The 72089-nt window shown below is 49.0% G+C and overlaps 5 pseudogenes across 1 annotated transcript; all 5 read left to right on the top strand.

Moving 5' to 3' along the window:
* Positions 1-3118: 3118 nt before the first annotated feature.
* On the top strand, positions 3119-4183 carry LOC144727861 (trace amine-associated receptor 365 pseudogene; annotated as a pseudogene).
* An 8631-nt stretch (positions 4184-12814) lies between these two features.
* Positions 12815-13882, top strand: LOC144727862 (trace amine-associated receptor 365 pseudogene; annotated as a pseudogene).
* A 9499-nt stretch (positions 13883-23381) lies between these two features.
* Positions 23382-24449, top strand: LOC144727863 (trace amine-associated receptor 365 pseudogene; annotated as a pseudogene).
* Positions 24450-32677: 8228 nt separating this feature from the next.
* On the top strand, positions 32678-40843 carry LOC144727864 (trace amine-associated receptor 365 pseudogene; annotated as a pseudogene). Its single transcript, XR_013587454.1, has 2 exons — positions 32678-32875; positions 38479-40843. The product of XR_013587454.1 is annotated as a trace amine-associated receptor 365 pseudogene (transcript).
* A 24446-nt stretch (positions 40844-65289) lies between these two features.
* Positions 65290-66312, top strand: LOC144727923 (trace amine-associated receptor 365 pseudogene; annotated as a pseudogene).
* The last annotated feature ends 5777 nt before the right edge of the window (positions 66313-72089 follow it).

The following is a 72089-nucleotide window of genomic DNA, read 5'->3' on the forward strand; positions in this document are numbered from 1 at the left end:
TATATAGTATATAGAGTTATCATTGCATTGGATCTCATATACTGCAACATCGAGAATGGTACTGTAAGTGAGCACCTTGCAAGGCAGATACTGTATACAATCGTCCCTAGGGGACAGCGAATGGGGCGCTTCATGCCACGGCATCAAATGTAATACTCCCAGTTTAGTTTAAAGGCATCCAGGCGGCTCACACGGCGGATTTGAATATGTAAAATATATGCATTTTACACACAAATTCAAACTGAAATTTGTAAACCCTCGGGACAGGCTCTGTTGAGGAATACCTGTTGACAAAGCCTGAACACTGTTGGGGCAAGTGCTGTTAGCGAGCACCTATGAAGTCTGAAACGGCACACGAGGGGGTGGGTGGCCAGCACCAAGTCCAGCAGACTTTGTCTCCGAAGTGGCGATGGTTAAACATCACACCAGGTACTCATTCTAGGTTGAGACGACGTAAGGAAGGCCCAAGTATGGTTCAGATAATCGCCACTGGTGTTGGTGGCTGTAAGCGGGAATCGAACTTGGGTCGTCGCGTTTGTAGTGCACTACCACTCCCCAAAAATTGATGAATAACTGCCATTCACCACTAAGTGGTGGTGATGTCACCACAGCACTTGTGCCATGATAGGTGCACTTAGAGGCCACTTGAAGTGTCGAAGGCCCGCTTGCAGGAGGTCACGGAACAGATCGAGGTGCCATGGGTTGACTGAGATGACTGGCAGATGGACAACCTGAGCCTCCGACTGTGCCTATTTTCTCCATTTGATCAACTTGGCGCTCCACTCGTTGTCAGTGTCGATCCTGGGGGAAAACTGCCTCCAATTTTCCAGCAGCATCTGTCATGAACCTTCTCCAGAGGCTGATCTTGACATTGCTGGTACCATTCATCGGCAAGTCCAATTAGCTCTACAGCCTTCTGTATCATATAAGTCCATCCCTTGTCTAGCCCATGCCACGCCCGTTAACACCCATCTATCCAGCCAAAAATAAGCTGCTAGGGCATGTGGTGGCTGGGCATGCGGGCTACACGATTCAGCTAATGGAACCTTGCTTGCCAGAAGAGCTCACTGATGGGACTGCGTCCAGATCTTTCAAGGATTTGTGAGCTCCTCAAACAATCCAGTCAGGTTAAACCCATAATTATTCATAGGCAGATGAGCCTAAACAATGGCGGAGCCAGTATTTTCAGGTAGGGGGGGCAAACCCTCCAGCAATGAAACATGATAGGAGTTATTATTAAGTAAGGACTGTGGCTCTTGATATGCAGATTCTTTTGTCAAGGCGCATTTTCCCCCCTTCCAACCCAGCTTTAATAGACGCTCCAAGCGTGGTGGTGTTTCATTTAGACGCTGTCGCCTCGACAAGTAAGGACTTGTCCCTTGCTTATTATTCAACGTGTGTGCGGTGATGGCGCAGCCATCGATCGAGGGTCTAATTCGAACTGTGTGTGATTGGCATCGCGCTCGCTGAAGGTATACCTTCAGGGAAGTCGTGTACTGTATACACAACTGCGCACAATTCTGTGAGTCACTTATAACTGCTTTGCCGTTACTTATTGCCAATTATGGACTCAGACTATTGTTTGATCATCTCATAGAGTCCCTGGCACGTAATAATATGCTACACAGTGGCAGTGGGGGTCGCAAAATGCCGATTGATTACTAATAAACCACAATGATCCGATCGAAATTAGGGATTTCGATGGGATCATTGGGGGGGGGGGGCACGTGCCACCCCACCCCCCACTGGCTCCGCTAGTGAGCCTAAATGTTTAAAACGGGCGCAGATGTTCAATTAGATAGCTCCACTTCTAGCAAGCATAGGGAATGGAGGGTATGACTGTGGCTGAGAAGATATCGAGCTTTGTATGGAGTGACAGCCCAGGAAGCTTCCCACAAAGCATTACGCAGCTTATGAAAGGTTGCCACTCAGCTGATTCGGTGTGAGACCTCAACTGCCAAACCAGAGCTGGTCATAAGCATACTGCCCACGTATAGGAACTTTTCCACCCTCTCCACAACTGCCCCATTACTGATGGGGATTTGAGGGAGGGGAGCATTTTATAACATACAATACCGGAGGCAGGTGCTATGTTTTTTGGGGCTGATATTAAGGCGCCATCTCTGAGCAGCACGCTCCTGGTTCAGCAGTAGCATCTCCAACTCCTTTTCAGAGTGGGCAGAAATTACTAAAATATCCGCATATATAATATGGTTGACCTTGACGACACCAGGCATCCATCAATCTACCATTGCATCTATACTAGATGTAAATTCCAACGGTACATCAATGGAAAGCTTCTCGAACAACGTGGTCAAATATCCTAAATAGTGTAGGGGCCGGAGGACATCCCTGTTGCACCCCGAGAAAAACAGAAGATGGCTCTGATATCCGACCAAACAATTTTACCCAGCCTGCCCACCATTATGAAGGTCCTTTTAACTCTGACCAGACGGTCTGGCACTCTGTAAGCACGAAGAATAACCCAAAGGTATCATAGGCCTTGACAAGATCAATAAAGCAGATATTTAGGTCCTGTGGAAATTCTCTCCACCTCTGCTGTATGCAAACAAAAACATACTCTGATAATATGGTACTGGCAAAAGAGGTCTCATGATGAAGATGCTCACACCGAGCTCTCATTACTCTGAAAGTGCATTGTCTTTGTGCTGTACACCTTTTGGCGTCCTCTGGTCTAACACCGTTTGAGACGAGGCTCAACAGAAAACTGTCTCTGATGTGGACCAATCAGTTTCAAAGACAATGCATATATTATCAGAATGTTTTTTTTATTAGGATTTTGACCACAAGTATTGTGGTTAATGCAGACATGATTCCTTGTAAAAGGTTTCAGTTTGGTGTTTTAACAACTTAACACCTGTTTTGTTGCCAGATAAAAGAGGAAAAAACTATTCTCAGGATGTGAGTTTCTGATTACCCACTTGTGCACTGAATATCAGCATCCTCTACCTCCCCATGCATTGCGACAGATAACACGAGCATGAATCAACACAACTTACACAAGGCATACCGACCAAGCATGCATTGATCTTCTGCCATATGTACCACACAGTCTCACACAGCCCAACGCCGTGTTCCCACTCCAACTCGCTGGACGATGGACAACTCCACAACGGGCTCACCATGCTCCATGCACTACGAGTACTACAACTGTACCGGGCCCAGCCTGTCCGAAGAGAACCGCATCCTCAGCCTGGCCATCATCATCTTCTTCATCATAGCCACCATCCTCAGCAACCTCCTCATCATCGTAGCCATCGGCTTCTTCAGGCAGCTGCAGACGTACGCGAACATCCTGGCGCTGTCGCTCGCCGTGTCTGACCTCCTCATCGGCTTGCTCATCATGCCCTTCAGCATGATGCACGCCGTCTACGAGTGTTGGTTCTATGCCTCCTTCTTCTGCCACCTGCACTACTTCCTCGACTACACGCTCACCACCTCCTCCAGCATCCACCTGGGCTGCATCGCCTACGACCGCTATGTGGCCATCTGCGACCCACTGCGCTACCGGACACGGGTCACGAACCGCACCGTGGCCGTGATGCTGGTGCTCTGCTGGATCGGCGCTGCGATCTTAACCACCCCGACGCTGCTCAGCCTGAGCCCCACGCTGTCTCGGGGCACGATCGAGCGAGGGGGCTGTCCGGACAGCTGCATGTTCACCGTAGACGTGGGGCTGCACTTCGCCTACGGCATTTGCCCCTATTTCCTCTCAATGTTCATCATCCTACTGATCTACGCCAAGATATACCGCGTGGCCAGGAGGCAAGCACGGACGGTCACAGCTGGCATGCCCATACATGCGCAGACGGTCGAGGTGGCCAACGGTGGTAGTTCTGGAGGTAGTGATGGCGATGAATCGGCAAGGCGGTGGAAATCAACAATGAAACGAGAGCACAACGCCGCCAAGACCCTGGGCAGCATCATTGCCTGCTTCATGCTTTCGTGGCTACCTTATGACATCATGGTGATGGTGTTTCCTTTCTACAAGAACACGTCTGCTGTCTACGAGGTCATGTCCTGGATTGGCTACATCAGCTCCACCATCAACCCGATCCTCTACGCGTCCATCAATCGGCCGTTCCGAACAGCGTTCGGTCGGATCTTGTACCTGGATGTGTTCTCCTCGGAGGCCAGGCACTTGGAGCTATTCGAGCATTAGTCGGTTGGGAGATTCACAGCAGTATGAAAGTTCGCCCTTTGTTTTGTTTTTGCGCAAAGATGTAATTACCTTCTGACACGAACAGAGGAAGCAGCAGTGGAATCCATATTCAGAAAGGGCAGTAGACAGGAAGGAAGGGAATGGGGATGAAAGTGGGGGACAAGATGCCCAGACTGAAGTCCCTGAAAAAGACAAAGATGGCATGGAATAAGGATTAGGAGCGCCAAGTCGGAAGGGGAGGAGGGGGGGAATGAATGACCGGGCCAAAATTTCGGGAATGATGAGAGGGTGATGATTATAATGATAAGGTATGGATGAGAGAGAAGAGAAGGAGCGAGCAACAGTGAGCTGCACAGAGGAGGATCAGCATCTCGTTTCACAGGGGGCATGGCCACACAGAAGCCACGTGGTGTACAGGAGGGTTGAGCTGATTGAGGTGTATAGAAGTGATGACGTGCTGTTTCTCTGTGTGTTTGCGTCTATCTCCGCGTCTGACTTTGTCTCTCTCAAAGTCCTGTCTGTCACACAGGGCGCCTCGCTCTGCTCAGAAACCTCCCGCGATAGTTCAGTTCGATTTAGGAACACACAGAGGTGTGCAAGCAGCACTTCTTTATACACACCAATTAAATGTGAAAAAAATAAACAATTTAATAAATATGACGCGAAATGGGTCACATTATGGAATATCTTGGTGACAAGATGTACAGTCAAGTTATATTTTTACATGGAAGACTTTTCAGTAACCACTAGATTCAAGGACACGAAACCCCTCTGTTTGGTTGTGATATGTGGATGACACATTGGTGGTCTTGCCAGACGGTAAAGATACACTTAATGAATTTCTCAATAATCTAAACTCGCAAAACCTTTCTATCCAGTTCACCATGTAAGTTGAGGTTTATAAGACTCCCATTTCTGGATATTCTTCTCGGGCACGGCCGAAATGGTAAAATAACAAACAGCATTTACCTAATTAAAACGCACACTGATGCCTATTTGAATGCAGTCACGCCATCACCCCACGCAGAAATCATCTCTCATGAAGATGTTCATACATCGAGCTAAACAAGTATCAAATGGTGAACATCTGAAGAGTGAGATTAACCATGTCAATGAACTGCAATTGAAGGGTTACAATTATGCAAAAATCAACAAAATCAAATCAAATGCTCTTGGAAGAAATCAAGAATGACAAACTTGGATATCGCATTTAGGTAACGTTTTCTGGTTTTGTTTTGTTACTTTATTGCTGCCCCTCCCCTTTATTCCATTATCTTCCCCTCTCATTAAACACACCATGCCTGATCGTTATCCCTGCCGAGGTCGGGCACCGAGCCTGGACACCCTCATATGATCTCCAATTGAGGGTGGATTACGTCACTTGTTACACATAAATTTGCAGTCCCCCCCTCTTTATGAAATCCATTTGTATTTTGGGTTCTTTAATAAAAATGTTTTTCAGTGTTAAAAAACGACTAAGGGTAAATAACACTATACCTGCTATGTTTGTGTATGTGTACAAGTAATTCTGCGTGTGGTGTGGCTCCCGAAACATTTTGTTGAAAAACTAAAAAAAAAGGCTTTTCATTGAAAAATTGCTGACCCCTTTATATGGGTCTCTGTATCCATCTTTGAATCTAGAACTGTAAGCCTCTATGTATCTCTGTGGATCTCTATGTATATATGGGTCTCTATGTATTCTGTGGGTTACTGCGTGGACTGTTGTTAAATGCTGCACGCAATGAGCACATCTCAAAGCTTTGTAACATTTCGATTCTGTTCTTGGTTCTTTCGGTAAAGTCACGTAGAAGGGAAGTAATACAATAATAAAAATAAAACAGCCGACGGCTGCTTGCGTTGTAGCCGAAACGTCGTGAGAATTATTTTAGTATGTTTTATTTTTATTATTTTATTACTTCCCTTCTATGTGACTTTACCGAAAGAACCAAGAAGATGAATCCCTGCAGTCACGAAAGCTTTAAATAGAAATTTCGATTCTGTACGCATTTTAGTTTCACTTTATTTCGCCACCTAGCATTGGGGGTCAGGGGGTACTTTGGACCTCGGTTGGCAATGTCGTGCCTCTGCTGGACATGGCTCGGCTCCGGCTCCAGGCTGACTCCAGCTCCAGGCTGACTGCGGCACCAGACTGACTCCGGCTCCAGGCTGACTCCGGCTCCAAGCTGACTCTGGCTCCAGCTCCAAGAATATTGTGGCTCCAAGCTGACTCCGGCTCCAGGCTGACTCCAGCTCCAGGCTGACTCTGGCTCCAGCTCCAGGAAGATTCAGACTCCAAGCTGACTCCGGCTCCAGGTTGTCTCCGATCCAGCTCCAGACTGACTACGGCTCCAGGCTGACTCTGCCTCCAGGCTGACTCCGGCCCCAGGCTGACTCCGGCCCCAGGCTGACTACGGCACCAGGCTGACTCTGGCACCAGGCTGACCCCAGCTCCAGACTGACCCCTGCTCTATTTCTGAAGCCGCTCCAGAAGAGCTTCATACTGCGGCTAAGTTAACCCAGCTCCAACTCCGGAGCCACACAAACCTACAAATGAGTTGTGTATTTATTGACAGTAATGGCATCATTCTATTTAAGCATTGTTTAAATGTAATTTTTTTAAAATTATAATATATATTGTGTAACATCTGCACCAATAAACATGATAAAATTCAAGCATATATTTTCTCTAGTACATCTCAATGCAGTCAATATTGGCGGAGTACGTGGTGTTGCCAGGATACTTTTCAATCAAACAACTGGGGAACAAATGGGACAAGTTCAGGGAGTAGGAGAGGGCAGGTCTTTTGTAACATCACAACGAGCTCTGTGCTCTGTGACATCACAGCCTGATATGTTACATCATAGATCTGTTCTGTGCTTTGTGACATCATTGTTCTTCGTGTACTGTGACATCACAGTTGCGTAGACGTGGACTACTTATTACCATTTGAAACAATCTTCTAATAGATTTCTGCTGGACATAAGAACAAAGGCCCGCTGCACAACGTTGGGTGACAAAAACAACCACACAGGAATATCCGCCAAGCACATGTACCCGACGTGTCCTGGTTCATTGGGATGGAGGAGGGGGGGACAGATAACCTGTGGTGAGGGGGGAATAAATTGCCTCATTTACATGGAAAAATCATGCTGGTAGAACATTCATTTTTGTAACATGGGGGGTGGGGGGGTGTATGAGAAAGCAAAAATGAAAATAGGAGGGGTATTTGTTTAACATACGGGTGGATTGTATGGCAAAGGAAGTGAGGGGGGAAGGGAAGTAGAGGGTAGGCTGAGGGTTGCCCGAAAATCAGAAAACACAAATGCGGCCGGTGCTCGACGACACTTTCCCGACAATAGGCCGAGTATCACTCCTATTGGGCCCCGGAGGGGTCTGATATCCCTTTCCAGTGGTCCTTGTCCCCCGGCCTTCTCATTTGGTTCGCTCATTGCAAGCCCCTGGCCCGCCCGACGCATCGCCATCCCTAGCCCGCGCCTCCCCGCAAGCCATTCATACCGCAGGTAACATCTTCAGTCTGGCCTAGGAGATGTCACGCGTCTGCCACTGCCATTCCCACAGTTGCGCCACGTGCCCCGCCACGTGGAGACTCTGCCTTGGTGGGCGGGGTGGGGGCGCGCGTCCTGACACCAGATTCGCTGCTGGGTTTCTGCTCATCCGGGGCCTGGCGTCGGCTGCCAATCCAATGAGTGCAAGGGAGGGGGGACATGAGGGGGGCGTGGGGGCGGAGCCGTGGAAGGTGGGACATAGGGGGCGAGGCCGTGTGGGCGGGGGGGGGCAAGTTGTTCAGGATCGCGTCAAACCTATTCCTCTATCTAGGTAGTTTTTTTTAAGGGGATTTAACTGATCGGTGTATAAAAGTGTGGACATCAATAGAGTCCACTTGCGGGGCTATGTCCGTGGCTAGCACGAAGTATGGGGAGAAGGGACCAGCGGGAGGGTGCGAATGAGGTGTTTGGGCTGCTGTTGAACAGGCACCGAAGTCATCGTCCCGTGGGTAGCCTGCAGAAACTACTCTCCACTACGCCTAGAGTCGGGTCTCCTCTCCTTTCGGGCCCTGCAGAATTCCATCTATCTCCTCACACTCCATCGCCTCGCTCCAGGGGGTAGCGGGCAACACTCAACGAAGCGGCTTAAGCGCGTGGACATCTATCACAGCCGAAACTTTTTTGAACGCGTGATGTTGATTCTAAACATGGAGGAAAAACCGGGGGACCCAGAGAAAAATCTACGCGACCACGGGGAGAGAGACACGCAAGCTCTGAAATATACAGCAGGGGTCAGGGTCGGGATCGAACGACGTCCTGTGTACCAGGCGAGGTAGTTAACATCTCGTCACTACGACGTCCATTATAAATTACCAACAAATAACCTACACCAAACAACAACAAGCACATTCCATGGCACCCTATATCTCCTCCCAACATGAACAAATCCCGTAATATAGTTTATTTTTAATAAACCGAGTTTTCCCTCAATAAATCCCCGAGGCGCTGGTTCGTGTGAATCAGTAGGCTTAATTGGATTGGTCCTCCGAGGCTATTAAGTAATTCGCTAGGGCTCGCCAATGGGCCTATTTATATCGCCGTGTTTCAGGCTTTATAAATAATGAAGCATTGCTCACCGCGGAGTGGCGACTGAGCAAGGTGTTCAGGTGGGTGGCTGGCTCTCTGGGTGGCATGCGTTTTGAACACACGAGTTATCATCTTTACTAGCCATGGCCAATCCACTGCTGGATGAAGGCCTCATCGCCACCTCTCAATCATTCTGAGATGCGTTAATCCGTCCAGCACCTGCACTCGAGGTGATTTTATCGTTCCATCTCCCAAGGTGGATGTAATTTCTCTCTTACACGTTGTATCCATTGGCTGCAATTCCGTTATTGTGACGAGGTCGCTTCTGAAAAAGAGCTATATAGCTCAGTGGGCCTTATATGCCTTCTAGCCATGACGCATCCTGCCCAAGCCTCACTCACTGGTTTGAATAGTTTGATTCATGGCGTTAACCTGCAGAGGGTCATCTCATCCACGTTATCCTCTGTCTGGCTCTCAATGTAATTTTACAATGTTTTAGAAACGTAAATATATACATGAATCGGCACAATTGGTCACTTTTCAGTATGGAACTAAAGTTATTCAACAGCACTCGGACGCATTGTCGCTTTCATCTATGCCATCAGTGTATCCCTGTACAGTAATACCCTAGTTTACATCAAGGATGCCTTCCAGAAACGTACAATAAACATCGAGACGACATAAATCAAAGCGATATACAGGGTAGGTGGAGGCGAAGCCAGAGGCGACGAATACGAGAAAGGAAGGTTAATGCTGTCAGCGATGTAAGTGTGGGTTGGGGCGACGCAAATCAGGTTGTGGTATTAATAAAGTGACGACGTATTTGCGAAATGATGTATAAGGGTGGGACTTAAATCAGGGCATTACTATATTTATATACTCCGATGTGATTTCCAGTTGCTTTTGCGCCTACACTGAACGAGAATGTAGATTGGCTTACATTGACTTGGCACCTGTTAGTGTGGCAACGAAAAATCTCGACTAAAATCCCAACAATAGTCAAAGATGCATGCAGTGCATGCAGCGAATTACACTGAGAGAAACACAGACAGAAACACCGACATTTAAAAATGCGTAAAACAATATTTAGTTGAATATTAATGTTTCACAAATGTTATATCCTAAAACATAGTTCAAAAATCTATTTCGCGAGCTCCTATTAGGTACCGGGACACACAGGGACATGCATTTGCAATTTCATACTCTTCGGGATGTTAGTGAGCATGCATTAAGGTATTCCTATGGACACAGGCATACACACAATAAAAATATTTAGAACCATACAATATTTTACCAAGTGCTGTGAGTATCTATTAAGGCACACAAAGACAAAGATGCCCATGTAGCCATAACAGACTTCTGGGGCAAATGCCGTTCACGAGCACCTATAATAATAATGCCATTTATAACACGCCAGATTGTGCAGACAAGTCGACAACTCAGAGGCAAGGAGCCAAGCTCAGGGCTGCTCGAAAGCCTGACCAAAAAAATGTTGTTTTAAAAGTAAGAGTGCATTTGATGTTGCGCATGCACATAGGGTTAGAGTTCCACACTGAAAAGGAGATTGTAGAGAACTGACGTGAGGCTGTAACAATTCGAGACCTTGATGTCCGAAGCAGATTTTGAGTGAGGCTGTGTAGGGTTCTATCACGTGCTTCAGTGCAAGGCCAGAGTAATGAGGCGAGATATAGTGGGGAACCGGTGATGAAAGCGACGACAAAGGCAGGCAATTTATCATGTGTCTTGCTGGCGTAGGGGAGCCAATGAAGAGTACGGAAAGTGATGGCTGAGTCGAGTCGTAGACGATGGACACCAAGGACGACACGAGCAAAGTTCTGTAACCGTGGCAATGTTATGATGACTTGGAGAGAATGGCGTTACAGTAGTCGAGGCCAGGGCGAGACCCTGGCTATACTGCAGGCGAGCGTGTTGGCAATATCGAGGGTAATGAGTGGACGTTGGTGACGAAGAGCCTTGAGATGATGGTTGCAAGTTTTGATGTAGTTGACGTGAATATCCAGAGACACGGTGGAAGACTCCAAAGTGACACCAAGGAATTCGAAGTGGTCCGTAAAAGGGAATGGTGGTGCCGGCAATCGTGATGTTACGGGAGAAGAGATGACGCCAGCCGTTGTCGAGTGCCAATGAGGATGGCTTCAGATTTGGCCTAATTTTAAGAAAGATCATGCGACCAGAACCAGTGCTGCAAGACTGTTGTGCACTCAGTGAGATTTTCAATTCCTTGAGCATTAGTGGGGATTTCTGATGTGTATCATAGAATGACATCAGCATAAGAGTGGTATTTAATTCCGAAGCTATTAATAAGTCGGCCGATGGGGGATGTGTAGACAGCAAACAATAATGGTCCAAGCACGGAGCTCTGTGGGACCCCGCATACGTGATTTATAATAGTGGATGTGGATTCGCCTATTTTAACAGAAGAGGCCCTCCCAACCAAAGAGGATGAGACCCATTTGAGGACTAATCTTCTGATTCCAAAGTCGGACTCTGGAAGATGAGAAAGCTGTAGGTGATTAACAGTATCAAAAGCTGACTAAATGTCCAGACCAATGAGAGCCGTGAATGCACTGGAGTCGACGATTGAAAGAATGTCGTCGAAGACTCTGGTAATTGCAGTCTCCATGGAGTAAGTCTGACGGCAGGCAGATTGATAGGAACAAACGTTTGAGGAAGAGGTAATTTGAGTCTTGAGTTGAGAAAGAGCAAGATGGTCAAGGAGTCTAGAAATGGTGGAGAGATTAGTAATCGGCCGGTAGCCGGCAGGGTCCTCAATATCTAGTCCGGATTTAGTAAGACGTGGTGAAACTTGTCTTATTTTAAAAGATGGTGGGAAACACCCACCTCAAAATGAATCATTGGCGATGTGCACAATCGCAGTAGCTAGTTCAGTGGGGCATTATTTTTAAGAGGCACCCAGGAAATATGTTAATAGGAGAAGTCCTAGTGTGTAGTGATTGAATTAAAACAAGAATATAATTTCGTGAAACAGCAGATAATATAGATAAGTAGGGCGAGCGTGAGAAATAGGAGCTGGAAAGCAAGGGAATTAGAGTAGGAATTTAAATAGACACTGATGGAGCTCGAAAATAGGGGCGAGGTGACGAGCACGGCGCCCGGCCGCCTTTATCTCCCTAGTGGCGATATTTATGCACCGCACCAGGTATGGTACTTATTTGGGGCTAAGTCGACCTATGGTAGGCCTAGTGGTGACGGTTCAGATAATCGTCACTGGTGTTGGTCGCCGTGAGCAGGATTCGACCTAGGGTCGCTGGGTTCATAGCACTACGCGCTAACCTCTACACTACCACTCCTGATATATCGCAAACATACATACGCACACATGAGTTGAATACCACACACTGTGCAAAGGCATCTTCTTGAACCTATAACGCACATAGATAAATAGTGGGAAATCACCTTACGCACGCGTCTTCTTCTTCTGTATGGCCAATGAAGAGCAACGATGAGAGATTCACTAGAGATTTAGACGTTCACTTGCTTTGTCTGAGAGTTGGTGACTTGCAGATACACCCAAACGCTCACCCATCCTTTCTAGATTTGAAGCTTTCGTGACTGCAAGGATTCATATTCTTAGGTTTTTTCGGTAAGGTCACGTAGGTAAAACATTAAAATTAATGAAAGTAAAATAAAATAAAAATCACGACGTTTCGGAGGCAACACAAGTCTCCGTCATCAGGTGGGACCGTCACAGCCAGATTTGCTGCATCACCCACTCACCCACCCACCTGTTCATTCACTCACCAATTCACTCATCCACCCATTTACCAATCCCATTCTCCTATTTCTCCATCCAAGCACGTACTCACCCAATCTTTCACCCACCTATTTACCCACCAAATGTACTCATTACTTCACCCAGCCACTCACTCACTCATAAACTCACTCATCCATCCGTTCACCCACTTACCCTCCCACTACAGGAAGTTTAAAGTTCGGGCAGCGCGAGGTTCTATGTTCTGTGGTTTGGTGTTCGTAGTGCTGGATAACTCCACAACCATGGACAACTCCACTGCGGGTTCGCTATGCTCCCTCCACTACGAGAACTACAACTGCACGGGGCCCAGCCTGTCCGAGGAGGACCGCATCTTCACGCTGGCCATCATCATCTTCTTCATCATAGCCACCATCCTTGGCAACCTCCTCATCATCGTAGCCATCGCCTGCTTCAGGCAGCTGCAGACGCACGCGAACACCCTGGCGCTGTCGCTCGCTGTGTCCGACTTCCTCATCGGCTTGCTCATCATGCCCTACCGCATGATGCACGCCGTCTACCAGTGCTGGTTCTATGCCTCCTTCTTCTGCCACCTGCACTACTTCCTCGACTACACGCTCACCACCTCCTCCATTATCCACCTGAGCTGCATCGCCTACGACCGCTACGTGGCCATCTGCGACCCACTGCGTTACCAGACGCGGGTTACGGACCGCACCGTGGCCGTGATGCTGGCGCTCTGCTGGCTCGGAGCTGCGATCTTCACCACTCCGGCGCTGCTCAGCCTGAGCCCCACGCTGTCTCGGGGCACGATCGAGCGAGGGGGCTGTCCAGACAACTGCATGTTCATCGTGAACCTGGGGCTGCACTTCGCTTACGGCATGTGCCCCTATTTCCTCTCAATGTTCATCATCCTGCTGATCTACTCCAAGATATACCGGGTGGCTAGGAGGCAAGCTCGGAAGGTCACAGCTGGCGCGCCCACGGAATCGCAAAGGACTGAGGTAGCCAACGGTGGTAGTTCTGGAGGCGGCGGTGGTGGCGATGAAGCGGCCAAGCGGTGGAAATCAAGGATGAAACGAGAGCACAATGCCGCCAAGACTCTGGGCAGCATTATCGCCTGCTTCATGCTGTCGTGGCTGCCCTACGACATCCTGGTGATCGTATTTCCATTCTACAAAAACACGTCGGTCGCCTACGAGGTCGTGTGCTGGATCGGCTACATCAGCTCCACCGTCAACCCGATCCTCTACGCGTCCATCAACCGCCCGTTCCGAACGGCGTTCGGTCGGATCTTGCGCCTGGACTTCTTCTCTGCAGAGGTCAGGCACCTGGAGCTGTCCAATCACTAGGCGGCCGGGAGATTCACGGTCACTGGTGCCCAGTGTGAAAGCTCGTCCTTTCCTTTGTGTGTGCGAAAACATGTTATCAGCCCGTGGCCCGAACATGGAAAGGGGCAGTGGAGTCCGTACTGAGAAAGGGCATCAGACAGGAAGGAAGAAAAAGGGGTGGGGGGGAGTGTAAGATGAGCGGAAGAATGCCCGAACTGAATTCTCTGAGAAAGACAAAGATGGCACAGAAGAGAGGATGAAGGAGCGCTGGGTAGGTAGGGGAGTAGCAGGGGGGAGAATGAATGACCGGGCCAAGATGTCGGGAATGAGGAGCGGGTAATGATGGCAATGAGAAGGGAGGGAAGAGAGAAAGAGAAGAGAGAAGAAAGGAGCATGCAACAGTGAGCTGCATGGAGAAGGAGCAGCGTCTGTTTTTGCGGGGAGCGTGGCTACACAAGCCACGTGGTTACAGGAGCTTGAGCTGCTTGAGGTGTAGAGAAGTGATGACGTGCTGATGTTGCCTCTGTGTGTGTTAGTCTCTCTCTCTCTCTCCGCGTTTCTCTCTCTTTGCGTCTGACCTCGTTCTTTCTCTCGATGTCATGTCACACAGGGCGCCTCGCTCTGCTCAGACACTTCTCGCGATAGTTCAGAGCGATTTAGCAATACACGGCTGTATGCAGCAGCACTGCTTTATACAAACCAATCTTCAACACAATTTAACCTAAAAATAATAATAATCAATTTATTTAACATGAAACGTAATGGGTCAAAATAGAATGTCTTTGTGACGAAAAAACGCACAGCGCCACGGTGGCGAGATGTTAACTACCTCACCTGGTAATTGCAGGAGGTCGTTAGAAAGCGGTGGTTAGAAGGGGGAGATTGGGCGGTCGTGTGATGAGCCAGGGAAAATAAGGGAGTTTTGAGGGATGAGCGGAAACTAGTTAGCGAAGATGACACAATCAGAATATATATTGATGTATACTGGAGGAATCCGATGAGCTGTGAAGCTTGGCACTGGTTCGCCGGCGGTGTAAGCGACGAATGTGGAAATAATGTTGATTATTTACACCCTAATTCTAGTTCGGGTTGAATTGCCTTGTTTTATTTGCAAGCTTGTTGATCACAAAACTTAACCTCATCACATCCATCAATAACACTATGGCCTTAAATTATATATAATAGGCGACGTTTCGGACCAATGGCCCTTCATCACAGCATGTACGGAGGCGTAGAGAGCTACAGTCTGGACACACTGTGCCGTGAAGAGTCATAGTCAGAATCTTTATTAATTCTGGATAAACCCGATGAGCTAGGAAGCTCTTTTTCACAGATGTCCAATAGGGGTGGGTCAGGAAGTTACAACAACAAACAGTACAAAACACGATAGGAGTTCTGCAGGCCACCGGACTCCACGATAGCGAGATGTTAACTTCCTCGCCTGGTATACAGGAGGTCGTGGGTTCGATCTCAACCCTGACACCTGTATACAGTATTTGGAATTTGTATGTTCTCCCCGTGGTCACATGGATTTTCCTCCGGGACTTCGTTTTTTCCCTCCAGATTTAGAACCATGCGTTTCGAGGATTTGGCTGCTATACAATTCCACATGATAACCCGATTCGTTGAGTTATTATTAGTGGCCAGGTCGCTTCTGCAAAAAGAGCAATATAGCTCAGTGGGCCTTAGCTGGTAAAATAAAAAAATGTTTCATAGTTTTAGTTGTATTGTTAAAGAATAACTAAGGGGAGGTGGGAATTGAACATCACGTCTTCAAAGGGAAGGAGAGGGAGTGCAAGGACATATAGGCCCCGTTCTTGCGGAACCTGGCATGAATACCCGGGAAAAGGGAGGCTAGGGAGAAGGGATGGACTCTGGATACTACACCACTGTCGTCAACACATGGTAACCACTGCTACTGGGAGAAATCAAGAATGACAAACTTGGACAATTGCGTTCATGTGATTTTATTGTTGGGTCTGTTTGCTTCGATGATTCCTGCCATCTTTACTTTTCTTCGATTAACTTCCCATCTCATAATTTAAATCGGATCATTGGGGTTGATGAGTAATAAATCGGAATTTGGCGACCCCCACTGCCACTGTGTCGCATATTATTACGTGCCAGGGACTCTAGGAGATGATAGCACAATAGTCTGAGTCCATAATTGGCAATAAGTAACGGGAAATCAGTTATAAGTGGCTCACAGAATCGTGCGCAGTTGCATATACAGTACACGACTTCCCTGAAGGCATTCACCTTCAGCGAGTGCGATGCTGATCACACGCGGTTCGAATTCGACCCTCGATCGATGGCTGCGCCATCGCCGCACACGCATCTAATCAAAAGAAAGGAACAAGTCCTTACTTACTAACAACTATCATTTTTCATTGCTGGAGGGGTTGCCCCCCCTGCCTGAAAATCCTGGCTCCGCCATTGCCGCTGCCTGTCAGTACCCCTATCGCGGTAGGGCAGAGACCTGGACGCCATCATACGATCCTTAATTTGAAAGGTGGATTACATCGAGCTTGTTACACGTGTTTTGCAGTTTTTTCCCCACCTCTTTTTGATATCTACTTGCATTCTGGGTTCTTTAATGACAATAAATGTTTTTATATGTACAGTAGACTCTCTATTATCCGCGCTTACGATGAGGTGGACGGCCGTGGATTATTCACAATCTCGGATAATAAAAATAAATATAAAATATTTTACGCAGACCTGTATGCCAAAAAGAACCAATATAGGTATAACTTATGTTTGAGTTTCTATGCCATCGCACAATTTGGTAAATTAAAGCTCACAAAAATAAATTATCGGATAAATAACTCAAAATGAAGCACAGCTGACGATTTGTATTGCTTCTCTTTCGATGTAGTACAAACACTAACGATCGATGCGCGTGGTCAGTGATAACCCTTGCCTCGTCCCGCGCAGATGAGTTCGCCCACTAAGTGGACAGCAGCAGAGCCTCGCCAATCAGCATCAATCAAACTCCGCCCACTGTCGTAAAAATATGCACGTACTGTGCTGTCGAGGCGATCACGTGGATTTCGGATTAACTGGAGCAACATATTTGTTCGTTTTAAGCACGTGACTTGCAATACACATTTCCAAGAATAACAATCTTGATTTGAAGCTTTCGTGACTACAGGAATCCATACTCGGTAAAGTCACGTAGGTACAAAATAAAATAAATCACGATGTTTCGGGCGCAACACAAGCATCCATTATCCCACCGCTTGTGTTGTGCCCAAAACATCTTGATTTTATTTATTTTATACCTACGTGACTTTACCGAAAGAACCAAAGAGTAAGAATAACAATGTGTAACTGTTTTCACATGATTAATTTGGGGTTGAGGGAAATCTATGAGTTATTCATTTATGCAAAATCTCAGGTGCGCGGTAGGATAAGCCGCACGCGGATAATCGAGAGTATACTGAAAATATAAAAATAACAACTTAGGTGAATTAAAACGATACCTGCGATGTATGTGTACAAGTAGCTCTGTGTGGGATGTCGCTCCGAAATATTTTTGTGAAAGACAAAAGAAAATGGCTCTTCTTCTTTTAAATGTTTCCGACCCCTTTCTATGGGTCTTTGTATGCATCTCTGAGTCTGCATATATATACACGAGTCTCTATGTATATCTGTGTGTCTCTATGTATTTCTACGGGTTACTGCGTGGTCTGTAGTGAAAATGCTGCACGCACATCTCAAAGCTTTAAACCGTAACATTTCATATTCTCAACTATGTACGCATTTTAGTTTAAGTTTATTTCGCTTCCTAGCATTGGGGGTCAGAGGGTCACTTCGGACCTCGGTTGGCAATTCCGTGCCTCTGCTGGACGTGGCTCGGTTCCGGCTTCAGGCTGACTCCAGCTTCAGGCTGACTCCGGCTCCAGGCAGATTCCGGCTCCAAGCTGACTCCGGCGCCAGATTGACTCTGGCTCCAGGCTGACTCCGCTCCAGCTCCAGGCTGACTCCAGCTCCAGACTGACCTCTGCTCTATTTTTTGAGCTGCTCCAGAAGAGCTTCAAACTGTGGCTGCGTAAACATAGCTCCGACTCTGGAGCCACACGATCTACAAATGAGTTGTGTATTTTATTGACAGTAACTCCATTCATCTTCTTGGTTGTTTCGGTAAAGTCACGTAGAAGGGAAATAATAAAATAATAAAAATAAAACATAATAAAATAATTCTCACGACGTTTCGGCCACAACGCAAGCAGCCCTCCTCAGGTGAAGAACAGGTCTGTCGGAAAGACAGCGTCTTTTGTCTGAATTCAGACGCTGTCTTTCCGACAGACCTGTTGTGGCCGAAACGTCGTGAGAATTATTTTATTATGTTTTATTTTTATTATTTTATTATTTCCGTTCTACGTGACTTTACCGAAAGAACCAAGAAGATGAATCCCTGCAGTCACGAAAGCTTTAAATCGAAAAGTAACTCCATTATTCTATGTAAGCATTGTTTAAATGTAAAACATCTAATTATATCATCAATACATCGTGTTGCATTTGAGCCAATAAACATTGCAACATTCAAGCATATTTATTTTCTCTCGTACATCTAAATGCAGTGAATACTGGTGGAGCACTTGGTGTTGCCAGTGTACTTTGCATACACACAACTGGATGAGCAATGGGGACACATTCGGGGGGTAGGAGGAGAGGGTAGGGGTTTTTTGTGACATCACAAGGAGCTCTGTGCTCTGTGACATCACAGCATGTTATGTTACATAATAAATCTGTGCCATGCTTTGTAATATCATTGTTACATGTGCACTGTGACATCACAGCTGAATAGACATTTGGACTTCTTATGACCAAGTAAAAAATGCCAACTACTTATACTTGTATAGCGTTATACAAGTATACATACTATATAAAACACACTGGCGGCAGGCAAATAACCAAGCTGCACCAGAGCCCCAGCTCCGACTCCAAGCTACATAGCTTATGGGTGACCCCAAACCAACCAGGTCTGCTCCGTAGAATATTGGGGAATTTAACACGGAGGCTTCGTGCCCAATGTTACGAATCATAATTCATGTTTGTGTCTTAAAGGCCCCACGTTATTTACGTCCCTATTCGAGGAAAATACATGCCTTACTTGCACCTACACCTTTTAACATAAAATAGCCAGACAACTGGCTAAATATGACCACTTTTATCCATGTAGCAAATCAAATAAACTCAACATTTAAACTCATCTCTATTAAAGGCCACACCTTTCAAGTGACACCGATTTATGCATCCATTAAATACCGTGTGCATTATTTTGTTTTTAATATAATTTCCAAAACTAAACTAAACTATTATTTAAAGCTTTCGTGACTGCAGGGATTCATATTATTGGTTCTTTTGGTAAAGTCACGTAGAAGGGAAACAATGAAATAATAAAAATATAAAACAATAAAATTCTCACGACGTATCGACTGCGACACAAGCAATCATCATCAGGTGTGAAAAAACACAGCAAGAAAATGTTCTTGCTGTGAGAATTTTATTGTTTTATATTTATATTATTTTATTGTTTCTCTTCTACGTGACTTTACCAAAATAACCAATAATATAAACTAAACTTCTTGTTTTACTAGGAAAGGCCCATTGAGCTATATAGCTATTTTATTCAAAAGCAACCTGGCCACAAATGATAGCTCAACGAAGTGGCTTATCACGTGCACATTTATTGCAGCCAATTTTTTTTAAAGGCATGTTAATTTAAATGTGGAGGGAAAACAGGAAGATCCTAAGGAAAATCCACGCGAACACGGAGAGAAAAAACTCTAAAAATACCGGCGTCAGGGTCAGGGCCGGGGCCGAACCCACGACGTCCTGTATACCAGGCGAGGTAGTTAACATCTCGCCACTACGACGCCCATTATAAATTTACCAACAAATAACGCACACCAAACAACAACGATATTCTAGGGCACTGCCTCGAGGGCCCTCCCCTCCCCCATGAACGAATCCCGTAATATATATATTTTTATAAACCGAGTTTCCCCCAATAAATCCCCGACGCGCTGGTTTGTGTGAATCATTAGGCTTATTTGGATTGGTCCTCCGAGGCTATTAAGCGATTCGCTAGGGCTCGCCACGGGGCCTATTTATATCGCCGTGTTCCAAGCTTCATAAATATTGAAGCATCGCTCACCGCGGAGTGGCGACTGAGCGAGGCGAGGTGTTCAGGTGGGTGGCTGACGATCTGACTGGCATGCGCTTTGAACACGTGTTTATTATCATTATTAGCCACGGTCAATCCACTGCTGGATGAAGGCCTCGTCCCCACTTCTCACCATCCTGATGCGTTAATCCGCCCAGCACCTGAGCACGAGATGTATTCATCGCTCCATCTCCCGAGGTGGACGTATTCTATCCGACGCGTTCAATGCGTTGACCGCCACTCCGCTATCATTCCTGTCCGTCGCCCATCGTGTCTTCTAGCCATGGCGCATTCTGCCCAAGCCTCACTCACTGTTCTTAAGAGTTTGACTGATGACGTTAACTTGCGGGTGTCATCTAATCTACGTTCTCCTCTGCCTGGCTATCAATGTAATTAAAAACGCGCATCTCTTTCATTCCTCGAAACGAATTTCATTCAAACATAATTCTCCGATCAATGTCACAGCAGCTAATATACACATATTAGAAACGTGAATATATATTGATTAATCGGCACAATTGGTCACTTTTCACTATGGAACTCGGTTATCCAACAGCACTCGAACGCATTGTCACTTGCCTCTATCTCGTCAGTGCATCCTTGTACAGAAATACCCCGGTTTACATCGGCGATACGTTCCTGAAATGTGCGACGAACATCGAAACGACATAAATCGAAGCGATATACAGGGTAGGTGGAGGAGAAGCTAGAGGCAACGAATACGAGCAAGGACGGATGATGCTGTTGGCTGCGTAAGTGTGGGTTGGGGCGACGCAAATCAGGTTGTGGTATTAATAAAGTGACGACGTATTTGCGAAATGATGTATAAGGGTGGGACTTTAATCAGGGCATTACTATATATATACTCCGATGTGTTTTCCAGTTGCTTTTGCGCCTACACTAAACGAGAATTAAGTTTGGCTTACATTGACTTGGCACCTGTTAGTGTGGCAACGAAAAATCTGGACTAAAATCCCAACAATAGTCGTAGATGCATGCAGTGCATACAGACACGTATTTGCGAAACGATGTAAAAGAGGAGGGACTTAAATCGAGGTATTACTAAATAAATATCTACATGAAAATATATGTAATGGATATATAACATCAAAGTACGGGCGAGGCTCATGCTGGAACAGACAATGAAAATAGCGCAAGACAGGAGTCAGTGACAAAGGAATACCCATGGTGCGGTGAACCCTCGGATAGAGGATGGCTGAAGACAAGACAATAAATCAGATTAACACGGAAAACAGTTTTTTAAGGAATGGAGCAGGAGGATTTCTCCACAAATATGGCTGTCACCTGATGAAGCTAGCTGTAATTATTGGCGACACGTCGTGCTCAGATTGTAAATGTTGTGGCTTTGCTCTGCAACACACCGGTTAGTGCTGTACTAGTAACGAATTGGCAGGCTCTGTTTACGTGACAACCCTTTCTAGTTGGCTGTATCGGGTGGTGGCGGGCTTAACAACAGATATATATACGCGATCTAACCCAAAAAAACTACTATTATGGAAGACTATATACTTCGATGTATTTTCCAGTTTTGTCTCTGCACGTTAAAATATATGATATGTCTTCGTTCTTTTTTGTTGCTGTTGCGACTACACTCAACGAAACAACCGTAACTAAAGTCCGAACATTGGTCAAAAAAGCGTCCAGTGCTTGCAGCGAATCGCACTGAGAGAGACACACAAAGAGATGAACACAGACATTTGAAATTGCATAAAATCAATATTTAAGTGAATATTACATGTATAGGTACATGCATTTGCAAATGCATTCTGTTCGGGATGCTAGCGAGCATGCATTAAGGTATGCCTATGTACAAAGGCATACACAAAATCAACAGATTCAGAGCGATACAATATTTCACCAAGTGCTGTGAGTAGCTATGAAGGCATGCAAAGACAAAGTTCCCCCATATAGCCTGAGCAGACTTTTGGGGCAAGAGTGGTTAGCGAGCAGCACCCATGAAGGCCGTTACGGCACACAAGTGGGTAGGTGACCAGCACGACGCCCAGCCGCCTTTGTCTCCCTAGTGGCGATGTTTACATACCGCACCAGGCACTTATTTGAGGCTGAGTCGACCTAGGAGAGGCTCAAGACTGGTTAAGATAATCGACACTGGTGTTGGCGGCCATGAGCGGGATTAAAACTGGGGTCGTTGGGTTCGTAGCGCAGTGCGATAACTGCTACACCACCGCTCCCCACAATTAATCCTTATGGCGGTGCCCTGGGGTACCAAATAATGCAAAATGGCCGAGGCAATTAAATATTTTATTTCTGGGACACTTTTTTTCCAGGGGTGTACTTAACTCCGTGACTGGGGTACCAATTAATCCGAAATCGGTGCTACTCGGCGATGTCGAAACGCAGCGAGTACGATTGCGCTGAAACCCTGAACGCTCGTACGCACCGTAGTGCATCGTGTACAGCTCGTCGAGATGAGTCGATTGACGCATCGCCGACCATCAACAGACTAAAAATTACTGCATCACGGACATTATGCGAGAGCCGGGGTACTATGGTACCCTGGGGTACCGCCATAGAGTGCAAACATACATTCTAGATTTGAAGCTTTCGTGACTGCAAGGATTCATATTCTTAGGTTTTTTCGGTAAAGTCACGTAGGTAAAACATCAAAATTAATAAAAATAAAATAAAATAAAGATCACGACGTTTCGGAGGCAACACAAGTCTCCGTCATCAGCTAATCTGGCTGTGACGGTCCCACCTGATGACGGAGACTTGTGTTGCCTCCGAAACGTCGTGATCTTTATTTTATTTTAATTAATTTTGATGTTTTACCTACGTGACTTTACCGAAAAAACCTAAGAATATGCAAACATACACATGCACACACGTGTTGCATACCCACCCACTCATTCTATCCGCCTATTTACCCATTCCATAACCCACTCACTCATTCTCCCATTCACCCATCCATGCACTCACAAATTTCACCCACCAATTTCCCCATTTTGTCACCCACCTACCCATCCACTCTCCCACTCACTCACCTATCCATTCACCCAGTCACCCAACCACCCACCACAGCACTTTTAGAGTTCAGGCAGGGCGAGGTTCTATGCTCCGTCGTTTGGAATTCGTAGCGCGAGTGACACACAAACATAAGAGCGAGATTCTCTGATTGCCTAATTGCGTATTGTGTGTCCAGATCTTCTAATATCACATGCATTGCGACAAACAACACGAGCACGTATCAACACAACTTACATGTAACGCATACCACACCAGCACATGTATTGTTCTACTGCCATACGTACCGTACAGTCTCACACAGCCCAACGCCGTGTTCCCACTACAGCTCGCTGGACGATGGACAACTCCACAACGGTCTCACCATGCTCCCTGCACTACGAGTACTACAACTGTACCGGGCCCAGTCTGTCGGAGGAGGACCGCATCCTCACGCTGGCCATCATCATCTTCTTCATCATAGCCACCATCCTTGGCAACCTCCTCATCATCGTAGCCATCGCCTGCTTCAGGCAGCTGCAGACGCACGCGAACACCCTGGCGCTGTCGCTCGCTGTGTCCGACCTCCTCATCGGCTTGCTCATCATGCCCTTCAGCATGATGCACGCCATCTACCAGTGCTGGTTCTATGCCTCCTTCTTCTGCCACCTGCACTACTTCCTCGACTACACGCTCACCACCTCCTCCATCATCCACCTGGGCTGCATCGCCTACGACCGCTATGTGGCCATCTGCGACCCGCTCCGCTACCCGACGCGGGTCACGGACCGCACCGTGGCCGTGATGCTGGCGCTCTGCTGGCTCGGCGCGGCGATATTCACCACCCCGACGCTGCTCAGCCTGAGCCCCACGCTGTCTCGGGGGACGATCGAGCGAGGGGGCTGTCCGGACAGCTGCATGTTCACCGTAGACCTGGGACTGCACTTCGCTTACGGCATGTGCCCATATTTCCTCTCAATGTTCATCATCCTGCTGATCTACGCCAAGATATACCGCGTGGCCAGGAGGCAAGCACGGAGGGTCACAGTTGGCGTGCCCATACATGCGCAGAGGGTCGAGGTGGCCAACGGTGGTAGTTCTGGTGGTGGCCATGATGGCGATGAAGCAGCGAAGCGGTGGAAATCAACGATGAAACGAGAGCATAACGCTGCCAAGACCCTGGGCAGCATCATCGGGTGCTTCATGCTGTCGTGGCTACCCTACTACATCCTGGTGATCGTGTTTCCCTTCTACAAGAACACGTCGACCGCCTATGAGGTCGTGTCCTGGATCGGCTACATCAGCTCCACCGTCAACCCGATCCTCTACGCGTCCATCAATCGGCCGTTCCGAACGGCGTTCGGTCGGATCTTGCGCCTGGACTTCTTCTCTGCAGAGGCCAGGCACCTGGAGCTGTCCAATCACTAGGCGGCCGGGAGATTCACGGTCACCGGCGCCCAGTGTGAAAGTTCCTCATTTGTTTAGTGTGCACGCAAATGTGTTATAAGCACGTGGCACGAACATGGGAAGGGGCAGTGGAGTCTGTACCGAGAAAAGGCTGCAAATAGGAAGGGGGTGGACTGGGCGAGGGGGGGGAGCAATATGCCCGGACTGAACTCCTTGAGGAGGACAAAGTTAGCATGGAGGAATGGAGAAGGAGCGCGAGGTAGAAAGGGGAGGAGGACATCTGTGAAAATAAGCTTCATAGCTCATCGGATTCCTCCAGTATAAATACATTTTCTGATTATTATTCTGAGGAGGGCGGAGAAGGAATTACCGGGCCAAGATGTCGGGGATGATGGGAGGGTGATGATGATGATGATGAGAGGAGACGGAAGTTAGAAGGAAGGAGCGAGCAACAGTGAGTTGCACGGAGGAGGAGTAGCGTCTGTTTTCACAGGGGGCGTGGCCACACCGGAGTCACGTGGTTTACGGGAGGCTTGAGGTGATTGAGGTATAGAGAAGCGATGACGTGCTGATGTTTGCTCTGTGTGTGTCTCTCTATGCGTCTAACCTCGTTGTCTCTCTCTTGACGTGCTGTCCATCACACACGACGCCTCACTCTGCTCAGACGCCTCTCGTGATAGTTTAGCGCGATTTAACAACACACAGCGGTGCGCAGCAGCACTGCATGTACAACATCTCTCAGCCTTATCCAGAGCATCAGCTTAAAATAACTGAATGCGCGGCCGTTTGTGCCGTTAAGAGCACCGATACATATTTCCGATGTGTCACGTGTCAATGCCAACCTAACGTGGCTCCATGTTCTTGGTAAATATGTTCTTAACGGGACAATAATAGTCAATTATGTGGTGACAACTACACACGAGTCCGCCACACACACACGCACACCTCTCTGTAGGTCAGCGTATCACGTCCCTCTCGCAAAAGCAATGTTTATCAGAATTGATTGTCTGACGGTAATCAATAAAGTGAAAATGTATATGCATGTGTATGCAGGTACGCGCGTGTGTATATGCATGTTCCGCTATTGTAGCGGTTAGCATACTGCACTACGAATCCGGTGGCCCGAGTCTGATCACCGCTTACAGCCAACACCAGTCCTGGGCCTCCCCTAGGTCGGCTCAGCCTCACATGGGAAGCTCATGCGGTGTGTTAACATCGCCACGTGGGAGGCAAAGGAGACGGGCGTGGTGCTGGCCACTCGCCACCTCGTATGCCATGCCGACTTTAATAGGTGCTCACTTACAGCCACTCCCCTGTCCCTCAGTTGTCTCGGAATATCTGACGATATGTCCTCAACTCTCCGTGCCACAGTGTTGCGTGCCAGGCAAACATTCATAAAGTCTTGCTTTTTCTCGGGGCAAATGTTCTCCACCATTTTAATGACACAGTATTTGATAAACGCCCCTTCAGTAAAAGGTTTGCCATGTTTAGCTATTAACATGGCCACTTCGTAGCTGGCTTTGGTGATGTTTTCCTTTGACTCACAGGCTGGCGTGAAGAATCGCTGTTGCGATGCCAGAGCAGCTTGAAGTTGCTTTACTTTTTCAGAGCGGTCACTCCCCGTTAGCTTGTCGTATGTTGTAGCATGTTTAGTCTCGTAGTGTCTCTTTACGTTGAAATCCTTAAACAAGGCATCCGTCTCTTTACAAATTAGACAAACACAATTTCCTCGATTTCCAGTGAAGAATAATTGTAATTCCCACCGCTCCTGAAAGCGGCGACCCTCACTGTCAACTTTTCTCATTTTTTTTGCAGTCGCCATAGCAGAAATGATTCGAGAAGGGTTCGCGGCACGGATGCAAAATTAGAGAGCATTAGAATGGTGCTGCCACCGTGTGGCGGAAAGAGGAATAACATGTTTAAAGTTTTATGATTTATTCTGACAGAGCAAGCGAGCCATAAATAACACATTATAAGACCACAGCTGCGGGCTGTATGGAATCTGCCCGCGGGCCGTGATTGGCCCGCGGGCCGGACTTTTGACATACCTGACATAGATGAAGGGTTTCTTCCAGGATCAACAACAACCCCGGTCCCTCTCGGGACCCGGCTTATATTCTCTGTGGCGTGGCCGGCTCCACAATTGGCCACGTCCACCTTCCAAAATCGTTGGGAAGGATCTGGGTCCCAATCACGTGACCACCCCTAGCCCCCTCTTGGGGCCCCTTTGTAGACTTAACTAGTCACGTGTTCTCCAGGGTCAACCAGAGTGCCAAGGCCTCGAATAACCTAATCCTTCGGCTGGCACCCACACACCCTGTCCTGTAGGGTCGGCACTGCACGCAAAGTATGGTGCCATCTCGCGCTATCATTCAGCAATCACCGGCCACCTCTAGGGCTGGTACTACACCCACAACACCGTGGTATACGCGATGTCGTTACACCACACACCGTGTCCCTCTAGGGCCGGCAATGCACCCAGCATGTTGACATCCAGCGATGTCACTATAGAACCACCAACAGCAATACTACACTCACCACACAGCTCACTAGTACTAAACTCACCACACAGCTCACTAGCACCAGTCTTAAAATCACCACACAACTCACGAGTACCGGAACTAAACTCCCCACAACTCACAAAACGACATTTTGGTAAACTCAATAGTAAACTCACCACGCAGCTCACCAACACCACCAATAGTAAACTCACCACGCAGCTCACCAACACCACCAATAGCAAACTCACCACACAGCTCACCAGCACCACCAATAGCAAACTCACCACGCAGCTCACCAGCACCACCAATAGCAAACTCACCACGCAGCTCACCAGCACCACCAATAGCAAACTCACCACACAGCTCACCATCACCACCAATAGCAAACTCACCACGCAGCTCACCAGCACCACCAATAGCAAACTCACCACGCAGCTCACCAGCACCACCAAAAGTAAACTCACCACTCAGCTCACCAGCACCACCAATAGCAAACTCACCACACAGCTCACCAACACCACCAATAGCAAACTCACCACTCAGCTCACCAACACCACCAATAGCAAACTCACCACTCAGCTCACCAGCACCACCAATAGCAAACTCACCACACAGCTCACCAACACCACCAATAGCAAACTCACCACACAGCTCACCATCACCACCAATAGCAAACTCACCACACAGCTCACCAACACCACCAATAGCAAACTCACCACACAGCTCACCAACACCACCAATAGCAAACTCACCACACAGCTCACCAGCACCACCAATAGCAAACTCACCACACAGCTCACCAGCACCACCAATAGCAAACTCACCACACAGCTCACCAACACCACCAATAGCAAACTCACCACACAGCTCACCATCACCACCAATAGCAAACTCACCACACAGCTCACCAGCACCACCAATAGCAAACTCACCACACAGCTCACCAACACCACCAATAGCAAACTCACCACACAGCTCACCAACACCACCAATAGCAAACTCACCACTCAGCTCACCAACACCACCAATAGCAAACTCACCACTCAGCTCACCAACACCACCAATAGCAAACTCACCACTCAGCTCACCAACACCACCAATAGCAAACTCACCACTCAGCTCACCAACACCACCAATAGCAAACTCACCACTCAGCTCACCAACACCACCAATAGCAAACTCACCACTCAGCTCACCAACACCACCAATAGCAAACTCACCACTCAGCTCACCAACACCACCAATAGCAAACTCACCACTCAGCTCACCAACACCACCAATAGCAAACTCACCACTCAGCTCACTGGCACCACCAATAGCAAACTCACCACTCAGCTCACTGGCACCACCAATAGCAAACTCACCACTCAGCTCACCAACACCACCAATAGCAAACTCACCACTCAGCTCACCAGCACCACCAACAGTAAACTCACCACGCAGCTCACCAACACCACCAACAGTAAACTCACCACGCAGCTCACCAACACCACCAACAGTAAACTCACCACGCAGCTCACCAACACCACCAATAGCAAACTCACCACGCAGCTCACCAGCACCACCAACAGTAAACTCACCACGCAGCTCACCAACACCACCAACAGTAAACTCACCACGCAGCTCAACAACACCACCAACAGTAAACTCACCACGCAGCTCACCAACACCACCAACAGTAAACTCACCACGCAGCTCACCAACACCACCAACAGTAAACTCACCACGCAGCTCACCAACACCACCAACAGTAAACTCACCACGCAGCTCACCAACACCACCAACAGTAAACTCACCACGCAGCTCACCAACACCACCAATAGAAAACTCACCATGCAGCTCACCAACACCACCAATAGAAAACTCACCACACTGCTCACCAGCACCACCAATAGCAAACTCACCACACAGCTCACCAACACCACCAATAGAAAACTCACCACTCAGCTCACCAACACCACCAATAGAAAACTCACCACACAGCTCACCAACACCACCAATAGAAAACTCACCACACAGCTCACCAACACCACCAATAGAAAACTCACCACACAGCTCACCAACACCACCAATAGAAAACTCACCACACAGCTCACCAACACCACCAATAGAAAACTCACCACACAGCTCACCAACACCACCAATAGAAAACTCACCACACAGCTCACCAACACCACCAATAGAAAACTCACCACACAGCTCACCAACACCACCAATAGAAAACTCACCACACAGCTCACCAACACCACCAATAGCAAACTCACCACTCAGCTCACCAGCACCACCAATAGAAAACTCACCACACAGCTCACCAACACCACCAATAGAAAACTCACCACACAGCTCACCAACACCACCAATAGAAAACTCACCACACAGCTCACCAACACCACCAATAGCAAACTCACCACTCAGCTCACCAGCACCACCAATAGCAAACTCACCACTCAGCTCACCAACACCACCAATAGCAAACTCACCACACAGCTCACCAGCACCACCAAAAGTAAACCCACCACACAGCTCACCAGCACCACCAAAAGTAAACCCACCACACAGCTCACCAGCACTACCAAAAGTAAACCCACCACACAGCTCACCAGCACTACCAAAAGTAAACCCACCACACAGCTCACCAGCACTACCAAAAGTAAACCCACCACACAGCTCACCAGCACCACCAAAAGTAAACCCACCACACAGCTCACCAGCACCACCAAAAGTAAACCCACCATGCAGCTCACCAGCACCACCAAAAGTAAACCCACCACACAGCTCACCAGCACTACCAAAAGTAAACCCACCACACAGCTCACCAGCACTACCAAAAGTAAACCCACCACGCAGCTCACCAGCACCACCAAAAGTAAACCCACCATGCAGCTCACCAGCACCACCAAAAGTAAACCCACCACGCAGCTCACCAGCACCACCAAAAGTAAACCCACCACACAGCTCACCAGCACCACCAAAAGTAAACCCACCATGCAGCTCACCAACACCACCAAAAGTAAACTCACCACTCAGCTCACCAACATCACCAATTATAAATTCACCACACAGCTCACCGTCGCCAGTACTGAACGCCACTAGAGGTTAAACTGAAGAACCAGACGTCTTGTAAGATGTGGGGGATTCCTCCGCTTAACCCCACCACACACTGCCTGTCGTGCCTGGAGATCGAACTGAACAGGTTTGGCAGCGGTACACAAGCACAACCAATATATTTCTAACAATGCTTTTTAATGTCAATCACAAAGTGCCATTGCCCAAAACGTCGACCATTATATACTAATATATAAACACCCAGCTCTGTCATTCTGTGACTCTGTGATTCTGCGATTAACGCAGCAAGGATTGCTTGAAGTGTGTCACGTGACCACGAGCACGCAGCCAACCAGAGGTGCGCCCCTCCCAAACATGTACGCCCCCGGATTGGTTGAAGGGAGAGCCACGCTCTCTCCGCTGCTGTCCTGAGTGAGAGCCGTGCTCTGTTCGCTGCTGCCCTGATGGAGTGCCGCGCTTTCTCCACTGCTAGCTGGGGGAGAACCGCGCTATCTCCACTGCTGCCGTGAGAAAGCCAGACTCGCTCTCTCCACTGCTGCCCTGAGGGAGAGCCGTGCTCTGTCCACTGCTGCCCTGAGGGACCCCCGTGCTCTCCACTGCTGGCTTGAGGGAGAGCTGCGCTATCTCCACTGCCGCCGTGAGGGAGCCAGACGCGCTCTCTCCACTGCTGCACTGAGGCAGAGCCGTGCTTGGTCCGCTGCTGCCCTGAGGGAGAGCCGCGCTCTCTCCACTGCTGCACTGAGGCAGAGCCGTGCTTGGTCCGCTGCTGCCCTGAGGGAGAGCCGCGCTCTCTCCACTGCTGCCCTTAGGCAGAGCCGTGCTCTGTTCACTGCTGCCCTTAGGCAGATCCGTGCTCCGTCCACTGCTGCCCTGAGGGAGACGGGTGCTCTCCACTGATGGCCGCCTGAGGCTCGCGCTCCCGGGGTGCGCTCCGTCGCTTTAAGATGTTCTGTGTTCATCTTTTGTTTGTTGCGGTTGCACCCGACTCATGGGCCGCATGGCTCACAGGGCTATACCTAATCAATGAAACTTGAAACCTAAGATCCCTTAAGAGCTTCCAAATAATCCTAACAGTTCTTTCACTGATTAATAAGTGATAGCTCTTAGAAGCTAATGTAATTCTCACAACTAAAGTTTAGATACATTTTCATTAATTCACATTAAAGTGACATCGCGGGATAGTCACAAGAGGTTTGTAGAGTGAAAGTTTTAAGTGAAAGCCGCGTAAAGCCGCGCTTATTCGACTTATTAAAAGTCCTCAAGTACAGCGAAGCTGTTCGCGTTGTTTTTAGTTTTTTAATCGTAATTCACTGTCAGCCGTACATCCGATCGTCTCTCAAGTCATTAGGTTAAAAAGTAGTTGAAGGTGAGTTCCTTAAAAATTAAATCTGACAAACAATGCACACGGTTCTAATTAGATCAGTACTGTAGTTTTTGGGGTGCTTAAATCCACTGCTGGATGAAGGCCCACCGCACGCTGTGCGAGTGGATCGTCAGGATTTACTTGACCAGTCTGTTGAGGGCCGCCGCACGCTGTGGTTGTTGGGGGACGCCGCAGGCTGTGGATGTTGGGGGGCGCCGCAGGCTGTGGTTGTTGGGGGCCGCCGCAGGCGCCCCCGCACAACCTAGTATATTTATATCTTTTTTGCAGGGTTTCAGAGTGTTATTTTCAATCAGCATCGTCTCGCTTTGTGTGAATAAGACACCGGAGAAACGCCGCCACGCGTTTACTGCACATTCGATGGGACGCCACTCAAAGGGCCGCCACTACCGAACGGTCCGTGAACCCAATTGCTGTACCCTACTCGCCCAGCGGGTCTGGGGGCCGTCAAGTGTTTGCATCTTCTCAGGTTTTTATTGATGATCCTGGACTCGCCCACTCTCCCCAGTCACACACTCACTATCAGTCACTTCCCTATCACTCTTCTATCGCTACTGCTGTGTTACCGGCGTTATTTTTTCCGTAAACGTTTACTCATCGATTGCTCAACCCGTGTTGAGGAGTCGGACCGATAGACACTGACCGCGTCGTATCATCCATCGCCACGCTGCTGCATGTTCAACCGGCACACACTCACCCACCCACTCACCAACTCACACGGTTACTCACACACTCACCCACTCACTCACCAACTCACACGGTTACGTGACTTTACCGAAAGAACCAGAGGGTATGGATGCCTGCAGTCACAAAAGCTTCAAATCAAGATATAATAAATAAAAACACCGTTTCGAACTTATTACAAAGGTATTGTTTTGTCGCACCCGGGCCTTTGTTTAACACGCGTGATACCCCCTCCCCCTAGGGTAAGGGTTCTGGTTAAGTCTGATCTGCTGATGACGGCGAAATATCCCTTTTACACCACCCCATCACCCCAGCCCCCACCCCATCACACACAGCATCCCTTCCACACCCCCGCCCACATCCCCAACCCGTCACCCGCCCCCCCATCCACAGCCCCACCCCGTCAGCTGCAGCCAACCACACCCCCCACCCACACCAATCCACACCCCCCACCCACACCAACCACCCCATCACCCACAGCCCCCACCATCCCCTAATTACTCTTCCCCCAAAACCCCTCGCGCCCCCCTCCCATCGCAGCTCCTCGCAGTCGGGAGAACGCTCTGCGCAGTATAAATAGCGAGGCAGGGCCTTCTCGGATCAGGTGGATTCCTGTGGCTGGGGCTGCTGTCATTGGCTCTCCAGTGGATGCTGCTGCTGTCGTTGTTGTTGCTGCTGCTGCTGCTGTGGCTGTATTATTAAGGCTCCAGGTCAACGCCATGCGAAGTTAAGAGGTCGTCCGCCACTGCCAATGCGCGCCTCGCCGTCGCCTCCTTCCTTCTGCCAGGGTCATCAGCTGGTGCACGGGAAGCAAGGTCTGCTGTTTACAGCCGCTCCTCGTCGTGATGTCCGCTGCGTGATGATGAGCTGATCTCTGAGTCAGGCAGTCGTGCCCTCCGGCTCTCCGATGCGCGCTCGCGTTGTGGGGGCGCGTGGTTCCGCACGATGTCCGACGTTTCACGCTGACCGCGCTGCTAATTTCCTTCTCTGTGCGTGTATGAATGTGCATTCACTTTGTGTGGAGCGGTGGCGCAGCGGTTATCGCACTGCGCTACGGATCCGGCGACTCAGGTTCGATTCCCCGCTCATGGCCACTAACACACATGACGGTAATCTGAACCGGTCCTACGCCTCACCTAGGTCGAATCAACCTCAAATGAGTACCTGGTGCAATGTGTAAACCTCGCCACTGGGAAGACAAAGGTGGCCGGGCGTGGTGATGGCCACACAACACCATCGTGCGCCTTTTTCGGCCTTCATAGGTGTTGCTCGCTCACAGCACTTGCCCCAACCATCTGTTAAGGCTACACGGGGGGGTCTTTGTCTTTGTATTTGTCTTTGCATTAACTTTTCTGCAGAATTATCCTTAAAAAGAACACTTGGAGCGAAACGTCGGGCATCATGGCGCACAGCACGCGGTACAACGAGCAAAAAAACCTGCGAATCGTTTCTGACGTCTGTTGATCCGTGTGCGGTTGTGATTGTTACCTCCGCACCGCGCTCGTCATCCCAGATGCTGGTCGTCAAAGTCCCCCTCCCACCCCCCCCCCCGTTGATCAAAGGGATCGTGACGAACTTCTTTTAACCTCCGTGCGCTGTGTAAACATTGGGGATACAAAGGTGGTCGGGCGTGGCGCTGACCACCAACCCCCATCGTGTGCCGTGCCGGCCTTAAATCTTCGCGAACATCACTGGCCCCAACAGTCTGTTGAACGCTATACGGGGGATGTTTGTCTTTGTACGTTTCAGTGTATGTACGTATCCGTGTGCGTGTGAACGTACTGTAGGTAAGTGTGTGCATATGCGTGTGTGCATCTATTTATCCAAATACAAATAACCTTCGGCAGGCTTCTGGGACACGTGCTGTTAGCGAGAACCTATTCATACTGACGGGGGTTGTGTGGCCAGCACACCACGCCCGGCCGCCTTTGTCTCCCCTGTGCCACTCTTGACACGTCGCACCAGTTACTCAATTAAGGCCGAGTTGACCCAGAGGAGGCGCAGGAACGGTCCAGATATCCGTCACCGACGTTGGCCCTAATGAAAAAACGGTCATGCCCCCCCCTAGGTCGATTGAGTATCTGGTGCGATGTATAATCATCGACACCGGGGAGACAAAGGCGGCCAGGTTTAGTGCTACTCGCACCACCGGCTCGTGCGACGTGCCTTCCTTCGTTAGGTGCTCGCTAACAGCACTTGCCCCAGCAGCTTGTGTGGGATATACGGGGGATCTTTGTATTTTACTTCTGTATTGATGTTCATTATATGGCATTATTATCAACCCGCCGACAGTTCACTACGCGATACGAGGGCTACAGGTGACACCTGCCGAACTCCACGTGCTCTGCTGTGTGGCCCCGAGATGTTGAGGGCGTCTGGCGTGGTCGCGGCGCATTTCGTGGAATGTTCATCACGGGTCCGGCTACTGCCGTGAGCAGGGCGGGCGCTCGTCATCGGGGCTCCGTGGTATGAACACGGGCAGTCTCCAACCCGTACTACCACTCTTTCTCTGGCCTCTATTTACGTGCTATGATAAAGGGTCGTTGCCCGAAACGTCGCCTGTTACATATGGTTTTCTTTTAAGGCTACACATACGGTTACATTTTCACTTAAAGCTTGCGTGACTGCAGGAATTCATATTCTTTGGGTCTTTCGGTAAAAGTCACGTATTGCGATCGAAACGTCGTGATATTTTAATTATTTTTTATTCACTTTATTTTCATTTATTTTTATCTTTATTATTTTATTGTTCTATCTACGTGACTTTACCGAAATACCCAAAGAATATGAATACACATACGGTGTTGTGATGTTTTACCTTTCTTGTACTTTGCACCACTATCATGCATTTTGTATTGTTGGTGTAACGTTTTTTCCCGCTCCGAATGAACATCTGTGATAAAGAGCTTCATAGCTCATCGGATTCCTCCAGCATAAAAACATATTCTGATCTGATGCTGTTGGTGTTGACGCGGTGGGAATTGAGTTGTTATCGTGGTTGTGCACCACAGGCAACCTATTTCGCGATATTCTTCTGCGTGTGGCTGATGATGATGTTGAGATAAACAGCTCTAATTGAAACATCAAGGTGGTTAATGATCCAGGCGATTGCAACAGGAGTAGCGGAGCGGTGCATCATTTAACTGCTGTTGTGATGATGATGATGACTCCTTTGTGTTCGTGAATCGGGCATTGCTGGGTCGTCGCGCGTTCCAGGGCCCGTTTAGGACTGTGACCCCAGCCACACGCGTTATCCTGATCGACTCACGCTTCGCAATAAGTTCCCAAGAAAAACCCAGCCGGAGCTCACCGCAGTCCTATTGTTAACCACCACCCATGGTCGATAATAACGAACCGGTAAGCATTGTGTCGGAACTCAACGGTGATTGTCCAATGGATAAACTGGATCCCGCCATCGCAATGTGGAATGTAACTCCTGGCTCAAGCTAGCCAACGGGAGTCGCTCTTGGGGCCAGATCCGCGTCTGGTTCTGACAGGCTGCGACGATTCTCCTGAGCGCCTCGCCCCTCCGTTGTTGCTGCTGCTGCTGCTTGCGGTGGTGATGGAGGCTGGGAGAGCGGCAGCGATGGAGGCGTGGGGAGCGGTAGCGTAGCGGTCAGTGCGCTGTGCTACAAACCCGGCGACTCGAGTTCGATTCCCGCTCACAGCCAACACCAGTGACGATTATTTTAACCGGTCCAGGGCTCCGCCTGTCGACTCAGCCTCAAATGAGTACCTGGTGCGATGTGTAAACGTCGCCACTAGGGAGACAAATGCGGCTGAGCGTAATGTTGGGCACCCACCCCCTCGTGTGCCGTGTCGGCCTTCATAGGTGCTCGCTAAACAGCACTTGCCCCAACAGTCTGTTCAGGCGATACGGCGGTGGATCACTGCCGTTGATGGAGGCGTCGGTCTGGGTGTTCACTCAAACATCGCACGGGACACCAATATTCCGTTTTCATTTTGTTCATTTTATTGAGAACATTTTCCTGTTTTCGATCACGTGCTGTTGTCGTTGTCTCTTTATCTCGTTGTCAAGTTCTATCTCGCTGTTTGTATTGTGTTCTGTTTTTTGTCAGTTGTCCTATCTCGTTCCTACTGTCTCTGTCTCCTTATTAGTATCTCATGTGTATTATCTGCTTGTCGTGGTGCATTATGTTGATCTTTAGTTTGCACCGTGCGTAGCCAACAGTGCTGATCGGAGATGCGGGGGGAAGGACATCAACCTTAACACAAAAAGCAGTTCTAAAGAAATGAGTTTGCAATCTAGATTTGAAAGTGCATCGCATCGGGAATGATCGGTCATGCCATGAGTCCGTCGGGGACACGTGCATATGATCCGCGTACATAGCAAGTCACACTATTCTCACGCTCAAGATTGGAGGCATACATCGTAAGAGTAATCATCGATTTTCCCAATAAGCGGATGCCTGCGATATTTACAAACAAGGTCGACAGCAGTGCAGTTAGACCAGTCGTGATGTATTGGTCTGAATTCAAGGTAGTGAGAAGGGATGAACAGATGCCACGCATATACATTTACTATAATATATATGCTTCATACTATAGCATATATAATGTAGTATATATTATATATGCGAGCGAAATTTGTATTTCCATGCTTTATCTATATATGTATTATTGAACGTTTTTCCATCTTAGTCGCGTATTTTATATTATATATTTTGTGTTGATGTAACTTGCTGATCCACCCCTATCTGTGAAAAAGGAAAGGGGAAAAAAATGTTGATTCTGAGATTGTTAATATGCTCCTTAGGCGCATCAGGAGTGGATAGTCTTGATTTGAAGCTTTCGTGATTGCAGGAATCCATACTCCTAGGTTATTTCGGTCAGTCACATGGATAAAAATAAAACAAAATAAATCACGACGTATCGATAGCAACACAAGCCATCGTCGAAGACGTCGTGATTTATTTCGTTGTATTTCTACCTACGTGACTTACCGAAAGAACCAAAGAATATAGGAGCGGATAGACTTAGAGAGGAGACGATCTGGCGACGGAGTAAAACGATGAAGGTAGCAGCGATAGGTGGCGAGACGAGAGAAGCGCAATCCTGTGGCATCGGTGGTGGTTGTGGTGGGGATGAGTCCCGGTGCGGACAGAAAGCTTGAGAATAATGAGGGGCCCAGAGTTCTGCAGACGGAGGTGCGAGGCAAGAGACTGAGAGGCGCAGCAAGGGATAAGACTGAGAGACGAGATCAATGAAGGGTGCTTATGTTTCGATTTAAAGCTTTCGTGACTGCAGGGATTCATATTCTTGGTTCATTCGGTAAAGTCACGTAGAAAGGAAATAATGAAATAATATAACTAAAAACTAATTTAGAAGGGAAATAACAATATAAAAAAGATGTATTTTATTATTTCCCTTCTACGTGACTTTACCGAAAGAACCAAGAATATGGTGCTTATGTTGTTCAAGGCAAGAGGATGTGTGTGCGTGCATGTACGCATGTTGAATACGAGGAGCGGTGGTGTAGCGGTTATCGCGCTGCGCTGCAAACCTGTCGACCTGGGTTCGAATCCTGCTCATGGACAATAACACACGTGACGGTAATCTGAGCCGGTCCTGGGCCTCTCCTAGGTCCGCTCAGCCTCAAATGAGTACCTGGTGCGATGTGTAAGCATCGCCACTGGAGAGACAAAGGCGGCCGGGCGTGGTGTTGGCCCACCCACCCCCTTGCGTGCCGTTCCGGCCTTCATCGGTGGTCGCTAACAGCACTTGCCCCAACAGATTGTTAAGGATATGCGGGTGATCTTTGTATGTTGAACTACTTTCGCACCGTACATAGCCAAAAATTATATTCGAAGGTGTGGGGGACGGACAACAAACTAAACATAAAAATCTAATTTAAATAATGCTGCAAACCCAGGAGCAAAGTGTGGATAAATGAGCAGAGCCAGGTTTAATTAATCAATGACATAATTATTGAATGAATGACTCTGCTGCATTACTTTTTACTTGTAAGATGTTTTCAGTCGATTAATGATGATTAGTCGTGTTGATAATTCACGTCGGAGAAGGAAACCGGAGCCCCCTCGCCTTTGTGCGAGGGGGAAACGCTCCATCCTCCGTACAGATGGAACCACGTGGCGATTAGTCCACACTGTGTTGTACCGGCCTTCTCGTGGCATAGCCAGGGTTATGGCACCTCCTCGACGCCCACCCACGGGAAGGGAGTTTCACGACATTTGTGTGCCGTGATCCACCAACCCTCGCTGCTGCCTCCACGGCACAGGATTCTAGGCAACCACGTGGAGTGTGGCCACCACCACCAGCGCCACCAGCGCCACCAGCAGTGCCACTCGGCTGCGGCGCAAGGCGAGGAAGGCATCGTCACGTGAGACTCACTCTGTGGGGTTGTTGTTTTTTCTCCCTCTGCTCTGTGGCTTTGCAGAACACGGAGGAGTTCGCGGACGTGAGCGGGAGAACGGCGTCACTGACCGGCGACGAATCTTACCCGCAGACCTGCCAGAACATTCACACTTTGCCAACGAGTCGACCCACAGGAGAATAATTCATAGCATGAACGAGTACGCGGACTCGCTGTTACGCTGACACTCGCTAGGGAGCTAGAACAACGAGAGGACTCGACCATACGCCGAGAGGTAAGTAGACTCCCGAAAAAAATGGAATACTAAGTCGACCTAAGTACTCATTTTACGCACTAAAGAGTAGACTCGCTAAAGTGCATTTACGAGTCTACTCACTAATACGTCAACGCACTATAACGTCGACTCATAACTTGACTCATCAAGTCGATGAATTAAGATTGCAATTTACCCATTGGTCGACGAATAATTGGACTCTTAATACGAACAAAACCTCTCACTCATCAGTGGAATAATACGTCGACTCGCTGCTATGCGGACTCGTAAGTCGACCAACTAATTCTCCGATTCACTACCGAGTCAATCAAAGAACCCGACCAACAGCTACACCTAACTAGGAACACACTCGACGCAACATGCAGAACACTTCCGTCCCCCAAGTCCATAAAGAGTGCGTGATCTTCGCCGACTTCAACTGCACGGGCCCGACCCAGGTTCGCGAGGTCCGCCTCGTCCTTCTTATCGTCTTCGCTATCTTCATCACGGCCACCATCCTCGGCAACCTGCTCATCATCACCGCCATCGCCTCCTTCACAAAGCTGCAGACGCACGCCAACTTCCTGGCCCTCTCCCTGGCCGTGTCCGACCTGCTCGTGGGCGTCTTCATCATGCCCCTGAGCATGATGAAGACCGTCTACGACTGCTGGTTCTACGCGTCCGTGCTGTGCAACGCGCACTACTTCCTGGACTACACCCTCACCACAGCCACCATCTTGCACATCACCTGCATCGCCTACGACCGCTACGTGGCCATCTGCGACCCGCTGCGCTACGCGACGCGCGTCACCGTCCGCACCATCGCGGCGCTGCTGGTGCTCTGCTGGCTCGGCGCGGCGATCTTCTCCTCTCCCATTCTCCTGAGCTTCAGCCCGACGCTGTCGCGCGGCAACATTGAGCGCGCCTCGTGCCCCGACGACTGCGTGTTCTCCGTGAGCTTCGGCATCCTTGTCACCATTGGCATGGGCCCCTACTTCACCGCCATCCACGTGGTCTTGCTGATGTATGCCGTCATCTACCGCGTGGCGCGCAGGCAGTCGCGCAAGGTTGCGGCCGAGGCTGCCTCCTCGTCGGCGGCCGACTCGAGCGCCGTGAAGAACATGAAGCGAGAGCACAGCGCCGCCAAGACGCTGGGTGCCATCATCGGCACGTTCATGCTGTCGTGGCTGCCCTACTACGTGGTGGCGATGATGTCCTTCACCGTGGATGGCCTTTTCATTCCCTACCGAGTGGCTATGTGGATCGGCTACTGCAGTTCGGCCATCAACCCGCTGCTCTACGCCTCGTTCAACCGCCCGTTCCGCACGGCCTTCCGCGACATCTTTCGCCTCCGCGTCTTCTCCGGAGTGGTCAGGAGAGACTCGGGGCTCTCGGAGAGGAGCCACGGCAAGGCGATGGCACGCTGAACGAGGCTTTTTTGAAAGGCGGTGATGTCACTGAGGGGCGACGACGTCACCTGGGTTGCGAGAGGGGAGGGGCTCGAGATTCGTGTATGTATGTTCTATGTACGTTGAACTTCTTTAGCACCCTACTTAGCCAAACCGTGTTAATCGGAGGGGGGGGGGGAGAAGGACAACACACTAAATACACGTCGCCGTGGTGGGGCGACGCGGCCGCGCGTGAACGTCGGTCGAACGTTTGCCGTATGATGTATGCCGAGCTGCCAGCTTAGTGCGGAAGAGTGCGCGACGCCTCTCCTGGCCGTGTGTAGCCGATAGCTCTGTGTGTGTGTGTTTGTGGTCTTGCAATAAACACGTGTAATAGGCGACGTTTCGTACAATGGCCCTTCTTCGTAGCGCATAAAAATGATTGTTAACCTAATAGTTTATTGCGCTTACGTATACGGTAATTGCACCTTGCATGTAATAATCGATTATTTTAGACTCACGTGTTTTTATATGTGTATCAGGATGGAGTGTGGTGGGATAAAGTGTGGGGTAAGGTGTGGGTACAACGACGTCTTCCAAAACGTCTGGCCACGGTGGAAGAGTAGGCCAAATACTCCTCCGATGGGGGGCGAGGGGGGCTATCCATTGCTGCTGCCGCCTTTCCCCACCACGAGTGAATGCAAATGTCCAAACACGCACACATGTCGCACGATGTTACAATGACACAATGTTAAACAGACGCCGAAAATAAAATATATTTAAATGATTTCATCCGCTGCCTCGAACATAAGCATCTCAAATGCAATTCCAGCACCGATGAAGTAAACCTGGCGTGTAGCAGTAGTCGTTGTTGTTTGTCTTCTATCTCAATCCCCCACCTGCACAGCTACTTAGCACAGGTGGAGTGAGATCCATTATTTTTAATTGGCTCGATCCCGGGGGAAGGAAAGGGGTGGGTAGGGAGGGGGCGGGGGTGAGGAGGGGCGGCTGGGGGGGGGGACAATTGAGAATTGGGGACGACGAGGAGGCCTATATGAGCGCGGGTCAGGGGTTAAGAGCTTAGAGAAGAGATGGGAAAGGGGGTCGAGTGTGGGAGGATGAGCATGAGGCGATGACACGAGCGGTAAAATCACACAAAAACATCCGTCCCCCACATAGCCGTAACAGTTTTGTTGGGGCGAGTGCTGTTTGTGAGTATCGCCTATGATTGCCGGCACGTCACACGAGGGCGTGGGTGCCCAACACCACGCCCGTCTGCCTTTGTCTCCGCAGTGGCGAAGTTTGCACACTGCACCAGGTACTCATTTGAGGCTGAGTCAACCTAGGGGGAGGCCCGGGAGCGGTTCAGATAATAATCGTCATTGGTGTTGGCCATGGCTGGATTATGAACCGGGCCAGTGGGGCCAGTGCCCTGGGGCCTCGGACTGCCAGGTGGCCTCCAAGCCTCAGGCCGCGCGCGGTGACTGGCCCAAAACTTCCGAAGGAAGTTGAACGCCAGGGCCCTCAGTGCGCACAGAGCAAGCTGACCACTAGGCCCCTGGGTGCTTATAGCGTGAGCTCACCACTAGGGCCTCCCAGACCCCTCAGTTCTTACAATGTAAGGGCCCCCAGGCCCCTTGATGTTTAAAACGTAAGTTGACCACTAGGGCCCCTGGGCCCCTCGGCACTTACAGTGTGAGGTTCTCTGGGCCTCTCCGCGCTTAGAGCGTGAGCTGACCACTAGGGCCCCCAGGCCTCTCGGTGCATACCATCGGGCGTAACACCTGGGCCCCTTGGTACATATAGTGAATGCTTAAAACGAGAGCCTCTCGGAGAGTACAGTGCTTCTGTACAACTGAGCCACTGGTTGGCACACTACAATATGCTGTGACATGATACAATATTCACCAACAAATCAGTTCATTCTGCATAACAGGACAGTTTGAAGGGCGTCATATTATGGCAAGCCGTTCGTTATTTGACTTACCGTAACTAGCTATCCCTTTATTTTAGCTAGCTGCCATTTTCCCTAGCTAGCTGCCCATATGATTCAGCTTATTAACAAAAATTAGTTAGCTAGCTGACATTATTGCCAGCTAGCTGCCCTTAAAACCAAATTAGCTGCACTAAAAAGCCAACTAGTGAGACCGAGGGCTCGTCATTTGTTGAGAGCTTAGTTAGCCGTTGACAAATCAATGATTAAAAATACACTGCGGTTTCGTGAAACGTAAAAAGAAATGCCAAAGGTATATTTTTCATACACTAACGCATATATAAGAGATCCAATCCACACTTAAAGATTAAGGAAAACCCCATTATTTGTTTTCCATAGACCGAGGTCTTTTTCTCCCCTCCCCATTGATGGGGTGTGGCCTATGTGCATCGTCTCTACCAAGTCATTTCACAGAAATCTGTGTTGGTGGTTCAGCCAATGAAAATAAAGTTATATTTTTAATTTCAAGCGACATAATTATCTCTGTGTCAGGCAGGTATATAAGACATTATTTGGTAGGAAACGCCAGGGACTGTTATCTTGCTTGGTACGCCACAGTGATATATTCAGATACTTTTTTCATCTTTTATTAAAACATCAGCCTTTTTAAAGGCTATTTCAACAATCCCTCCTAAGGGATATTTTCTAACAGCCTTTTTAAAGGGTTAGGGTTATTTTCTTTTACGTGCTTTTCTATATTTTTTCTATATTTACTCAAAGCGGCCTTTAGGTACAAGTCGACTATAAAATACCACCACTTGATTGTATTTTCCAACAACAGTATTTGAAGGGTGTTGTCATTATTAATATTTATTAATTCAATTATTATTTAATAAGTATTGAGATATGCTATAATTATATTCATATAAATAGCAGTAGTTCTGAAATTTGGACCACAAACGTTGGAATAGTGGTGCTTCCAAAAGGAAAGCCAAAAAATAAAAGGAGGCAAGTGAGGCAGTTTGGCTTTAAAGTGTTCCACTTATTGGCAACTTCTTTCAAAAACCGTCTGATAGTAATAATGATGATAGCAGCACTATTGTCAGCTGTGAGGAAGGAACTAGCACTAGTTCAGTTTCCAGTAATGTTGTCACTTCCACAGAGCCATCCTTTGAAGGCGAACCCTCAACAGCTAATGGTATACAAGAACCATTTCCACCTCAGGAGTAGTTGAGCAATTCACAAGATTCAAATCAGTAACCAAGCCATTCCCGGTGCTATGAGGTCAATGGCCCTGCATTATGGCAAAGCACTTCCAGTGCATGCACCCTATGTCCTTCCGTGTGGAAGAGATACGTAGATGACACGTTCATCATCTGGCCACATGGCCTACCAGGGCTGGGCCATTTCTTCAACCACATCAATTTCATACACCCAGTCATTAAATTCACCATGGAGGTGGAAAAGGATGGCAACTAACCATTATTGGATGTGTTAATCGAAAAGAGACCAAATTGCTTAATGGGACACTGTCTACAGGAAAGCCACCCATACAAATGCCTATCTGAAACATGATTCCCACCACCATCCATCCCAGAAATATTCCGTCATCAAAACTCTACACCATAGAGCTCATTGTATTTCTGACCATCACCACCTAGCCAGTGAACTGGAGCATGTACACCAAGCCCTCAAGATGAATGCATATTCAGACTACACAATCCGTAAAGCCATCACCCCAACTGTTGGGAAAAAACATCTGAGGACCCAATCAAAACCATCACCTTGCCATACATTGCAGGGGTTACCAAACATATTTCCAAAATCATGAGCAAACACAAGATCCAGGTTCGATTCAACACAGTACGTAAAATTCGTGATCTGATCCCATCTGTGAAGGATGTGATCCCTGACATGCAATACCCCGGTGTCTACAAACTAAGGTGTGTCTGCGGCAGTAGTTACATTGGGGAAATGAAGCGACATGTCTCGGACCGTGTTCGTGGACATAAGGCAGATCTGAAACACGGTAGGACCAATACCTCAGCCGTGGCTGATCATTGTTTTAACGCTGCGGGCACACACGAAATATATTTTTACAAGATGAAGGGACTCTGCAGACCCACTGTCTATCAACACAGATTCGTTCATGAAGCCATCTAAATATATAAACACAGACACAATTCCAACCGAGAAGATGGGTAAAAACTTAGCTGCTGCAGCTCCTTACTATTAAAATTCCTTCCCTCTATTACTGCTAACTCTACTCCCTCCCTTTGATGCTGCTAATCCTGCATACTTGATATGCAAATTCCTTTGTTAAGGCGCCCCTTCCACCTCCAACCCAGCTTAAATATACGCTGCCAAGCATGGTGGTGCCCATTCAGACGCTGTCTTTACGACAGACCTGTTCTTCACCTGAGGACGGCTGCTTGCGTTGTCGCCGAAACGTCGTGAGAATTATTTAATTATGTTTTATTTTTATTATTTTATTATTTCCCTTCTACGTGACTTCACCGAAAGAACCAAGAAGACATTGGAAGGAAGTTATTAACAAGTTTAAGTCATAACTGGCTGTGATGTTTCCATCCTATCTGCCGATGTTAGCAGTTATTTCCGACTCTCTGAGTTACATATACGCTAAAGGTCTCACTAATACAGCCACCTTTGCTCCTTGTCCTCGAGTTGGCGGTGTCCCTCATTTTTTAACGAGCTGGATGTCTCACTAGCACAGCCACCGTTGCGGTGGTTCGCTTACATTGACATGCTCATCTCTCACAATACAATGGCCACCTCCACGGCTATGTCGTTGTGGAGGTATATCAGCTCTCCGATCTTACATTTACATGCAATTTCCATCTCTAGCCCCACCCAGTTTCCCTTGGGCTAAACCCATCTCAAACCTATATAACATCCTGCTTCAGCAGCTCTCCCGCTATATGTTTCACCTGATGACGATTGCTTGTTTTGCGATCGAAACGTCGTGATATTTTTTTTTTCTATCTACGTGGCTTTACCGAAAGACCCAAAGAATCTGAATTCCTGAAGTCATGAATGCTTTAAGTCGATATTAAAAAGTTTGGCAGTAAAGGAAGAGGCACAGTGTCCTATTTTCAATCTTCAATATGTGAATAACTCAATGAGCTAATGGGTCAGAAAACTCGCTAAACAATAGCAGATTAAATTCGGAATGCCAAATATTTTAAATAATTGTTGACTCCACCCCAGACCTGTCACATGTGGACCAATTGACGTTCATATTCCGGTTTGTTAACAGCAGCGTGAATGTTGTGGAGCGATTCCTGGGCTTTGAGCCAATTGAGAGCCACACTGGTAAAAGTTTAGCCTTGGGTTGGACCTCTCAAACTAGAGAGGTCAGTCATATTGTAATGCGGGCGTAAGCGACCTTCCGGATGTGACGTCACGGGGAGGCGGAGCCAGGTGACGTGGGTGAAAGGTTGGGGTCCTTAAGTGGGTAAACCGGAAAGAGAAGTCAGTCGGGGTGTGAATGGAAAAGAGTGGAGCCACGCGGGCGAACGAGAGGAGAGGGGCACGGACAGCCAGGAAGGCTGTGTGTCAGAGGCAGCGGTGTGGCTGCAGAGAGTCGCAGGAGCGACGAAGAGAGAGACAGCACGAGGCTGTCAGAGCTGCGGAGAGAGCAAGAGAGAGAGAGGAGCTGCAGCGGTGTGTGTGGGGAGACAGCACGAGGCTGTCAGAGCTGCGGAGAGAGCAAGAGAGAGAGAGAGGAGCTGCAGCGGTGAGAGCCAGGGGGGCTGGGAGAGAGTAACAGCAGCGGAGCTGCTGTGGGGGCTACAAGAGCGACAGATGCCAACAGAGGGGCTGCTGGTGGAGACTGGGGAGACATCGGAGTCAGCACTGTGGGGACTGAGCAAAGAGGAGACAGCCGTGTGGGTAATACAGTACGGACCAAATAAAGGACACTGAGCCAGAGATCGTGGTCAAGTCTTTTATTACACTGGTGCCAGAAGTGAAACGGCATGTCGAAGCAAGTGAGGAAGAAAATTACTCCGCCGCCAGCATCAGCTTCATCGTCCGACGACGACGATTTCCCTCCAACCATGGATCCTGCTGGGGTGGTGGAGGAGAGCTCTGCTGAAGCGAGCATGGGGACTGGAGTGGAAGATGTCGGCGCGATGGCGGGGCCGTCAACATCATCGGACGCTGATCAGAGATGGCAACAGATGGCGGTGCAACTGGAGGCACTCAAGGACGTCCTGGCGCACCTATGTCAACTCGTCACGCCAAGGACGACAGAGGAAGCTGAAGGTGCTCCACGGGCCGCCACGTTGCCTGCCCTGCCGCCGCCATTAGCCACGCGGCAAGAAGCCGCCATCTTGCGCGCCCCGCGGCGCCAAACCGCCATCTTGGCCACGCCGCGGGCCGACGCCATTTTGAATCTGCCACCAGAACAACCGACATTGGAAGAAGGCGTGAAGAGGAGTCGGAGTCGCCACCTCACCACAGTTAAGGAATTCTCCATCGGGGGCGATTGGAGCGCTTTCGCCTGCCGATTCTTGGCGGCGGTACGTTCAGCAAGATGGACCGATGCTGAGGCCTTGGAAGTGTTGCCGACTCTACTGGACGATGAATCTGTTCGATTTTTCCGTTCCATAACGGCCGATAAGAAGAAGACTTTATGCGGAGTTTTTGAAGAAATGGCCGACGCTTATGAGCCACCTGACGATGCGCATCGGCGATTCGCTCAACGACAACGAGCACCCGAGGAATCGCCCGTGGCGTTCAGAGGTGCGGTGCTGGAGCTGGCCATGGCAGCTTATCCTGAGACGCCACAGGACCTGCTCGAGCCTCTCATATTAGGTAAAATGCTGGAGCTGTCTCGGGATCTGGGGATCCCCATGCCTGTGTGTGGGCATGAGAAGCTCACTTCCCGGGCGGCAGCAAAGTGTCTAGATGCGCAGTTTAATCTCCGTCGCTGGAAGCAAGTGGCGGCATGGACGGATGGGCCCGTCAAGGAAGGAGGCGCGATGGGGTGGGACCCCACAAAGGCGGTCTATGTGCCGGATGAGCGGGGTCCTCGGGAGCTGACGGCCGCCTCCTCTCCATGGTCGGGACGCGGAGGCCCGGGGCTGCGCGCTACGCCATCAGAACGGGGCCGTCGGGATGCAAGGCCTGCGCTTCGGCGCGATGATGTCGACTGCATCCGCTGCTGGCGTAGGGGCCACTACGCCAAGGACTGCTGGGCCCGCTTCCCGGCTCCGCCGCAGCAGGAGGCCTCGGCACCGGACAAGTCGGCTAAAGATCCTCCGAAACAGGCATGTCGGCACGCACCAGACACTCGGCAAGGCTTTACACCTCACCCATCACCGTCGTTGCGCCATACTAACGTTGTGGTTAAAGCATGCCCTTCGACGGGGCCTTGTCGCTCGGTGACGCAGTGGCGCAAATTGGCGCGGAGAGTCGTCGCGGCCGCTACGGGTTCGTCCACTGTACCGGGGTCTATACAAGGGGTGGACGTGCGCATTTTGGTCGACTCCGGAGCGTCTGCGACTATTATATCGGATGTCATTTTCCATCTGTTGGGCATCCCGTCGGGGGCTGTGCGCCCGGTTTATGGGTCGTGCGTCGCTGCGAACGGGGGTAGCATGGGTATCGTGGGCCAGGTGGATGCTAAGATATCTATTGGGGATGTGTCGGCTTCGGGTGTTGTGTTAATATCAAGATCTTTGGCGGTTCCTTGCTTATTAGGCACCGATTTTTTGGCTAGAATGCCCATTTTGATCAAAATCAATGAGAATTGTATTGAATTGCCGGGTGGCCGTCAAATATCGTTTCTGCCGTCGCCCTGGGGGCGACCTGCTTCGGCCATACAGGTGCAGGCGCTGTCCGTCGCATCTGTGGACATCCCACCTGGTTCACAGATGCTTATACCCTTGCGGTATCGGAAGCCCCTGCCTAATCGTCTGGGAGCAGTAGGGGTCTTGTTGTCGCCATCCGCCACGATAACAACAGGATTGGCGTTAGTTGGGGCACAGACCATTGTCCGGCCGGATCAATTACCGTTTTTACAGGTGCTTAACGCGGGGGTGGAAAACATCCGTGTTCCGGCCGGTACGGTTGTGGCACATGCCACTACGCGTTTGCGACGCACGATTGTCCGCATAGCCGGGGAGTGGTCGCTGGTGTTTCCGAGCCGAGGGGTTCGGATAATCGTTGGATTGCTAACTTATGTGACGAAAATTCTTCCCTGTCCGTGGAGCAACGTGATGCGCTGCGTAAATTGTTGTTGACGTATTCGGATGTGTTCAGCTCCGATGATTTGGATCTGGGCCGCACATCGTTGCTTTCCCATCACATTGAGACGGGCGACGCTGCCCCTATTCGATTAAATTCGCATCGGATGAGTCCTGCGGAGCGAGAACACATTCGGGGGGCAGTAGAAGGCATGTTGGCTGCGGACATCATATCGCCATCTAACAGCCCTTGGGGCGCTCCTGTGGTCTTGGTTAAGAAAAAGGATGGCAATTTGCGATTTTGTGTTGATTTCCGGAAATTGAATAAGATATCGGTGGCAGATGCGTACCCCCTGCCGCGTATGGACGACTCCCTTGACGCATTGTCGGGGGCTAAGTTCTTTTCCACACTGGACCTCTCTTCGGGATTTTGGCAGCTCCCCCTTGACGAGTCCTCATGGGAGAAAACCGCTTTCCGTACGCCGCAGGGGTTATTTCAATTTAACTGCCTCCCCATGGGATTGAATGCGGCCCCTGCCACATTTCAAAGATTGATGGAGCTCGTTTTGACGGGGTTGCAGTGGGAGACGTGTCTTATATATTTGGACGATATCATTGTCTTCAGCCGCACATTTGAGGAACATTTAACACGGCTGGAGACAGTGTTCACGAGGATGCGCTCTGCGAATTTAAAATTTAAACCAAAGAAATGCCACCTACTGCAACGGTCCGTCCGTTATCTGGGGCACATTGTGAGTGCTGAGGGGGTGTCCACGGATCCGGAAAAGACGGCGTGCGTCCGGGATTGGCCGACTCCGGCCACCGTGGGGGATGTTCGGCGGTTTTTGGGATTTGCCTCGTATTATCGAAGATTTGTGCCGGGGTTTGCGACGATTGCGAGGCCCTTGCATCTCCTTACGGGTAAAGGACGGAAGTTTGTTTGGGGACAGCCGGAAGAGGCGGCCTTTCGGAGTCTGCGTGATCTATTGGCAACGGCCCCAACATTGGATTATCCCGATTTTGATCGCCCATTCATTCTTGATACGGACGCGAGTGACACAGGTATTGGGGCTGTGTTATCACAGTCTAAAGGGGGTGTAGAGCGCGTCGTGGCATATGGTAGCCGAGTCTTGTCTCCTGCGGAAACTCGCTACTGTGTCACTCGTAGAGAACTTTTGGCGGTTGTTTTTTTCCTACGGCAATTTCGACCGTACCTTTACGGTCGTTCCTTTGTTGTGCGAACGGATCATGCGGCCTTGCAATATGCACTTAAAATGGACCAGCCATCCGGACAGTGGGCACGTTGGTTGGACACGCTACAGGAATTTTCCTTCCAAATTCAACATCGGAAGGGGGTGCGCCATGCGAACGCTGACGCACTTTCCAGATTACCGCGGCGAGCCCCTTGCAAATGTGAGTCGGGGACGCATAGGTGTTCGCCAATTCTGAACCCCCCTCAGCCGCTTACGTTGGCCGTCGAGAAGTCGGATACTCCGATGGAACCGGGACCGACTGACGGGGTTTTGAATCTGCCGCGGTCTGTCTGGATTCGGGAACAGATGATGGATGAGTCGTTGTTGTCCATGCGGAAGCGGTCTACGAGGGACAATGGGAGTCCGAGTTCGGCTGTGGGGCCGCGAACCGCTCTCCGAGATGGTCTGCTTATGTGGCGAGAAGGGGTCCAGGAAAGCTGGCGTGTGGTGGTACCGACGTCCTTGCGATTCGAGTTGATTAGGACTCTCCATTGTGAGACACTCTTACATTTAGGGGTGCAGAAGACTTTGTTGACGTTGCAACGTCATTATTTTTGGCACGGCATGGCGACAGATGTCGTAGGGCACGTGCGCGCGTGCCCTGAGTGCGCCCGACGTAAGCCGCCTAAACATCCTTACGTGCCGCCTCTCCAGTCGATTCAGGTGTCTCGAGTCAATGAATTGGTGGCACTGGACATATTAGGACCCTTCCCACCATCGGCGAGGGGAAATAAATATTTGCTGGTAGGGGTTGAGTATCTCTCCCGTTGGCCGATGGCCTCGCCGTTGCCCGATCAGTCGGCCGCAGCCATCACCGACGCCTTTTTGTTTGGGTATATTATGGACAAGGGGGCGCCTGAGAGACTCCTCACGGACCAGGGCCGAAATTTCTCTTCTAAATTATTGGCGGAAGTGTGCGCGGGCCTTGGGACTAAGAAAATACGGACATCCCCATACCATCCGCAGACGGATGGTATGGTTGAGCGGCTGAACAGGACATTGTCTGCCATGCTTTGCCATACTGTGAGTGAACAGCAATCAGATTGGGATCTGCACATCCCCGGAGTGCTTTCGGCGTACAGGATGACGCCTCATGCGGCTACAGGGTATTCGCCGTTTTACCTTATGTATGGTCGGGAAAACGTGCCTCCGGTGGATGTGCAATTGGGTACTGGGGTGAAGGGACCTCGTAAACCACTCCCTGAATACATTCAGGACACGGTTCGCCGGGTCACGGAGGCGCGGGAAAATGCCCGCGTGGCTACGGCCAAAGCCCAGGCCCGGAACGAGCGGTATGCTCGGCGATCCGAGGGGGAGTGCCCCTGGAAGGTTGGTGACCTGGCCTGGCTCCATTGCCCGCAGGTGCGGCCGGGGACCTCTCCTAAATTGCACAAACCTTGGCATGGTTCTGTGCGCCTCATTGAGGTTCCCAATCCACAGTCGGCGCGCGTTCAGATTGGTTCTCGCCGTTGGTTTGTTCATACGTCGCGGTTGAAACCATATGTTGCTCCCCTACGTGATGCGTCATCTCCCAATGTTGCCTTGCCGGGGTCTGTTGCTGCCGACTCTCCCCTGCCTGCGTCCACTGATCTTGCTCGAGCGCCTGTCGTACCTGTTCCAGACAGGTCGGCCGTGACACCGAGGGGGACGAGGTGCCCTGCTCGGAGGGCGCCTGCCAGCTCTGCGAGACCTTCGAGCCCTGCAGCCCTTCGGACCCCGCCGCGGGCACATTCGAAGGACACGGCCAAGACTGATTCATCAGGAACACGGGACGTTGGTGGACTTCCAACCGCAACAGGAGAATTACCCTCTGTCATTCATCGAGTTCCATCGCGTTCCCGTTCTGCGAGCGGCCCGCCGACCGTCCGGGACGGTCCGGCGACCCGCACACGCTCTAAATCACTTACGTTTCGTTGATTGTATGTTGTGTTGTTGTTCTTGTTCTTACCCTTGTATTTATTGCATGCTTTCTGTACGTCCGTTGATGTTACTTGTTGTTATTGTTCTGTTGTTATATTGCATGCTTGGTGTCCTTTAGCGCGGAAGGTCGGTTCACCGCATTGCGCTTTGGTATTGTTCAGCCGAGGTCGGCTGGGTTTTTTCTACGGGGGAGGGTGGTGTAATGCGGGCGTAAGCGACCTTCCGGATGTGACGTCACGGGAAGGCGGAGCCAGGTGACGTGGGTGAAAGGTTGGGGTCCTTAAGTGGGTAAACCGGAAAGAGAAGTCAGTCGGGGTGTGAATGGAAAAGAGTGGGGCCACGCGGGCGAACGAGAGGAGAGGGGCACGGACAGCCAGGAAGGCTGTGTGTCAGAGGCAGCGGTGTGGCTGCAGAGAGTCGCAGGAGCGACGAAGAGAGAGACAGCACGAGGCTGTCAGAGCTGCGGAGAGAGCAAGAGAGAGAGAGGAGCTGCAGCGGTGTGTGTGGGGAGACAGCACGAGGCTGTCAGAGCTGCGGAGAGAGCAAGAGAGAGAGAGGAGCTGCAGCGGTGAGAGCCAGGGGGGCTGGGAGAGAGTAACAGCAGCGGAGCTGCTGTGGGGGCTACAAGAGTGACAGAGGCCAACAGAGGGGCTGCTGGTGGAGACTGGGGAGACATCGGAGTCAGCACTGTGGGGACTGAGCAAAGAGGAGACAGCCGTGTGGGTAATACAGTACGGACCAAATAAAGGACACTGAGCCAGAGATCGTGGTCAAGTCTTTTATTACAATATGACAATGCAAGCAACATGTCAGGAAAATATAAATGGCTACAGGCCCACCTGAAGCAAAAAAACAACCTCTGATAGATTATGTGCATTGCGCAGCGCATCCACTTAACTTAGTTGGTGTTAACACTTGAGACGGCAGTAGCCCAGAGGCTGACGAGTTTTTTTACATGTTGCAGTGATTGTACACATTTTGCTCATCATCCCCACACAGATGGGGGAAAGTCTTTCGAAGATAGATGTCAGACTGACATTAATATCGCTGTCCAGTACTCGATGGAGTGCTCGGGCAGAGTCAACCAAGGCAATGTGGAGAAATTACACCCACATTAGAGAGGCCTTCGGTGATAATGAGAAAAGAGATACTCGAATTGGACTATGTGCTAAATTGGACACCTCAGAGATGGTGTACATGGCACATATCTGGGACGTCATACTTGACCGGTTCCACGCGACAAGCATGCACCTACAGAAAAGTGACATTGACATCTCTGTAGCAACACAGCTTTTGTATTCATTGAGGGATTTTGTGGCGGGACAGCGAGACTAGTTTGAGGCTTTTTAAAGGGCAGCCTTCAATGTGACAGGTGTCTCTCAGTCATATAAGCACGATCTTCAGCGAAAGAGGAAACGAACATGATTTTCAGATGAGAGCTCAGAGCCAGGTGTGACACTTGAGGGGAGGGAGAAGTTAAAAATAGAAACATTCATGTGGTCATTGATAAGCTAGTGGCATGCCTTGAACATCGCTTAGACGCTTACAAGCGTTTGACCAGTCTCTTTGGAGTTATGTTTATGTCAGATCCGGTGTCTAACAGTGATGTCATAGTGGTAAAGGTAAATGCACTCTCCACTGCATATCAATCAGACCTGGACATTAACTTTTCCAACAAACTCATCCAATTCAAGTCTTTCATGTCTGACTGAGGGTGAGAAATTCCCAACTAAATTGTTTGAGACGTTGCAGGCACTTAATCTGCAGTCAGTGTTTCCCAATGTTTTCGTGACACTTCGAATTTTTCTAACTTTGCCAGTGACAAACTGCCAGGGTGAGCGGACATTTCCCCCTTTTACCCTTTTAGGCAGAATAAAACATGAGCTGCGGAGTAGCATGTGCCAAACACATCTCAGTTCATGATCACTTATGTCAATAGTTAGACCTTGTCAGACAGCTACATTTTCAAGATCTAGTGGATGATTTTGCGAGGAGGAAGGCAAGAAAGACACCAATATAGGAAAGTGGGGGGGGGGGGGGGGGGTTCCAAAAAACATGTACGCAGGGGCCTCATGGGACCATGATCCGGCCCTGGTGTTAGCCGTGAATCGACCTCGCCTCGCTGGGTTTATAGGGTAGCGCGCTAACCGATATACCATCGCTCCACCCAAAATTCATTCAGGCAGAGCAACATGGCTCCAAGATAGGGTGACGGCGAGTGAGTGATAGTGTGTGGCGCGCAGAGTTCATTGGGCACGGTGGTTGTGGTGGCCCCGCATCTGATATTAATTTTCTGAGTTCAGCGACAATTAGAGTTAGCGGGGGTGGGGTAAGTTTCGTGTTGTCGAAGCCAGGTCCCTAAGAGGACGACGAATCGAATCGGATCTCTCGCAGAGTAGAGGGCAAACCGTTGTGTGTTGAAAAAACGGCCCACCGGAAGCAGATGTTACAGAGCTACCTCTGAAACACCTTGAAGTCAACTGTTCGAGGTAGGTAACGGTGGGTGAGTAGAGCAAGGTAGGGACGGGCTTGTATGTGTGTGAATTTTCTGACAGTGTTGTTGTTATGGAACCTTGTTATGCGGACTTCTGTACCTGGAGGATTTGATGAGTTATGAACCCAAACATCAAATTCGACACCAAGATCCGAAAAACAGAGCTTGGACACCATCCCAAAATTCGAGATTAGAATTTCAAACTTGTTCTGTTTTTTAATGTTTACGGTTTTTGCATCTTAGTCGAGAATTCACATCCGCGAGTTTTGAAGGGCTCTCATTTCGGAAACTCGTCGTCTTGGTTATTGTTGGAACAGTGTGACACAAAAGCCGATAACGAGCGGAATAACCACTCGGAATCAAATCTGCCCGAGACGATATGGGATGGAGGGATTTATGTTCGTGAAATGTTTATAATTCCTCATCACGTAACAGATAAAGCTATTTACTAGTTTTTTCATTAGTTAATTTTTTTGACAATATATTTTGAAGTGAGACTCATCCTGGACTCACCTAGTTGAAAAAAAGAAACTAAGTTTGAACTTGAAGTTTACCATTTCGCAAATTTGAAAACTACCCGCACACTAACTCAGCAAAGTTCGCTCCCTATTGGCGGCCCAACACTGCCCTACACCTCTGATGAGCACAGTTAGCAATGCATGGTGCAAAATAAGTTCAACATACATACCTACACAGGTCACACTCTTGCAAATTGAAGCTCATTCTGATCTCTTGAATGCTCACCTGGTTAAACAACATTAACTCTAATTTGAAACTTGGACCAAGCAACTACCCTACAAGTTACGAATTATTAGGTACGTCTAACATAGACGTTGAAGGCTCTTGCGTTCTTAGAAAGGGACTACACACCAAAAGGTCATGTTGTACTGCACTATGCTCCTACGTATGTACCACGTCTTCACCAACTCGCATTGACCAGCGTGGTGAAGTATGGTCAAATAAACACTACGAACTGCACGGCAAGCGTCGGGCAGCCTTCAACCAGTCGTGGATTGCCACAAGGGCGTGTACACGCGCGCACACACAAACACACACGTGCGCTCAATCTGTCACAACCAGACCTCACCCAGACCTCATTCGCCTTCAGCTCTTTGACAATCCACTGCTGCGTGAAGACCTCTCCGCATAGTGGAGGTTATGGGGGTTGCTGGACCATACTTCATCATGTTCATTAGTGCGGGTTGATGAAGGAGGGAAACTGACGTGGGGACACAGTACAGTACAACAATGTTGCTGCTATATTCTCAACTGACAATGCTATCCGGCCGCAGGGTGGTGGAGGGAGCGACTAGAAAATAAATTGGTCAAGAATCGACCTCAGTGTGCTTGGTTCGTAGCGCGCAGCGTTCGTAGCATCATAATCTCAATACTTATTTATGCTCGAGGCATCCGCCGAGTTATGATGCTCTCTTTCACAGACGTCCAGTCGAGGCGGTTGGCGCGGTGGCCCAGCGACAGAGAATTCTCCGCTCGTTGCAGAGTTCAAAACCGGCGGCAGACCCGGCTAATACTGATGAGGTGCGTCATAACCGAAGAGATGCGACTACCACTGCTGCTACGCGCCGGGCTGCTTCACCCAACAGTGGACGTTAAAGGGTCCCGTGACGCCATTCGCATGAGTAGACCGTTGCGTGCCACAGGCGCAATGGTCCACGCGTGCCAAATTTGGGAAATGATACCCGCAAATGATGCAGTGGAGATTATACGGACGATATGCTATATCGCTAGATGATCCGATGATTCGGTAGAACCCTCCTAAAAATGAGTTGTGAGACTCAGGGAGGCTTTCCCCGGCTAAACAAGTGTATACTCTTTGGTTCTTTCGGTAAAGTCACGTATATCTTATATATAAAAGTCTCCGCGCGCACTTGCAAGGGATTTGATTCTCGAACGGTGGGGTTGATGTCGAAAAAAATTGACGGGCAGCACACCCTAAGCCCCGCGGTGGGAATATGCTATTCATTTTTCACGTCCGTCACCTTTAAATTAGTTAAATTAGCGATTTTGTGGAATTTCGATGTATTTATTGCGCGACATCGACCGTATCAACTCACGCCAATTGCGTGAGGGGGGGCGAACCCTGCTAAGTGATGCGCGTTCGGTCGAGCTCACGGGGGACATTTTCTTTTAAGCTTTCACATCCAATAACTATACACATAACGCTGCGGATATTTCTTGACAGTGTGATGCCCCCCCCCCAATACGATGCGTGCAGTTACTGCTATGAAGTTCGTACATATTAATATTATTACAGCGCTTAGATATCATTCTTGTTGTATTATTGTTTACTATTATTTAACAAATACGTTGGCAGATATTATAATAATTATGTTTGTGTGCACAAAACAAATTTTTCATTCTTAGGTTGCTAAATATTACCTTTTTTTGCTGTGCTTTCATGACGCTGCGACGGTCTACTGCCAGTCTGTGCTGTGGCCTGCTGCCTGCTGATTAATTAACGTCAGTGCACTGGCACTCTATTATCTACACCGCTAATTTTCCTTTTGACCATTATGAGTGTATACCAGTCTATAATCTGTTGCTTGCTTCTTTACCTAACTAAGTGTACTGCCAGAGCCTTTCATGTCGACTGTATTCTGCTTTATTGCGACTGTAGCAGTGCTTATGTGATTGAGTCGGCGTACTGGCAGTCTATAATCTAGACTGTCGGCTGCTTCTCAACTTACCTGTGCGTACTTCTACTCTTGAATTGATACTTATTTCTTCATTGCATTTCTATTGTTTCGATTGCTCACGTCACGCTATTTACTCATACGTAGTACTGCGATACTGATAGCTGTGCTATCATCGGGGATTGCTGTGCACGTCGATGTGTGTGTGTGAGTCGATGTGTGTGTGTTTGAGTCCATATGTGTGTCTATCTTTTTCGAACGGACAACACCCGATGTGTGTGTGTACGTCGAAGTGTTTGTGTGTGTGTGTCAGTCCAAGTGTGCTTGTCAGTCCATTTGTGTGCGTATCAGTCGCCGTGTGTGTTAGTCCATGTGTGTGTGTTAGTCGATGTGTGTGCATGGCTCCATCTGAGTATGTAAGTCAATGTGCGTTTGTGTGTCTATGTGTGTCAGTCGATGTGTGTGTGTACGTCGCTGTGTATGTGTGTCAGTCCATATGTGTGTGTGTTAGTCCACATGTGTGTGTAAGTCCATACATGTGTGTGTGTCACTCGATGTGTGTGTGTAAGTCAATACGTGTGTGTGAGTCGATATGTGTGTGTTAATCCATGTGTGTGTATCTTAAGAAGATGTCTGTGTGTCACAGTTCTTATGTGTATGTGTGTGTAGGGCAATGTGTGTGTCAGTCTATGTATGTCTGTGTAAGTCCATGTGTGTGTGTCTTAGTCGACATGTGTGTGTAAGTACACATGTGTGTTTACGTCAATGTGTGTGTGAGTCCACGTATGTCTGTGTATGAGTCGCTGTATGTGTGTATGTCGATATATGTGTATGTAACTCCATGTGCGTGTATGTAAAGTGGATATCTATGCGTGTGTGAGTCCATATGTGCGAGTGTAAGTCCATGTGTTTGTGTGTGTGAGTCAATATGTCTCTGTGTATCAGTCCATGGGCGTGTGTGTTAGTCGCTTTGTGTGCGTGGCTCCTTGTGAGTCAGTGTAAGTCCATTTCTTCGCGTGTCTGTAGGTCCATGTGTGCATGTGAGTGAATGTATGTGTTTTATTGACCTGGTCAAGGCCTTTGATACCATCAGTAGGCCTGACCTCTGGGTTGTTATTCATGCTTTCGGAATTCCTCACCCTTTGCTCCCAATCCTTAAGGACCTTCATGATGGTGAGCGGCCCCGCGTCAAACTACATGGCCGTCAGTCAGAGCCATTCCCTCTAGACCAGGGGTCGGCAACCAAAATAACAAGAAGAGCCATTTCTTTCCAATTCGGTACAAAATTCAGTATTTCAAGAGCCGCAATGCATCTGAGTACATACGTACATATCGTCAAGAAGCAGCTCGTAAAGAGCCGCATGCGGCTCCGGAGCCGTAGGTTGCCGACCCCTGCTCTAGACCTTGGGGTGGGGCAGGGATGTCCTCTGTCTCCCACATTATTTAACATATATTTTGACCACGTAGTTCATGAAACCTTCAATGGCTGTACTGGAGGAATTACCATCTGGTACAGATACAATGGGAGGCTGATCGATGCCCGGATGCAGTCAAGGAATGGCTCTCTATTGCTCAACCATGTCATGTATGCCGATTATCTGATAATTGCTGCTCACTCAGAGGAGGAGTTGGAGGCGCTGCTGATGAACCTGGAGCTTGCCACTATGAGGTGGGGTTTTACCATCAGCACCTGCCTGGGTATTTTGTACCATCGGACACTCCACCCCACAACTAACAATTGGTGATAGGGCAGTTGTGGAGAGAGTGGAGAATTTTCCATACCTGGGCAGTGTCCTTATGACTGGCTCCGGTTTAATGGTCTCACTCCGAATCAGTCGAGCGGCGTTATCTTTTCATCGGTTGTGTAACACTGTGTGGAAGTTACCTGGTCTGTCGCTCTGCACAAAGTTTAAGGTCTTCTCGGCCACAGTCATTCCCTCCCTTCTTATTGCGTGCGAAACGTGGACCCCTCTAGAGGAACAACTTTGCTGGTTATAAACATTTAACCTGGCCTGCGCACGATTCATTATGGGTTTAACTAGGTTGGATTGTGTGAGGAGCTCACAAATCCTTGAAAGATCTGAACAAAGTCCCATTGGTGAGATCCTCCGGCAGACAAGGCTGTGTTGGCTGGGCCATGTAGCCCGCATGAGCAGTCACCGCATGTGTAATGTGAGGTTACACCTGGATGATAAATGGGTTACACCTGGATGATTAATTGGTTACACCTGGATGATAATGATGGACTCTGCCGGCCTCAGCCCACAACCAATGGGGAGTCGAGCCAGGGGCGTGGCCCTGATGTAATGTGAAGGTTACACCTGGAAGATGATGATTGGCTCTGCTGGCTTCAGCCCGCAACCAATGGGAGTCGAGTTAGGGGCGTGGCTCTGGAGTCGTACAGTGGGTTCTGGAAAGTTCCAGGGATGTGGCTGAGGATTGGCTGCGGAGCATCACGTGGGCCAGGGATTAAAAGGGGTGGAGACGGACAGCACGTGGTCATAGCTTGGAGGAACGAAGGTGGAAACCACGCTGGTGCCGTGGTCCGGAGCCTGCCACGTGGCGGCCCGCGGCAGTCTCTCTCTCTCTCCCCTTCCACGCTGTCTGCCAACAACATGAAGGAGCTATAGAGTAGAGGAACGGATATAGTGAGAGTTGTGAAAGAAACTTAATAAAGAATACTGAATTGCAGACGTTGTCTCAACGGCCTTTATTAAACATGCTTAAATAGCTTTTGTTCGGCCGGATCGAAGGGGCTAAACGGGCGCGGCATGGGCTAGAGAAGAGATGGAGTGATGTGGTACAAGAGGCTGTGGAGCTCAGTGGACTTCCCGATGACTGGTACCAGCGGTGTCAAGATCGGCCTCTGTGGAGAAGGCTAGTGAATGACGCTACTGGGCAGGTGGTGGCAGTTGCCCTCCAACCACAACGGAGGGGGGAGGAGCGACGCTAACAGCAACGAGCGGAGCGCCAGGTGGCTGAAGCACAGCAAGTTGGCACAGGTGGTGCATCTGCCAGTCGTCTCAGTCAGTCGACCTGTAGTATCTGGGTTTGCCCCGTGACCTCCTGCCAGTGGGCGTTCGACACTTCACATGGCCTCAACGTGCATATAGCCTGGCACAAGATTCACGGTGATGTCACTGCTACTTAGTGGTGAATGACGGTTGCTTTGTTGAGTGCAGTGGTTAGCGAGCTGCGCTGCAAAACCCTTTTTCTATTCCCTTTGACGGCCATCACCAGTGACGATGAATGTAAACTGGTTCTAGGCCTCCCTTAGGTTGACTGAGCCCAAATGAGTACCTGACACAATGTGGAAACATCGCCACTGGGGATGTTTTTACATTGGTGCTGGATACTAACCCCTTCATGTACCATGCTGGTCTTCATTTCGTGATCGCTTACAGCACTTTCTTGGTATGCAGAAGGTCGTGGGTTCGATCCCGACCCTGACACCTATATATTTGGAGTTTGCATGTTCTCCTCGTAGTAGCATGGATTTTTCTCCGGGTCTTCCGGTTTTTCCCTCCATATTTAGAATTAACATCACGCGTTTAGATTATTTGACTGCGACACATTTCAACGTGATAAGCCACTGCATTGAGATATTACGTCGCTTCTGAAAAATGGTTATATCTCAGGTCTGCAATAACTTTCCTCCTAACCGCGTGATTTTCCCGTTTTCTTAAATCAATCAAAACTATTTTAACTAAAAACTATGTGAACGATTTGTTAAGCTATTTCTTATATCTTTCCAGGTAAGGCCCACTGAGCTATATATCTCAGCGGGCCGACACTTTCAGTTTTCCATTCACGCACGTGGGCTGCAGGGTGAAATGAAGGGGGTTAGGGGACTAGGGGAACACCCTAGAGAGATACCCATTAGTGGCATGGGATGGGGAGGGGGTTATAAGGGGTTGGCAGAAATAAAGCGGTAGGGGAGGTGGGGGGCTTGCAAGAATAAAGTTGCCTTAGTACAGGGGTCCGCAACCTTCGGCTCCAGAGCCACATACGGCTCTTATTTATTGCCGCATGTGGCTCTTTAAGGACGGCTTCGTCATGTTCTTCACAGTGCATTGCGGCTCTTGAAATATTGATGATTTTTTTGACCGAATTCGAAAAAAATGGATCTTCTTGCGATTTTGGTTGCCAACATCTGGTTTAGCAGGACGCCTCGAGGTGTAGACTCACATTCATCGCCATGCTCTTTACTTTGTCCTACAGGAAAGGAGTCTCAGGAGACGTTGTTGAAGAGGGTCCTCGTGACATTGGGATGTGTGGCCACAGACAGTGAGATCTTGGTGTCATGCGTGATGAAACTAGAGAGCCTGGAGCGAACCGCCACGAATTCGTCGATGGGGGTTACACGGAGCCCTGCACCATCCCATAACCCCACTCCTACAGCACCTAGTAAAGCGACGGAGGTAATCTGTCAAAGTACAGTACTATCCAGGCGCCCAAACTGTTCAGCTTGTGTAATCCGACGGAGATGGGGTGCATTTTTCAAATAATTATTAGTCTTGAGACTAACCGACTCACCGAGTCTCAAGACGCTTTGGAGGGTACTGCGAAGTTTTTGCAGTGATGGGGAGAGGGGGAGGGGTGATGTTGCTGCTGCTATGTGTCATCCTAGTTGCGTGATTTGCCCATGATTTTTCAGGTCCGAGATGTTTGTCATGACGATTTCATTGTACCGGGTGTCGAGTTATTTGATAAAATTGCTTGCGCATCACGAATAAAAATAACTCCACTCTTCTTGAAATCCCTCACGTTCACAGCACAGGCGCAGCGGAGTGAGATCTTGAGTTCCATTAATTTTAATTGGCTTGACCCTACGGGGGAAGCCGACAATGGAACGTGGCGGGGGGGGGTAAAATGATCTATATAAGCACAGCACAAGGTGGAGACGTGGGGGAGAAAGAGAGGTGGGCGAGTGTGCGTGGCAGAGCAGGGGCTACCGAGGTGACAGGTAAAATCCCACACGCAGACACACAGACAGACAACAGTTTAACACGTCGGCTATCGCGACCAATATCATCCATTATATAGGTTTTGTGTGTTTAATCGCGTAAATATAAATGTAAATATAAACATGTCCTTAAAACTGCCACAACCCGAAATTTACACTCGCCCGCCTCTCGTTCTCTAACACACCGGTGTGCTGTACTAGTAACGAATTGGCATGTTCTGTTTACGTGACAAACCTTACGTATTGACTATGTCGGGTTGTGGCGGGTTGAACTAAACATTTATATTTACGCGATCTAACCCAAAAAAAAACGATAGCATAATAATACAAGTTTTTTGTTGACAGACAACATTATTGACAGACAACAGACCAACTGCAACCGCTCTCACTCCGCTCATCCTGGTGAGAGCGACCGAGATAGGTAATGACGGAGTGAGCCAATCTTCGTGGCGCGGTGAGTTAATCGGGGCGCTTTGGCTGTGTCTTGCCCCCCGTCTGGACATTCAACTCGGACATTTGCTGAGCTGAGTTACAACCCACGAGGTCTGTGTTTGGGGTGGTCACTCTTGTTCTGTCGGCGTTCCGATGAAGGAACCAAACACATCCCATTCCAACCCTCTGTGTTTTGCGACAATTGCCCGAAGTGTATAAGAAACTCCAGAGCAACTACAGTGAGGGAAAAAAAATAGTTGATTCCCTGCTGATTTTATACGTTTGCCCACTGACAAAGAAATGATCAGTCTATAATTTTAATGGTATGTTTATTTGAACAGTGAGAGACAGAATAACAACAACAAAAATCCAGAAAAACGCATGTCAAAAATGTTATAAATTGATTTGCATTTTTATGAGGGAAATAAGTATTTGACCCCCTCTCAATCAGAAAGATTTCTGGCTCCCAGGTGTCTTTTATACAGGTAACAAGCTGAGATTAGGAGCACACTCTTAAAGGGAGTGCTTCTAATCTCAGCTTGTTACCTGTATAAAAGACACCTGTTCACAGAAGAAATCAATCAATCAGTTTCTAAACTCTCCACCATGGCCAATACCAAAGAGCTCTCCAAGGATGTCAGGGACAAGATTGTAGACCTACACAAGGCTGGAATGGGCTACAAGACCATCGCCAAGCAGCTTGGTGAGAAGGTGACAATAGTTGGGGCGATTATTCGCAAATGGAAGAAACACAAAAGAACTGTCAATCTCCCTCGGCCTGGGGTTCCATGCAAGATCTCACCTCGCGGAGTTGCAATGATCATGAGAACGGTGAGGAATTAGCCCAGAACTACACGGGATGATCTTGTCAATGATCTCAAGGCAGCTGGGACCATAGTCACCAAGAAAACAGTTGGTAACACACTACGCCGTGAAGGACTGAAATTCTGCAGCGCCCGCAAGGCCCCCCTGCACAAGAAAGCACATATACATGCCCGTCTGAAGTTTGCCAATGAACATCTGAATGATTCAGAGGACAACTGAGTGAAAGTGTTGTGGTCAGATGACCCCAAGAACACCATCCCCACGTCAAACATGGAGGTGGAAACATTATGCTTTGGGGGTGTTTTTCTGCTAAGGGGACAGGACAACTTCACCGCAACAAAGGGACGATGGACGGGGCCATGTACAGTCAAATCTTGGGTGAGAACCTCCTTCCCTCATCCAGGGCATTGAAAATGGGTCGTGGATGGGTATTCCAGCATGACAATGACCCAAAACACACGGCCAAGGCAACAAAGGAGTGGCTCAAGAAGGAGCACATTAAGGTCCTCGAGTGGCCTAGCCAGTCTCCAGACCTTAATCCCATAGAAAATCTGTGGAGGGAGATGAAGGTTCGAGTTGCCAAACGTCAGCCTCGAAACCTTACTGACTTGGAGAAGATCTGCATAGAGGAGTGGGACAAAATCCCTCCTGAGATGTGTGCAAACCTGGTGGCCAACTACAAGAAACGTCTGACCTCTGTGATTGCCAACTAGGATTTTGCCACCAAGTACTAAGTCATGTTTTGCAGACGGGTCAAATACTTATTTCCCTCATTAAAATGCAAATCAATTTATAACATTTTTGACATGCGTTTTTGTGGATGTTGTTGTTGTTATTCTGTCTCTCACTGTTCAAATAAACCTATCATTAAAATTATAGACTGATTATTTCTTTGTCAGTGGGCAAACGTACAAAATCAGCAGGGGATCAAATACATTTTTCCCTCACTGTACCTCTTGAGATCCCTTCAGGTCACTTGGGCCACACAGCAGAGAGGGCAGCACTCCTCCCACCTCACTCTGCGTCATGAGCGCAACGTCCATTGCCTGACGCTCAAAGCGATATTTGCATTCTCAAGGCAGTAATTTAGCCAAATTAAGTGGCTGTTTTTTGTGTGACCGGGCTAATAACATTCACTCACCGTGCTTGAGAAACTAGTTTAATCACAAATCAGTATATGTATATGTCAGTCTATGGTTTTCTATACGAGTCTATAAATGGCTATGTGAGTCTATGGGTCTGTGTGAGTCACTCGTGACGGGGCTGAGACCATCGACTCACCACACTCGAGAACACGGTTTAATCACAGGCGACTGGGATTCGAACCCATGTTCTGTGAGCCACGCGGACACCTCCTCGCCATCACGTTTGCAGTTCATCCAACGAGGTGCACGTTGTCGTCTGAGGGTTGTCTCCAAGAAACTTAGGAACTCGTGATATAGAAATCATCGGTTGGTAGATTAAGATTTATTCATACGCCCATGATCTGACGCCGTGGTGGCGAGATGCTAACTAACTTGTAAGAGGTCCTAACTCGGGTGCCCGGGTTCGTGGTGCAGAGTGATATTCGCTGCACTACCATATATAACAAATACAAAGATCCCCTGTATAGCCTGAACAAGCTGTTGGGGTAAGTGCTGTTAGCGAGCACCTATGAAGGTCGACACGGCGCTTTTGTCTCCATAGTGGCGACGTTGAAACATTGCACTAGGTACCCATTTGATGCTGAGTAGACCTAGGGAGGCCCAGGACCGGTTCAAATAATCGTCACTGGTATTGGCCGTGAACGGAAATCGAATTCGTGTCGCTGTGTTCGTAGCGCAGCGCACTAACCGCTACACTACCACTCCCGACACTACCATATATAAATATACGCAAACACTCACAAAGAGAAATATCCTTCCTATAGCTAACATGAAGTGAACGGGTAAGTTCTGTTATTGAGAGCTAACAAACTGAATACAAAAAGCAGCTCTAAAGAAATTAGGTTTAAACTTAGATGTTTTAAACGTTTAGTGCTCAGGTGGCTTCTTAATATCGGAAGGAAATGCGTTCCAGACGGCCACAGAAACGCATCTGAAAGCGTGCGATGCCGTGACCGTCTTTGTTCAATGGCCAGCCAAAAGCCGCTGCTGTGAGGATGACCGGAGTTCGCTTGATGGTTTATGTACCTTGGCGAGATCAGTGAGGTTTTGTGCCATGTGTAGAAGATATATGAATAATATTTTCTCATTCTCAACCCCATACCCCTTCCACAGATCCGATTGCACTAAATTGAAGAACACATCGGCACCCTCGCGATAAAAAACAAACATCACGATATATTGATATACAGAACATCAGTGGGAGAGATAATAGGTCGAGTGAAGATGCAATATAATTTCACGTAACCAGTACATCACATCGGTAAACGTCTTTTGGAATGATTGTCCATTCTCTGCGGGAACATTGTAGCGGAGACAGACCACGTGCGTAGACAGAGCAAACTGGACATTTGGAGATACGTGTCTTCAGCACGTCCTGTGAATAACCTGTGCACCACCCATGGAGAACACCACGAGCACCAGCACATCCAAATGCGTGATCTCCTACTACGGACTCAACTGCACGAAGATGGAATTTTCCAAAAGTGAGAGTGCACTGATAGTGGGCGTCATGAGCTTCTTCATCGCCACCACCATCCTCAGCAACCTCCTCATCATCAGCGCCGTCGCCTTCTTCCGGCAGCTGCAGACGCGGACCAACACGCTCGCTCTGTCGCTGGCCGTGTCTGACCTCCTTGTCGGGGTGGTCATCATGCCCCTCGCCATGGTTAAGGCAGTCTACAAGTGCTGGTTCTATGTGCAATGGTTCTGCAACGTGCAGTTCTTCTGCGACTACTGGTTCACGACTGCGTCAGTGCTGCACCTGAGCTGCATCGCCTACGACCGCTACGTGGCCATCTGCGACCCCCTGCGCTATGCACAGCGGGTGACACGACGCACCCTGACGTTCATGCTCCTCTTCTGCTGGATCGTCTCGGCAATTATATCAACCCCGATCCTTCTGAGCATGAGTCCCACGCTGGCAAAGGGACGGATCGAGATGGTAGGCTGCCCGAACGACTGCCGCTTTCTCATCAGTGTGGGCATCCTGTTCACCATCGGAATGGTGCCATACTTCACCTCGGTGCTGCTCATCATGCTCATGTACGGCCGCATTTATCAGGTGGCTCGTAGTCAGGCACGCAAGATCGGGACGCAGAGCCACGGGCTTCCCGGAGTTGCCAGTGAGACCACGAGTCGCTGGACCAACATGAAACGAGAGCACAACGCAACAAAGACACTGGGCTCTATCATTGCAGCGTTCATCATTTCCTGGCTGCCATTCTATATCTTGGCCATAGTGTTCACCATGTACCAGGATATCTTTCTGCCCTACAAAATATCATTTTGGATCGGCTACATGAACTCCACGATCAACCCCATCCTGTATGCCGTGTTCAACAAGCAGTTCCGCCACGCGTTCAAGACAATGCTGAGCTTCAAGGTGTTTTCATCGGCGGCCAGGGACAAGGAGATGAATTGAGGACATGTGGATGGATTGATCAAAGACTTAAACGGCATTGAGGGTGAATTTATTTTCTCACACAAAACTTGATTGTAAAATGGGTTTTAAAAGCGATGTGGAAGGACAGGTGGCAAATGTTTTACCATCTGCACTGTATATCAAGGGCTATATTTAATGAGAAGTGATTCAAGCACTAACTCAGAGTCGAGGACACAATGTGTTCACGTTTCAGTCACAATGCTGAACGTCAGAGTGAAAAGGCCTTAGCAAAAACATGTCCCATCCGTTATGAATAAAACTATCACTCCAGGCTGGCTCACAGTATATGTACTTTGGTTGTGCATCTTCGCAGATCTCTCCATACCTGAACAAGATTTTGACAACTCTTGTCCGCAGTTTCAGTCCTATATTGAAGGACTTTTTGTTGTGAGAATAGATTTCAAATGGCCGTCCTTGTCGGCACGCTTACTCCCGACTCTGGCCGTACAAATACAGGAGGAACGGCTTTTGTTATTGATGCCCCCAGGTCTGGAATGCTATTGCCAATAAACTGCAACTTGAATCACTACCTATGAGATCTTCACTCAAAACTGCTCTAGAGGAGTTGAACACCCCTAGCTGCCACTGCTATTCAGTGGCCTAAAATAACATAAAATATTTCGCTCCGGATGACCGCTGCAAAGTATGATCTGTGTTTTGCTTAAGTGTGCTGATCTTAAAGGTGCATTGAAACATTTTGATACTCCGATTGATGCTCCTGTTGTTGTGGAGTGACTCATGCAGCCAGCTATGGCTGCAGGGTTTGGTGGTACATGTTGTTTATGTCGTTTATTGTGAAAATTCGGTCACAGTTCCTATGATCACTGTTACATTGCTTTAATGGCTTTATTTTGGTGATTTCGAAAACTTTTTTGGTCTGGCCATGTTTTGTTTGTTGTAGTACGGAGTTAGACTGATGGACATAATTGAAGTTGTCTTGTGGTTGTTGTTGTTTGACTTGCATCCCACTGGAACTTTTGCACACAGCTTTGGTGTACGGTGCTTTTTCTGCAATATTTTTCTATATTTTCTTGGATTTTCTGTTTGCACATAGTCACATGGTCACTTTAATATGTTTTCTTGTTCATGTTTTTGTTTCATGTGTTTTTGTTTTTTGTGGTTGCATCCGATTCAAGAGCCGAATGGCTCACAGGGCTATACCAAAAAAATGAAAAAAAATGAATGCGTTGTTTATTGTCAATGGAAGTTTGCACGCGCATATGATGTATTGACACTCGATCCAAAGTAGTTTTCTTTATTACCATTAAATGAATACTCTATGCAATTCGAAATTCATCTTAGTTATTTGGAATCCATACCTATAGGCCTGTTTCTGCCTTCCACATCTTGGTATTCTCCTGTTTTCCTCGCCCCCTCTTCTTGTTTAATCTCTCTTCTACTCATAACTGTTGCTTTGTAATTTCATAGTAGAGGTGCCATGGTTTCCCTTCGGACCTGTGCTGGGGGCTATCTCCTCAAGTTTAACTTAAATGCCCTCGCGTGGGTTCGGAAGCCTACCAAGTGAGAATGGGGCAATGCTGCGAAACTGCTGGGGTAGCTGCACTGGGTCGTGCTGGTGGATTCTGCCGCAATATATATCTCGTCTTCATTTTGAGGTTAACAAATCATAGCTCGCCGGGTCAGTTAATTGCATGTCCAATCGCTCTCAGCGTTATACAGACCACCAGCTCAAAAGAATCGCACGTGTGGGAGTCGTTTAGAACCACCGACTCAAAGAGTTGAGAAAATGTGGTCATTCCCATAACAGGTAGCAGGGAAGCAGACACAGCTGCAGATCTGTTTCGCCCTCATTGCGACTCATCAGGACAGTACAATTGTAGTGGTGTATTCACTCACGGACACTGTCAGCTTTTCTCCTATGCCACTTTATTACTTATTTACACAACGCACTCTTGCTCCGAACTCTTTCTCTTACTCTGCTAGCCTGTCACTTAATACTCCGCTAGCCTGTTACTGAACACTCCGCTAGCCTGTCAGTCTCTCTCACACCTCCAACCTCGTCCGTGCCCCCAGTGGGTATCAGCCAACACTTCTGGGGAGGACGAGGTGTGGAGGGCGAGGTCCCAGGCTTCTTGTCTCCGGCTATTGTCCTCTTCATTTCTTCAGCTCCAACCAACTTAACCCCATGTTCTACGCACACCCCTTTATATCTCCTTCCACATTAAGGGTCCGCAGTTGCCCCTTGTTAAGTCGGCACCTCGGCGGCACCTCCTGTACGCGCTTCCTATCCCTTATCGTCTCCATCTCCCGTCACTCCGGCGCCTATCTCCAAATGCACCCACCTACTTCCTGCTCCCTTAATTGCTGGCGCCTCTCTGGCGGCTGTTCCATGTCCTAACGCTTGCACCTGCTTGCCCTGAAATGTACCCGCTGTTTGTAAACTCCGCGCGTGAATGCATTCGTTGTTTGCAACCCTGCGCGTGAATGCATCCGCTGTTTGCAACCCTGCGCGCGTTATGCCACCATATCACCCCAACCCTCGTGATGAAAAACCCAGCCGTCCCGGCTGACCTTATATACAACCCAAGTAACACGCGAATCCGTGACACAAGTAACAACAATAGAAGAGAAAGAACACAACAATAATAACAATATGTGGGAGTGCAAAGTGCAGTCTGTTCTACGGAGGAAAGAACGGTGCAGCGGTCCATGGCGCCGTCGATCCCACATTCCTCAACAGAACATCATTCTCCGGGAGTGGGTTCCTGCAGTCAGCCCGTCCTCACGACCCGGATCCAAGACTGCCGGAGGAAGAGAAGGGCCAGAATTGGACGAGGAGCGATGTCTCTTCCATGGCAAACGGTGTACAGATGTTGGGTCATGTGGTAACGTAACTGCAGTAACTTTCAGGTTGAACATAACCCTATGGGAGCGGGTTCCGGTGGCCGGACCGTCCCTGTGCACATGTCCCTTCAATGACGAGTGACGTGCTCGCTGCAGGTCCCACGGCCCGGACTCAGGCGGCGGACCGTTCAGCTTGTTCTGGTGCATCAGTTGTCGCGATCCTGTGGGTGGAAGAGGACAATACTCCTGACGCACATCCGCTTGGAGCGGTGTGACCAACTCGTCGGACGCATCCAACACAGGCCATTTTGGGATGGGAGATGACGCATTGAGATGCGGTGGTTCAAATTGTTTGAGACCTGATGGGTGTACGAACCAACGACGTCGCCCGACTTGAATGTGCATGCACTGGGGTCGTCCAACATCTACAACCTCAACCAGACATTGCCACAGACGATGTAGTTTTGGTGATGTGCTCACTGTCACCTGAGGGAAATGAAACCATGCCCTGTCTCCTACCTGCCATGAGTCACATGGAGGTTGTGTGCCTTGCAGCCATTCGTTGGCCACCTGCCACTGGGCCGAGTTGTTTATGGCCGCCTCTCGAGCCTCCCTTAACCAGTCGAGGGTCACTTGCATGGGAACTGGCAAAGTGGATGTCTTGCCTGGTGGACACACGCCCAATTGTACCAACGTAGGGGTTTCGGGTTCCCTACCATACATTAAATAAAAGGGCGAAAACCACCGTCGATGTTTGTGGGGTCAGCCTATAGGTGGCAAGGACGTTCAGGATGTGCAAGTCCCAATCAGACTGAGCCGCGTTCACCTGCTGATACAACATGGATGTCAAGGTCCGGTGCAATCGCTCAACCATTCCGTTCATTTATGGGTGGTAGGGGGAAGTCCGAATCTTTTTAGTGCCCAGGGAGTCACACACCTCCTTCAGTAGCTTAGAGGAAAACATTTTACCCTGGTCAGTGAGCAAATTTTCCGGGGCACCATTGTCAAGCACGTACCCCTGCAGAAAGGCCTCAGTTATGTACGCCGCCGATTGGTCAGCCAAAGGCCACGCCATTGGCCATCGGGTGAGATACTCAACTCCAACTAGCAAATATTTGTGACCTTTCTGGGTAACGGGAAATGGTCCCAAAATGTCCAATGCCACCAATTTGTTCACACGAGACACCGTTATGGATTGCAGCGGCACCCTGTGTGGTTGTGTTGGTGACTTCTGACGTGCACACTCTGGACAAGCCTTAATAAACAAATACACATTGTTGTCCTTTTCTGGCCAATAGAATTCCATCCTTAAGGTCGAGAGTGTTTTCTTGACACCCAAATGTATATATTTTTCGTGAACCGCGTGCGTAAGTCTGCCTCATAGACTCGTGGGTACCACTAGACAAAACCGTTGAAGCTCTACATCCCATCGTAGGAGGAGCCTTTCCCTGAGCTGCAGAAAAGGGCGCCATGCAGCATTCAGTTGTTGGGAGGTCCCGGCGCCTCAATTTCAGCAGGGAGGCATCCTCAACCTGGAGCTGTCCCCACTCGCTGTGGTTCAGCCCTAATATGCGGTCGGCTGATGCTTGCGCATCGCTGACCGGGACCAAGTCAACTGCAGCGACCATTTCGGGCGATTTCTGCAGCGGCGGTCTACATCGAGCTGATACCATCACGCACCTACATGAGCTGGGCAGTGGCAGCCAGGACAGTGCATCCGCATTTACATGGCGCGTCCCCTTCCTTTACTGCACAGTAAAGGAGAATCCCTGGTGGATTTTAATCTATCGGGCCATTTGGCCAGAAGGTTGGTCCACACACAGGGAGAATTGGAGTGCTGCGTGGTTGATATGGACAAGGACGTCCCTGCCGTATAAGTAAAATACCACTGCTCTGCGGGAGACAAAACGCGGCTGCCGTATGCTATGACTCGTTCTACTCTGTCGATGACCTGGGGCAGGATAGCGCCTATGCCCGTATCACTGGCGTCAGTGTCCAGAATAAAGGGTTTGAGAAATCTGATTAATGAGCAGTGGCGCACCGGCTAGAGCGTCACAAAGCGTTACAAAGGAATAATTTTTCACATTGTCCCAATGAATGCTCCGTCCATTGGCTGTTAGAGAATGGAGCGGTTTGGCAATTGTCGCACTATCCTTTACAAACCTGCGATAGTACGAGGCTAATCCCACAAAGCTGCGGACCTCCCCCACCGATTTGGGGGTCGGCCACGTGCACACGCAGGCCGTTTTATCCGGGTCGGTAGCGACCCCTGACACTCTGACGATATGGCCCAAATACTTGACCGAAGTTTTCAACAAATAGCATTTTTGTGGCTTAAATTTGAAGTTTGCATCGCGCACATGAGAGAAAACAGAGCGCAGCCGCTGCAAGTGCTCGTTGAAAGTGCGACCGAAGACAATTATGTCATCAACATAAGCAAGGCACGATTCCCATCGCAAACCAGATAGAACCAATATCATGAGGCACTGAAAGGTGGCCAGCGGGGAGTGATGTCCCATCGGGAGACTATTTAAATGAAACAACCCGTGGTGTTCCTAACGCCATTTTAGGATTAGATTCTGCGTCCAACGTCAGTTGCCAAAATCCTGACAACAAATCGAGGGTTGAAAAGAAGTGTGCACCAAAGAGAGCATCCAAGGAATCGTCCATACGAGGAAGCGGGTATGCATCTGCTACGGAAATTTTGTTCAGTTTTCGGAAGTCAAAGCAAAATCGAAAGGAGCCATTACGTTTTTTTACCAATACAATAGGCGCCCCCCAAGGGCTGGTGGAGGGAGAGACAATATCTGCAGCCAACATCTCCTCCACAGTCTGACGAATACATTCCTTTTCATGGGGGCTCATTCTGTGAGAATTGAATTGAATGGGAGGCGAGTTCCCTGGTCTTAAAAGGTGCTTGCTCACAGCTTTTGCTGCAACATTCTATTAAA

The sequence above is a fragment of the Lampetra planeri genome, chromosome 27, assembly GCF_965212315.1.
Source record: "Lampetra planeri chromosome 27, kcLamPlan1.2.h2, whole genome shotgun sequence".
Classification (NCBI taxonomy): domain Eukaryota; kingdom Metazoa; phylum Chordata; class Hyperoartia; order Petromyzontiformes; family Petromyzontidae; genus Lampetra; species Lampetra planeri.